The sequence below is a fragment of the Lepisosteus oculatus genome, chromosome 11 (genome assembly GCF_040954835.1).
Source record: "Lepisosteus oculatus isolate fLepOcu1 chromosome 11, fLepOcu1.hap2, whole genome shotgun sequence".
In the NCBI taxonomy this organism is placed as follows: domain Eukaryota; kingdom Metazoa; phylum Chordata; class Actinopteri; order Semionotiformes; family Lepisosteidae; genus Lepisosteus; species Lepisosteus oculatus.
This window is the reverse complement of record NC_090706.1, coordinates 18,164,660-18,235,068: the sequence shown is the minus strand read 5'-3', so window position 1 is coordinate 18,235,068 and position 70,409 is coordinate 18,164,660. Positions and strand designations below refer to the sequence as shown.

At 42.1% G+C, this 70,409-nt stretch overlaps 4 protein-coding genes across 6 annotated transcripts in view; all 4 read left to right on the top strand.

Annotated features, from left to right (window-relative positions):
* slc27a1a (solute carrier family 27 member 1a) overlaps positions 1 to 5,424 on the top strand; it is a 25,252-nt gene extending 19,828 nt beyond the window's left edge. Inside the window, exons 12-13 of the mRNA XM_006631646.3 lie at positions 1,369 to 1,515; positions 3,469 to 5,424. Of these exons, the coding sequence (XP_006631709.2) occupies positions 1,369 to 1,515; positions 3,469 to 3,626 (305 nt within the window). The 3' untranslated portion in view covers positions 3,627 to 5,424. The remainder of the gene's footprint in view (positions 1 to 1,368; positions 1,516 to 3,468) is intronic.
* A 3,321-nt stretch (positions 5,425 to 8,745) lies between these two features.
* pgls (6-phosphogluconolactonase) lies at positions 8,746 to 17,850 on the top strand. The gene is made up of 6 exons (XM_006631645.3): positions 8,746 to 9,030; positions 10,255 to 10,539; positions 10,958 to 11,065; positions 11,841 to 11,942; positions 12,854 to 12,994; positions 14,393 to 17,850. Exons 2-6 carry the CDS (start codon positions 10,267 to 10,269, stop codon positions 14,537 to 14,539), a joined length of 771 nt encoding a protein of 256 aa, XP_006631708.2. The 5' UTR covers positions 8,746 to 9,030; positions 10,255 to 10,266; the 3' UTR covers positions 14,540 to 17,850.
* A 3,078-nt stretch (positions 17,851 to 20,928) lies between these two features.
* On the top strand, positions 20,929 to 36,000 carry niban3 (niban apoptosis regulator 3). 3 transcript variants are annotated; one of them, XM_015348883.2, is made up of 15 exons: positions 20,929 to 21,229; positions 21,571 to 21,635; positions 24,040 to 24,170; positions 24,288 to 24,413; positions 25,482 to 25,596; positions 26,681 to 26,842; positions 27,350 to 27,465; positions 28,285 to 28,389; positions 29,080 to 29,242; positions 29,687 to 29,865; positions 30,761 to 30,922; positions 31,003 to 31,119; positions 31,451 to 31,558; positions 32,594 to 32,705; positions 33,723 to 36,000. In XM_015348883.2, the coding sequence occupies exons 2-15, from the start codon at positions 21,581 to 21,583 to the stop codon at positions 34,199 to 34,201; spliced, it is 2,130 nt and encodes a 709-aa protein (XP_015204369.2). In that variant the 5' UTR covers positions 20,929 to 21,229; positions 21,571 to 21,580; the 3' UTR covers positions 34,202 to 36,000. The 3 variants fall into 3 exon arrangements, with proteins under 3 accessions (XP_015204369.2, XP_015204367.2, XP_015204365.2); XM_015348881.2 differs by having other exon boundaries at positions 20,929 to 21,464; XM_015348879.2 differs by having other exon boundaries at positions 20,930 to 21,635.
* A 3,848-nt stretch (positions 36,001 to 39,848) lies between these two features.
* Positions 39,849 to 69,167, top strand: LOC102683725 (procollagen galactosyltransferase 1). Its single transcript, XM_006631496.3, has 12 exons — positions 39,849 to 40,188; positions 57,941 to 58,051; positions 58,639 to 58,756; positions 59,150 to 59,284; positions 60,100 to 60,304; positions 60,527 to 60,646; positions 62,329 to 62,405; positions 63,104 to 63,210; positions 63,492 to 63,624; positions 64,074 to 64,201; positions 65,412 to 65,618; positions 66,995 to 69,167. Exons 1-12 carry the CDS (start codon positions 39,971 to 39,973, stop codon positions 67,260 to 67,262), a joined length of 1,827 nt encoding a protein of 608 aa, XP_006631559.1. The 5' UTR covers positions 39,849 to 39,970; the 3' UTR covers positions 67,263 to 69,167.
* Positions 69,168 to 70,409: the final 1,242 nt, after the last annotated feature.

The following is a 70,409-nucleotide window of genomic DNA, read 5'->3' as shown; positions in this document are numbered from 1 at the left end:
TGTTTTCATTTTGTTCTCAGTGTGGGTATCAAATTGTTATTGGATATTTTAGTTAAAAATGCTTCAACTTTTGTATACTGATATCAAATTGTGACTAAAAGGGTAATAGCAATAATACCTGCTCATTCAAATTTATGTTCAAAATTTAAATCCCTTCTTGAGCCCGAGCACCTCTTTTTACTATTTTAGTACTGCTATCAAGCAAATAATAATGTTATATGTTATATATAATATGCAAATGATCAATTTTACATGCTTGGCAGTCCATCCTGCAGTTTTTCCAGAAACCACAGGAACTGCAGATGTGCAGTAACTACAAACAGGTTTAAGTTTCTTCTTTCCCAAAATCTTTCTGCTTCGCTTCCCTTGTTCACCTTTTGGTGATTGGTCAACAGTCTTTGTACATTGCTAGAATTTTGAATATCACTTTTTTTAAAGCTCTAGTGCACTGTTGATCTTGTTAAAATGTTTAGCCATCATGGAGTTTTACCACTCTATAAACCTAGAATATACATTTTCTAAATGCCGTACGTTATGATGGTGTTTATTTAAATAATACTGGAAATTTCAAATCCTGTATTTATTAAATCCACAAAAGGACAGTGATGGGCAGCCAGTGGCGCAGTGGTTATCATTACTGCCTCGCAGTGCTGGGCCCTGGGTTCAGTTCCAGACCTGGGGTGCTCTCTGTGTGAAGTTTTTCTTTTCATCGTGTTCGTATGGTTTTCCTCCCACAGCCCCGACACATTCGTAGGTTAATTGGCTACAGGGAGAATTGCTCCTGGTATGACCGTTTATGTATTTGGCACTGTGCGTACCCTGCAATGGGCTAGAGTCCCATTCAGAGCGTACCCTACCTTGTGTCCCTGCTGTTGCTGGGATAGACTCTGGCTCCCCTGTGACCCTGAACTGTCAGAAAATGACTGAGATAGTGACAGTATATCTCATGTGAGGAGTGAGGTCTCTTAAGGAAAGTGTAGTTGTTCAGATTTGGAATGCTACCAAGGGTTCCAAGCAGTTTAAGGTCAATTTAAGGTGAGGATCCCAGTACTTCCTTGAGTTTTAATGAGAGTCTTGTCAAAGAAGACTTTTGTTTTAAAAAGCTGGCAGTGTTACACGAGTCAGCTGCTTTCTCTCCAGAAAGTGGGAAGTATTCCATTGGCCTCAAAGAAGGGACGTTCACTAGCACAAAACGCTTGAGCTTATTTTGTTGTGACCAAAGTTATAATACACATTGCTTCTCACTATTCTTTTAGTCAGAGTCAAAGTTAGAAACCAAAACTCTCACAGACAGAAGGGACAGTTCTTGAGGATCCATGGCTATGCTGGACATGTCTGACTGAAATCTGTGTAACTGTTTTTCTTCAGGGGTGGAAGGGAAGGCAGGGATGGCAGCCATCGCTGACGGAGATGGGCGCTTTGACCCGGAGCGTTTCTACAGGGAGATCCTGAAGGTGCTGCCCCCCTACGCCAGACCTGTGTTCCTGCGGATCTCCCCCCAAGTCGACACTACAGGTGAGGGAGAGCCTAGCAGCCACCCTCCTCCTTGGACTCCTATGGCAATGCAGGAAAGCGGAGGAAAGCTCATCAGGAGCTGGAACACTGGACTATCAAGGTTGTCCAACTATGTAGTTGTCAATAGTCTAGTATGGGAACAAGTAATAGGTTTATTCCATGCTGAAAAAAAGAAGAAAGAAAACACAATGTTTCTGCCGTGGAGCCTTCTTCAGGTGTGAGAGAGACAAGGCAGTAGGCAAAGGTAATGTAGTGGGAGAACAAAGGCTGGGAGAGAGGAGGAGCGAGAGGCGGGAGCAGGGGACAGAAAGAGAGGCCAATCAAGAGGTGTGAAGTCAGAATAGGTGTAGAGAGGTGTGAAATTAATACTTCAATGAATGGAGAAAATTTAGAAGAAAATAAGTCTGTCGTTAAGAGAAGGGGGAAGGTGTGATCCTAGCTGCAGGATAATTTTGGTTTCCTTAGTCTTTCTGATGTACGAGTTCAGAAAACCATCTTTGAGAACACAGACGGAGAGATTGGAGTGGTCGTGGCCGTCAGAGGTGAAATGAGAAACAATGGGCTTGGTGAGATCTTTAATCTTCACAGCCCTGACATGTTCCCTGAAGTGGTCTCCAAGTCTCCTCCCTGTTTCTCCAATGTAGATGGCTGGGCATTTACTGCAAGAGATACTTTTTTTAAAAAAGGTTGCTGGAGGTACAAGATGCCATCTGGGTGATCCAGAATTGTCCTGAGGGGACTTGAATGAGTGTGGTGTTAGATGTGTACTTGCAGGTACACACTTCCCCCTTCTCTTAACGACAGACTACTTTGCTTCTAAATTCTCTCTCTATTCATTGTAGGTTTCATTTCACACCTCTCTACACCTATTCTGACTTCACACCTCTTGATTGGTCTCTCTTTCTGTCCACTGCTCCCGCCTCTCACTCCTCCTCTCTCACAGCCTTTGTTTTCCCGCTACATTACCTTTGCTTACTGCCTTGTCTTTCTCACACCTGAAGAGGGCTCCACGGCCGAAACGTTGTGTTTTCTTCTTTTTTTTCAGCATGGAATAAACCTATTACTTGTCAGCATGAGTAGGCTGAAAAGGAACGCAGCTACCCACCTTAACTACCATAGTCTAGTATTCCTGGAGTGTGGGGCCCTTTTCTGCTTTTCATTTGAGCTCAGCTCAAATTAATTGACCTAATGATTTGATTTGCTCTATAAAGTATTTTTGTTGCCCTTGCCAGGTTTTAACAGCTTCCTAGTAATGGATGAATTGTCCGTCTGGCCCAGCCAGCTCCATTGATAGTAGTTATTGATCAGAGGTTCTCATCCAGCCATTTCTTAAAAGATGCTAAGGTATCGCTTCAACAATACGGCTTTGTAGCTTGTTCCACACTCCCACCACCCTTTGAGACTTCATCTAGAACTGCCTACAGTACTTTATTAGTGGAACTGTAGATTTTCTGTTTTAAAAACATTTGAAACTTGAAACATTGAAACTTAAAAAGTCCCTAGATCAAAACTGGAAAAGGCCTTAGGTTTGGTTGGGCTTAGTCAGCTTATTGTAATGACATGACTCAAGTGAATGTTAGATTATTTAAAATGATTTATTTTACAATTCTATGGTGCTTTCCTAATGAAATCTAGACACTTGATCTGTGTTCTGTAGAACAAAAAGTAGCCTTAATGCTTGGGTACAGAGAAGTGATGATCATCTGACAATGAGTCACTTAAATATGGTTGGAAAATGTGATGGTAGCTGCTACAACTCTTCATATGACTGCTCGTGAGTAATGTTCCTTGGAGTTGTGATGAAGGTTGTAAAGAGTCCTATTAGTTAAAGGCTGCTAAATGACAAGCATGGTTTCGAAGCTGCACTAAGAGTCAAAGTTGTTACAGTAGTCAAAACCTTCCTATTCATATTGGGTGTCTACAGCGTTTTTCACAGTAGTGTCTCTCTCTCAGGTACCTTCAAAATCCAGAAGACAAGGCTGCAGAAGGAGGGATTCGACCCACGTCATTCATCTGATAGGATTTTCTTCTTGGCCGCACGAGCCGGGGGTTACAAGACCTTGGACGAGGAATTATATAGTGCCATTATAGGAGGCAAGGTGCCTCTATGAGAAATGGAGACTTAACTTTGGCTCAAACTGACTGACCCCGGCCAGCAGCAAGTGTATTTCTAGACAAATCTGAACAAAAGCCTTTGGGGAAAACTCTGGCTCCAGGTTTCTTGAATGCTTTCGTAGGAATAACCCCCAGTCCCCAGCGCTGGAATGAAATGAAACCCAGTGGACCCGGAAGGATCTGAACACCTTTCTTTTGGAACTTGAAATAGATGCTGCTTGACTGAAAAAAATCAGTTACAAAAGTGAGGTTGAAGCACAGGACACTAATTGTAGTTTTCTAATTTATAAAAAAATAACTATTTGCAATGTCTTTTTTTTTCCCCTGAGAAGCCTATCTTCGTTTTATTGCATGCCTGGGGTTCCTCAGTCCAAACCAGCTCCTATCCCTGACCCTCAAGTTGTCACATTTGCATGGTGTTGTGGGTATTTCATCCATTCTGGTGCTGATAAACAGGCACTTTCTGGCTTTGAAGTCAAATGTGGGCATTAGAATGCCTGTAGGTTGGCACAGTGTGAATTATTCTACTTCTAGTAGACAGTACCATATTCATTGTGGAAGTGGTGATATCAAAGTGATCAGTTGGGGATCATTTCTTCCAATTATGCATTGGAAGAATAGACATTAGTCTTGCCTTTAGAAGTGGCGAATGTTTGACGCACTGCGGTGAGGGAATTACGAGTTCCTGATCAGCTCAAGTTTTACTGCTACACCCTTTGTATCGGCAAAGTGAAAAAGAGCAACAGCTGCCACACTTGATCTGTCATCCTCTGTTTTACACCTGGAACAGGGGTCTGTCCTCACAGGTAACACTACAAGCTCCCTGGATTGCTGTTGGCACATTAATTGACATGGATTAATACTTTTAGGAGAAACAATGACAAAGAATTGCACTGTACTCGCATCGGAGAAAGCTGGTTCTTTTTTAAAAAAAAACACCATAAAAAGGAAGCTGGAGAAAATAGTGTACTGTATGCTCTTGAGCACCTAGAGATTCATTTTATAGTTCAATAATGACAGTTGAACAGGATCATGTTAAACGCAAAGAATAGGCAGAAAACCCTACGAGGATGAATTTACACCAATGTAAATATCCTTTTTAAGCTATACAACTCTAGTTTACCGTAAGACTAACATAAGACAATTTTATTTCTAGTGGGGGGGGGGGTATGGTTATTCTTTATTTCTAATGCTTTGGGTTTGTTTTAGTCACAAGTCACATGATTATAAAAGACAAACAAATCTCCAGATTCTAGTTTAAACCAAGTAGTACGCCTTGTTTTTTTCTTCATTTAAAAAAGACTGCCAGAATAGTAGGAAAATGAAATCATGAACAGCTAAACTTGTCTTCACTTCTGGTGTCAACCATGAATTTTAACCTGTAACCAAACTTGTTTTTTTTTTTATTTTAAACACTTTGTGAACACTTAATTTGTAGCATATGTGTGCATTATGTTATGTTACAAACCAAGAAGTGCCTTAAGATACAAATGGAAAATTATCTCTGCCTTTAGTATGATTTGTTGAAATCGCTTCTTATCAGCCGTCTCCCCTATGAACCGTGTATTTTCAAGAGTTTTCCTGAGCACCTGCATTTTTGGGATTATCATCATTGTGAAAAAGCACAGTAAATTGTATTAAATCATTTTCAAAGGGAAAGAGAATAAATAATATTTAGGAAAACAATGCCATTAGAGAAAGAAATAAACACCCGGTGTTCACTGACAAAGATTTTCTTTTTAGATTAAAAAAAATGTTTTTTATTAATAAAGGTTTTATTTTCTTTAACAGAAACCACCAGTGTCTGTCATGTCTACATCAGAAGCAATAGAAAAATCAGTGGAACACTACCTCGTTAGCTTCCCCTAGAAACTGATTTTTTAGGACGTTTCTGATTCCTGGGATCCTTACACTGCACTGTGGACTAATGATCGGTATGTTAAAGCCTGCCTCACAACTTTCTTTTTACTTTTCAGAAGCACAGAAATTATTCACAAACTTCTCTTTAGTGATGCTATTTGCTTTAGTTTGGGATTTTAGAATTTATGTTTTTATAAAGCTTATTTCACTACCTATAATATAAACACAAAGGGAAGGGGTGGGCACAGTTAAAGCATAATGAAATCATGGGTTTACAAATCTTTCAAAAACGATGGAAGTCCGTAGTTTAGTGTTCCGATGGTAGTTTAGAAGTTCCGATGGAACTTTGATAACCTTTGTTTGGGTGGCTGTGGTAGGCTGAAATGCTATTAAAAATAGAATTGTCTCTAACAAACATAATAGAGAATAATAGAGTGCTTTCGACTGAGGCTGATAATAGCTTATTACTAGAGGGGCCTCGGCACACTCCAGGAAGAATCCTTTTTTTATCACCATCCAACATGTGAGGAGCTAATATATTCCATCCTCCAACCACCTTCTGTGGAAAGAACTGCTTCTTTGTTTCTGAAGCAAATGCTTTTGAATGTGCTGCTCTTAAACTCTGAAATGAACGATCGTGCTTAAAAGGGAGCTGGAAAATGGTACATGCTTTGGTGTTTTACATAAATAGCGGCTTTGTGTGCACTTTGTGTTTTTTTTTTATGAAGCGAAATAATTAATCCAACAGCTTTATCCAGTTTGGGGTTGCATGAGATGTTGGAGCCTGTCCCGGCAAGTAATGGGCGCAAGGCTGGATACACCCTGGATGGGACGCCAGTACAGCTCAGGTCAAACACGCACACCAGGACTAGAGCAATGAATTTCCCCTAAAATAAAAATGATTTAGTGTTCTAAGTATATGTACAGTACAGTATGTATAACATGAATTATCTCATAGTTGTGACCCTGGTATCCTCTGGTTTTCATTGCAGCTGGACATCTTTAGTTACCACAAATTATGATGAGTTCCTTCACTGTACATTTTACAGTAACTAAAGGAATATTTAATTTGAACTTTTTCTATACCTGTAAGAAGTAGATTTCATAAAGGTCTAATTGATAAAATGTTGGTTAAGTATGAGATTCAGTTATAATAAGCCAGGGTCCCGAGTTGGAAACCCTGATTTTGGCTAAATTCTGATCCCTGCTTCTGTAGCTCTTAATTTAAATATTCCTTTTTTTAATAAAGCAGAAAACTTTTTCTTCAGTACCCTCAGCTGTTGAAAGGCCTTTGAATACATTTTGGGTGATGTCATTTAGACCCGCATTAATTGCAATAACGATTTCCGGAGCTCATCAGTCTGCAAAAGATGGTCCCTTTTTTGTTTTCCTCAAGCCAGCTGGGGTGCGGTTTTCCAAAAAGCAGGGCTGCGTTCAGCAGCAATAAAGAGAGCTGTCAGTGTCCGGAACTGAAGAATTAGCAAATGCAAATGAGCCTTGTGCTTTGGAAAAGGATGAATGAGCAGGGGGCCATTTTTTGTCCCATTGGGACTGTATGCCTTTTAAGAGCCAAGGGTGTAAGGGAGAAAGTAAGTCTCCGAAAGCCAGACTTTCAAGAGAGACGAAAGAGAGACTTGCAAGACCGCTCTCATTTTTTGAACCGCTAAAAAATGCTTAGTCATGCTGTCTGTGGCCATCTTTCCCAGCAGGCTTTGCAGTTCAAGACCTGTCTTGTTAGTACAACTAAGCTGGTTCGGGGCTAGCTGCTACACAAGCAGGAAAGAAATAGGATACACTCTGCAACTCATGCCAACTTTGCCAAGGCTCTGAACCAGGAGTGAAAACTCAGCCAAAAACAGACAAAAAAACATTTCCTTCACTCTCTGGTTCTAATCAATTTTGTGTGCTAATAGCAAAAAGCACAAGGTTTACTCCACATAGTCCTTACGCTTTGAATTGTATTTGTGTATAATACTTGATGTGTTATTCTCTATCACCTTATTCTGCATTTTAGAGAGTAAGAGAAGTCAATAACAGTCCTCCGGGGCTGCAGTCCAAGAGGATTCATAGATCCAGCTTTGTTTCATTTGTTTCAGCTTATCCAGTTAAGCAAATAATGAATTCCATTAGGTTAAGAGCTCCAGTGGAAAGAACCGGAAGCCTTGCACCCCTCCCTATGGAGAACTGGAGATGTGCCTCCCCCTTAGGTGGTTATGTTAGCTCTAGGTCTTCTCTGGAACTTTCTGGAGTTTTCCAGTGCAATGTTAATTCTGTATTAAACCTCAGTTAAAGCAGAGTCAGATTTGACTGTTATCTACCTCAATACTTTACCCACCTTTTGGTGACCCAGGAAACACTGCAGTCTTGGGATGGGGTGTCCCCTTCCAAAATATGTGCTACTGATTGTTATAGACATTTTAAAGACCCACGACCCATGACCACCACACACAACAATACTGAAGCTGCAGTTGGCACAGCTGTGTTAATACAAAGAAAAAATATAGCAATATAATGCATCTATGAAATTAATTAGGACAACACGGTGACACAGTGGTTAGCCCTGCTGTTTTACAGCGCTGGGGCCCTGAGTTCAATTACAGACCTGGGGTGCTGTCTCTGTGGAGTTTGTATGTTCTCCCCCTGTTGTGTGGGTTTTCTTCTAGTGCTCCAGTTTGGACTCCCACAGTCCAAAGACATGCTGGTAGGTTCATTGACTTCTGGGAAAATTGGCCCAGGTGTAAGTGAGTGTGTGTCTGTGATTGTGTCTGTCTGCCTTGTGATGGACCCTGCCCCCCCCCCCCCACAAACCTGTACTGGATAAAGCAGTTAGGAAATGGATGGATGGATTGATATAAAGATAATTAAACCTAAAATAGTTGTGATATTAATATTACAAATATGACACAAGCAACAATAGCTGTGCTTTTAACATAATTATGATTCGCGGTAGCTATGAGCGTTATGCCACAATACGGAAGCTGTTGGTCATGCAAAATATCGTAATAGTCTTTATTACGTATGTGAAGGCTGTCACAGATAAAGTCTGGTGTTCGTGGCCCAGTATCTTTGTAAGATAAGCAACAAACGGCATCTGCAGATAGCACTCAATGTTTAAAATCGGTTTTAACCTATTTTTATTATTACATTACAACCAATGAATAGAGCATGTCCCAGCAACAGTTACAATAGCAGACATTGTTGCATAAAAGACTGGACTTCGCTTTCCAGAAAGATATGCTACTGAGCAAACACTGCCAGCTGCTGGTGAACTGGGTTGCCTGGGATTTCGGGTCGTCGTATCAAAGACTACGTATCCCGAAATGCAATGCGACAGGGGCACTGCGGGATTGGCTGTCCTGTGGCGTTATATGAGGAACTGGAGATGAATGGGGGCGTGCTGAGCAGTTCGGGCTGTTGGAATGACTTGCAATACAAATAAAAATTGATTTAACGATTTTTAAATAAAACGTGTGGCAGAGAATAAATCGAAAGCGCATTCACAGTAAGGAAGGCGTGGAACTTTGTTACTCTCTGAACATAGTAAGTACTCAGTGGATGCAGGATGTTGCGAATGAGAAGCGACATTATTTCCATGTCGAATTAGAGCTTAAACCGACGTTCCTTATGTGTGTAATTTAGTTGTTTACATGATAACGATAAATTGTAATATCAGGTGGAGCATCATTCTCTGAGCTGATTTTAAAAAATCGGAGACGGGAGAGACAGTAGTGTTTTCATACATTTATTTTTAATTGGGCGAAGTAGTGTGTGATTGCAAAACTTTGCATTAAGCAATCTATTTTAAAAAACGCTTCCTTGTAAAATGAATAAATATTTACCTATGAATGCAGTAATGTCTTCGACGGAAATTCTGTTATAGGATACCCGAGGCACTTCTGTTGTACCGTTACGTTTTGTGGTATAAATAAATAAAGGGGTTCAGTCCATAAAGCACATTTTTAAATAAACCTACAGTATAGGGTATTTACATAATTTAGTTAAGAGACTGAAGGAAGGTTGCCTAAACTCTAAACACTGAAATATGCGTATGATACAGAGAATGTACATCTGTGACTGACCGGAGGAACGCACACTTTGTTCATTTGACATATAACAAATATGAGTAAAGTGCATATTTTGCAGCTCAAAAGGAAATGTTAATGGACTTGTATTTTTCTACATAACGCACTATCACTGGTAACTAAAACGCATCACTCCCTTTTATGTGTTTGGGCTTAAGGCAAATCCTTTATTGATTTATTAATCATTAATTAGTTATAAGATAAGATCACTTTATTAGCCATATACAATTTCTTGCATTAGGAATTTGTCTTTTCGCATACCCGAGCTTGCTCTCCATGAGACAGACAGACAGGGAGAGAAGCTTGGGGTCAGAGTGCAGCGTCAGCCATTTATACAGCGCCCCTGGAGCAGTTGGGGTTAAGGGCCTTGCTCAGGGGCCCAACGGAGTAGGATTCCTCTGCTGGCTGCAGGATACGAACAGGCAACCTTCCAGCCACAGATGCAGATCCTTAGCCACAGAGCCACCGCACCGCTCCAATGTTATAATTTTTATTTATTTGTAGCAAAAAAACTTACCGTACAGTGGCAACAAGTTAGCATAGTAGAATGTTCCAGAAAGAAGTACCAAGATAAAATTCCATAGAACATCAATTAATACAGTAGCAGGACCCCAAAGAGCAGTGGCTTTAGGTGTAAGTACTGTAGACTGTTGCTCTGTAATCCCGTGTCTGTGTTTCTCAGCCCCCCTTGGAGATGTCCGGTGGCGGTCGGCGCATTCTCGTGTTCCTGTCGGCGGCAGAGCTGGGGCCGGCGCTGGCTCGCTTCACTGCGGCGCGGGCAGCTCGGGCGACGGGCTCGGAGCGCGGCCGCTTCTCCCTCGGCCTGTCTGGCGGCAGCCTGGTCTCCATGCTGGCCCGCGAGCTGCCCGCCTTGCCCGGCCTAGACTCTTCTAAGTGGCTGGTGGGCTTTTGTGACGAGCGCCTGGTTCCCTTCGAAGACCCTGAGAGCACCTATGGACTGTATAAAGTAAGATTGTTGCAGACATGGTGAGGAGAGCTGCCTGTTGCCCACTGCACACTGCAAGGCAGACCTTTCAGTGACTAAAGGCAGAGATTTTTCTGGAGGGCAACAGGTCTGCAGATTCAATTCAGTCACCAATTCAATTTTGAGCAATTAAAAAGCTGGTTTGTTATATGAGATCATTTGGGACTAATGGGACTAATGGGACTAAGTCCTGCCTTTAAGTGAAGAGATTGATTGATCAAGATGTTCACAGGCGTCCTTTAAGACTGACTGTCCTATAAGCAGCAGGGTTGGAGACCCGTGATCTAGGAGACACAGTACAGTAGGGGTGGAGTTGGGATTAATTCAGTATTTCATGGTCACTTTGTGGTATTAGACATGGTGTGGGAAGGGACATTGAAAAGCTGTTGCTTTGTTTCAGAGTCAGCTGTTATGCAAAATGAGCATCCCTGAAACTCAGGTCTTGGCCATCGACCCCTCGTTGAGTGTCGAGGAAGCTGCAAAAGACTACGCCAAGAAACTGAGTGAGGTAATTGAGGCCTTTACTGGTTATTGTTCCTAGTCTTGAGTAAAGACAACTACTACTAGTCTGATAGATGGATTCATTGACAAAGTCTACCCAGGAGACATTTTATGAATGAACACTGAAACACCAACCAGAAGGTATACTGGGAAGTATGTGAAAGTGCAAGACGTTGCTTCTTTATACAAAAGGTTGTTGGAGTATGGAACAAGCTGATACCCGGGTTCCTTTCCCCAGGATTGATCCCAGCTGGATGAGATCCTGGGATCAATTCAGGATTAACTACCAAACAGACTACATGGGCCAATTGGTCTCCTCTCGTCTGTTACCTTTTTTCATGTCGCCAAGCTTGGGCTCTGCTTTTTCTCCCTCTCTCACCCTCTGTTTTCTTGATAACATTTAAGATTCGTGGATCTGAATTGGCCTGAAAAATAAACATGCTTTGTTTTTTAAATGTAAAGTCAAATGTAGAATATGTTTGGTGCTGGCGGCACAGTATTAAGTGATTAGCATTGCTGGCTCGCAGTGCTGGGGTCCTGGGTCCAATTTCGGACCTGGAGTGCTATCTGCATGGAATTAGTATGTTTGCGTAGGTTTCTTCTAGGTGCTGTAGTTTCCTCCCACATTCCAAAGACATATTGACAGTTCATGTGGTTTCTGGGTAGACTAGCCCTGCTGTGACTGCGTGCGTGTCTGTCTGCTCCGTTGTAACTCTATAGTAACTCCTTTTGTCTGTGTTGATTCGTCTGGGTTAGCTGTTTCCTTATCTGTTCCACTGCAGGCATTTCCAAACGAGGAGTTTCCGGTTTTTGATTTGCTGCTGCTGGGAATGGGGCCTGATGGACACACCTGTTCTCTGTTCCCAGGGCACCCCCTGCTGGAGGTAAGGGAACAGCACACCTTGGACCTCCAAATTAAGCAAAGCAGACAATTGTACTGTTAATTTTAATAGACTTTAATATTATAATATTATTATATATTTATATACAAATCTATATTATATTGTATTGTATAATATAACAATATATGTTATTATATTTGTGATCACACAAAATAAGCGTTACATCCAAAGCCAGTTTTTGCAACATTCGCTCTGCTGTTACTCGTGCACTTAAATCATGTGTTAATTTCAGACCAGCCTGCCTGCCTAGGAGAAAGTGCTGTAGGTGAATTTACAATGGGACTAGTTAGCTTCAGAAGCCTTGGTTTTTAGTACAATATAGGCTTTTTGCTGTTCTACAACATAGCCAACCAGTAAATCCTATATAAATTTCCATTGTTCTTTTCAAGATCTTTATAAGATCAAAAGCGAAAACTAAGAAGTCTTAATCAGAGTTTTAAATGGAAAAATAGATTCAGATTCTCCAGTGGACTTGGGAAGGGAGTTCCTTATGCCTGACAGAGGAAAGTCCTGCTACTTGCTGATTTCAGTCATTCTCCAGAGATGTTCCCGGGTGGAGAATCCTGAAAGAAGGAGCTGAGATCTGAAACTCCTCATAAATTCAAAGAAGATTTTATAGAAGTGGATTCTTCTGTCGTAGTGAGTCATCAAGCATCAGACCTCTAAACTAACTGCAACTTGCAGAGCAGGACTGGTGGGGTCTCATGCTCTTTCACAGAGTTTTTATTCAGAAAGAAATAATTGTACGCCTGTGACAAACTTATTTTTTCACACATGCAGAACATTGGATCTGGCTTGCTCTTTACGAATTTATCACAAGCTGGGACTAAAATTTGCTTTAGGTGTCCTGCATGTCAAAAACCACCCGTTCTTGTTTGACCCCCCCCATTTAGGAGAACCAGCGGACAGTGGCACCCATCAGCGACTCCCCAAAGCCCCCACCTCAGCGCATCACCCTCACCCTGCCTGTGGTCAATGCTGCCCGCTGTGTGGTCTTTGTATCAACAGGGGGCAGCAAAGCACCTGTGCTCAAGGTGGGTCTTTAAAGCACTGCTTAGCGATTGTGCTTGTGATATTTTGTGACATTATTTCTCTTACATCATAAGTTTATTATGTCAGGGTAATAAGTTATATGGGTGACACAGTGGGGCAGTGAAGTGCTGTGTGCGTGTTCGTTTGTGTGTTCTCCCTGTGATTGTGAGGGTTTTCTCCAGGTGCTCTGGTTTCCTCTTACAGCCCCAAAACATACTGGTACGTTAACAGACTTCTGGTAAAATTGGCCCTGGTGTGAGTGTGTGTATATTTGTGTCTGCCTGCCCTGTGATGGACAGGCACCCCGTCCAGGGTGTACCCCGACTTGTGCCTGTTGCTTGTCAGAATAGGTGTTGGCACCCCCGCGACCCGGAATTGGATAAAGCAGTTAGAAAATGGATGGATGGAATAACTGATATTTCAGTTGTATAGAATTGTCTTGATTTTCACACTTCACAAGTTTCAGGTCTTCATACAAACAGTACTGCTTAAACAAGAAAGCAATACATTACGATTATTTCAGCTTCTCCTAGCCTTCCCTGCATCTCTCCTGATTATACAAAATAGGATTAAAAGTTGTAAATGCCTTAGAACATGTTTTATTGCTGAGTCTTCTTTGCACAAAGGGTGGTGGGAGTGTGGAACAAGCTGTCAGGGCATCTTGTTGAACCTGTTGATACCCTGGTTTCTTTTAAGAAACAGCTGGGTGAGATCTTTGGATCAATTAGCTACTAATTACCAAATGGGTTAGGTGAGATGAATAGCCTCCACACATTTGTATCTTTTCTTATGCTATTCCGTTCTTGCACATTAGAAGTCCCATTTCTAAGAAGACATAATAGCTTCAGACTAAAGCAATTTTAAAAATATCTAATACTAAACTGCCTCTATCTAGCAACTATCAAATTAAATGATTTTCTGCATATTTAAAATGACAACAGGTATAAATGGTATAGATGGTGATTATTTTATCATGCTTGCCCTTAAATTCTAAATTCTAAATTATAAAACCAGCTTCCAGGATGGTTGAATTTCACAAAATTAAGTAGCTAATGTTTAAGGGAAAGGGCTTTGAAGCCTGTGTCTGTCCTCTGCTCAATAAGCCGCTAGCAGCCAACAGAGCACAGGATGGGCCAGAAGGCTGTCTCTTACTTGTTACTTTTGTATTGTTCGGATGTTGAATTAGCAGTTATTTTTAATCTGCACTGCCTGATGAAGCCCAGTCCCCTTCCCCACTGCCTTAACTAGGCTTTCATCTGATCACCGCTTCAGTCAGCAATCAGTAGAAAGAAACAGACGTGAAAGGTTGTGTTGAGAGCAGTGAAATGCTGATGCTGGGAGTGTTCTGTGTCCAGGGTGTCTGGGGCCTGACCTCTCTCTTCCCCCTCTGTTCTCCACAGCACGTTCTGGAGGGAGGTGAAGGCCCGGCTCTGCCTGCAGCTCGAGTTAACCCAGCTGGGGGGGAGCTGCTGTGGTTCCTGGATGAGGCAGCTGCTGCTTCCTTAACTAAGGATGTGGAGAGGCCGTCAGCCACTGCAGTGCTGTGATATCCCACCCACCTTGGCCCCCACCCTCCAGATAGATACCTGGGAGAGGTTTTTTATCTCCTGGAAAGGGTTTCCCAATCTCACATTCACGGGATATTTTCTGTGTCACTGGTAGAGATTTCCAATCCTGCTCCTGGAGGTCCACACACCCCCTGGTCTTCATTTTTCTGAGCTTCATGACCTAATTGAAGCTTTAATTGAACTAACAGCTTGCTTGAGTGAAATATGTTCAAGTTTTTTCACCTGCTCGAAAGTTTGAGATTTTGTGTTAACTTATTCAGTATCTAAGAGGCAAACCTGCAATGTGTTTAAGAGCTGAAAGCAGTTAAGCAGTTCCGATTAAGTCAATAAATGTTTGTTTCGCCGGAACAAAAAATCTAGTAGGTGTGTGGAACTCCTGGACCAGCATTGGGAACCCCTGCCTTTGGATACATGCAAAGAACAGATTAGTGTCTCCTGCTGCAAAAGAAAGCAACATTGGTACCCTCAGTACAAGACAAAGTTTTCATTTGGAGAAAGCATGGTTTCTATGCTACAGTGGCGATGTGGTTATTGATGGTAGCACGTGGTTATTCACAAATACATGCCGTCTCACTTCAAATAGGATGTGAAACGTCTAAAAATAAGATAACAGGAAGCACCTTTGGGTTCATTACAAGCAAGGATAACTGGGCTTCACCTGCAGATACACCCAGATACACATGGCCTGTCTCACCTCTTTTAGATGAGCGCTGGGGATGCCATCTGTGCCACCACAGCCCAGAGCAACAAGAGAAAGGGCACGTGCCAAGCAAGGAGTGAATTAATCAGGGCAAGAGTGAGCCTGAGACGTCTAAGAACATGTCTTGCAAGTTTGGCATTAGGATTGAACTTAAAGTATCTTGGTCTTGCCCAGGCACCTTTTCAAAGACTGTAGGGGAGTCAGCATCCCCTGTTGACAGTTTGCTTCAGACACTGGCTACTCTTTTGGTAAAGAAGCGCTGCTTCATAATCAGATTTTCAGTCCACAACATGTATCCTCTTTAATTTCCTACTTGGGTCTTTGGTTCTTGTTTCCTAGCTGAGCCGGAAGCGGTTTCTCTCTTGGCGTCTACTTGATTTTATTCTTCCTTCTCCAGTGGGCTAAACATTGCTTCCAGCTGCAGGGGGGTGGCAGCCCATGAGCCACAAAAGAACAGCGATTAATGCTTCCGTGAGAAGCATTTTGTCTTCTGGGCGATTGTATCTTTCCACCGGGAGTTTGTTTCTGTCAGAGAATACATGTGAGACCTAACTAGGGCTTGGAGCTCAGTGTCTAGTGACCAACTTTAATAATGGGTGGAGCTGACATAGCTCTGTGTATTTTTAATTATTATTCATGGAAGGCTTTAATGTCAGCACACAGTGGTACAGTATGATTAGTGGGATATTTCTAAGCTTAAAACTGGTTTAGTTTACTTTTGTAATTCTTCCCAACACTCAGAAAGTGTGGAAACTAGAAAGCTGCATCCTAAATGCTTTGTTCAATAAAGCTGCAATAAAGAAAAATAAAGAGTTTTTCCGCCTTCGAAAAAGCTGCAGTTTCTCTTTTTCACTTTCTTTCCTGTGGTCTCTTTTCTCGCCGCCCCCCATCTTTCCATCTGCATTTTCAAGTTTCTTTCTCTTCCCCTTTTTTTCCCCACCTGCCCTCCTGCAGCCCTTGCTCTTTTATAATCTGTTGTGATTTGCCATGCTAGACATCTGCCACGAATAATGCGCCCTGCCTCTTCTTGCTTTAAAATGTAAAATGTTCAATTTTGTGTATCTCGCCTTTCATCTTTGGCATCGGCACCGGACATTACTGGGACCCCAAGGCTGGAGGGTGTGGAGGCTGGGGGAGTCGAGACGACTGGGACACTTTCTCCTCTCACACCCACCTCCCCCTCATAGCTGTTCGATATTTGACATACTACGACCCCCCTCACATACACGCCCCCGTAGGTGAGTGAAGAGGTTGGCGCACCAGACTGCGACACCCACGGCGACCCGGGGGTTGCCATGACGAGGAAGTGAGGGATACCCTCGCTGACTCGAGTGAGTCCACCCAGCCCCCTGGTGACGCATGGTCAATTGTACGCCCACTGCCTGAGGGGACCCCCAGCTGTGAGGGGCAAATAATGTACAGTAACTCCAACCCGGAATCAGTTTGGTCTGCTCCCATACTGTTTTGAGTCACTTTTATTTTAAAAAAAGAACGTTTTTAATTAACGGTTGTCTTAACACCCCTTGCTATACCAGTTTGGTATATGCTTAACCTGCTGTTACTATGTTGATAACCATCATGTGCTACAATGGATGGGTTAGCAGTGCTAATCACTGTGCCACTGTGGCTCCCATCACATCTTTCCATCCTAACCAAAATGGACCAAAGCAAAAGTGTCCAGTCCTGGTCCGGGAGGAACTGCAGTCTCTTTACAGCAGGCAGCAGCACTGTGGGAACTAGAAAAGGCTGGTAAACTGGTCCAGTTAAGACAGTAACTGGCTGGTTTAGCTCATTAAGTTGGAATAAAAACTTTTGGACACACTGGTCCTCCAGGACCAAGATTGCCCACCTCTGGCCTAGAGGCACTGTCATCTCTGAGTCATCCTTGGAGTTTTGTGGTCAGAGAGGCGTGGTGATGCTAATCCCTTACCAGGCTGCGCAGTGCGGCTGTTTCATACTCGACCCTCAAACAGAGAAGGTCTTTTTCGGACGGGACAGAAAGATGTTTTGTTCTGAGGTTGTGTACACAGCAGTGCTTATTGTTTCACTACAGTGGAGAGAAGCATGGAGGTGGCAAGAGACGTCTGTTGCCTTGATGTGAAACAGCCTTTATTTATCCAGACATGACTGGCAGCTGGCCTGAGGAACCAAAACAATACAAAAGGCCCATGACCTCCTAAAAATAGAAATTAAGAACCAGCAGGAAAGATCCTGTGTAGTACACCAGCTTGCTGTCTGATCTGGTTCAAGTCAATAAAATAGCAGATCTATTTTACTGTGAGGTTAAAATAATCTGGTATTTAATTTGGTGCCTTTGGAGTATTATTAAGAGTCCTGGTTTCAAAAGCATGGGGTGGGAGTGGCAATATTGCCTTCCAGTGCCTTGGTTTGCTAGAAGATAATTATCATGTGCTAGAAAGGATCCATGTTCCATAAGGTTGAAGGTGTGTATCATTGGCAAATAATAATGTGCTCCTTACGTTTAATTGGTAGCTATTAACTTTGTTTCAGATTCAGAGGGAAAATTCATATGTCTGTGACTGTAAGAGATACTGGTTTCTAATGAATAAATCAATGAACTTGAAAGCTGTGACCTGTGTAGTTTGCCTCTTTAATATTATGTGTGTCCTAAAACACAACAGGTCTAGGATGATGAAAATAAAATCAGGACAGTTGAAGCCAAGTGGTCATGGAAGACTCCTGCAGTAGTAATAGTAAATAATAACTTTATTTTATATAGCACCTTTCAAAGCATCTTTTTTAAGCGCTTACAAATCAAAATTTTACACAATGAAAACAGTAAGAAAGATTGTAAAATTAGCACAAAGACACAAACGTTTACAGTGCAGTAGAAGATGAGATCTGCGCCTGTGGCTGGCAGGTTGCCGATTCAAATCAAGAGCAAGTTGGGGTATGCGAAAAGACAAAATTCCTAATGCAAAAATTGTATATGGCCAATAAAGTGATCTTATCTTATCTAAAAAGGGGCAGACAGGCAACAGTTCAATAAAAGTTTTACTGTCACAGCCCTCGGTAATAAGACAAACGCGGCTCCCGGTAATCAGAAACAAGCACTTTCCAATTCCCGCAAACACCGGTGCTTGGCCTAATCATCCTATCACACAGAATACTTAAGGGCTCCTTACCTTCATCACAGTGCTCGGTATTGGGTATCCCAGTGGAGCTCCTTCCCTAGTATTCCTCGTTACCTGTGATCTTACAGCTAATTGACCTGCGTTTCCCTACTACAATGATTTCGGATCCGAAGTATTGGCTAAGTACACCCGGCTTTCTCTCTCACTCTCCAACTCTGTGCTTAATATCAGTTCGGATACAGCATAGGGTCCTACCTCAATCTTGGCTCTGTGCCGTTACATTCATAAGAAGCTTTAGAATTTAGTAGAAGGTTTTGAGTCTGGATTTGAGAGCTGATATTCAATGGGATAAAATTCCAGAGCTCTGGGGTGTAAGCAGTGAAGGCCCCGTCAGCACATGGTACTTTATGTAGGGCATTGAGGGACAAACAGAAGACCAGTCTCAGATGAATGAAGGGTGTGAGGCAGGGAGAAGGACGATAGTAGCTCAGACAGGAACTGAGGTGCCAAGCCACGCAGAGCCTTATAAGTGAGCTTGAGGATTTTGACATCAACATAAAATCTGAAAGAAAGCCAGTGCAACAACTCCAGACAGGAGTAATGTGATCCCTTAAACTAGACCTGGTCAGGATTCTGGCTGCTGAATTCTAGAGAAACTAGAGAAGTTTGTTCAGTGTGGATCAAGATACCCAAGCGATTAGGGCATTGCAGCAATAAATTCTACAGAAGACGAAAGTGTTACAGTAAGAGACAACACAGGACATACTCTGGCGATCTTTAAAAACGGAAGAATGCTATTTTTGCAAGGTACGTCAAATGTCAAGCAGGAAGTCTTCAATTTAAGATTGTCGTGAATTAATGAACGGTGATGAAGATGATGATGATGATGATGATAGAGTGTGGAAGAGGACCGTAGAAGACAAATAATCATTGATGAGTCTTGGGGTGACCCTCCTCCCATCATTAATCAAGAATAGCTGATGATAATACATTAAGGTTTGATGAAAAACTATGATAGTTTTCTTCATACAATAATTTAATGTTTCAAATAAGATATTAGCATCACCAAAAATTAATAAAGTTCGTAAAGATGCAATGATATAATTGTCTAGTCAGGACATAGTGGGATTAATGTTTCTTTGGGTAGCCCTGTGTGTTTGTAGTTACAATTTTATGATGTTCAAACAGGTGCTTGTAACCATAAATAGTAAACAGCTTTCTGAATTCCCCACATACTCCCTATAGTCCCTCAGAGACTGATAGAGAGTCATTAGGTGCTTCAGTGGTCTGGAACTTTCTGTGCTGCCTAACCAGTTTCCATTCTCACAGGGCCCTGTACCCCGCAAGGGAAACGCCACAAGGGTGTGTCGTTCATTGTGCACGTGAAACTGGAAACTCTGCCATTTCTGATCCCTCCTCAGTTCTGGCTCTTGTCTTTGTCTGGTCGATGAAGTGTTATGCTAGTGCATCTGTGACCATTCTGCACTGTTCTGTTGGAAATTGGTTGGGTTTTGAGTCCCAACAATGTTACACCTGTCCTGCTATCCAGTGATTTAGGATCAAAACATGTTTCAAGATTAGGATTGATTTTTTGTGTTGCTGCTGTGCCTGGATAAACACTCTTGGTCTCACTGCATTAACCTATGATCCACAATCCTTGCACTTGTCTAGAATAAGACTTTGCTCTCTGATTGTTAGACTGTTCATCATTTTGGCTGCAGGACTGTTCTTAAAGTTCTCAAAAATGTTTATGTTGCATCTTTTAAAGCTTTCTTTCTTTTGGCTTTATAGTCTTATATATATTTATAAATGCATGAACAATTGAGCAATTTGAAAAGTTCTAAACAAAGGGCTGAACATAAACTGGTACCAAAGAAGACGTGTGCGAAGATCACTGTAAGGTTTGCCTGTTTGCAGATCTGACGGTTTTTGCGTGGGTAAGAAAGCTGAGTGGGATGTTTATTAATGCCTCAGTCGCTGGTTGCCCGGTCTTTTGAGACTGGCAAGCGAGCACAAAGAATCGGAACAATTTAATTGCTAGGTGAAGGGAAGGACAGGGAGCTTTGAGCGCGAGTGAGGGCACACTCAGCACAAATCCGAGGCTTCTGGGGAAAGCAGGACAGAGGGTAAGTGGCAGGGTGTAAGACACTGAGTCAAACTGAACCACCAAGGATTCCAAGGTGGAATGGATACTAAACAATAATCAATCCCCAAGAATGAGACATGGATCAGGAGGGAGACTACACTTACAAGCAGAGAGGATAGAAAGCTGGAGCAAGAGAGACAGGGAGAGAAGGCGATAGAAGATGGGGGAAAATAATGCTTCAAGGAAAATAATTTTGTGCGAGATGGGGAACACAGTTATAATTAACAAAAAAGGCACAAAAAATGTATTAAAAAGCAGCTGGTGTTCTGTATAGTTGTTGGGAAAACAACTCAAAACGGGAAAAGAAGAGGATGGAAAAGACCGGTTTGAGGGCTGAGGAAGAGAGGAGGCAAAACAGCTCTTCTCCTCCTCTGTTACAGCTCTTGAAAGGCACAAAGCTGAAGGGGGGTCTTGCTAGTGGAGGACAATTAAGACAAGTGTCCCGGAAGCAGGACTGAAGAGGGAATAGAGCATTTGAGAATCCTCAATGGAGGAAGTAGAGATTTCCTAGCTTGCAAAAACGAGAAAAAGACGGAGAGGACAGAAAGTGGCCCCGTGTTTACAGCAAACAAGCTGGTATCCAGAAAGGGAGTGGAGGGGGGCGGGGTGTGGAGAGAGAGAGAGAGCAACGCAGAAAGGGGAAGGATGAAGAGACCTGGGCCAGAAGATGCAAAGAGAAAAGTCAGAGGCTGGGGGCAGAGATGCACAAACCGTAACCGCTGATATTTGTAAGGCGCAGACTTGATAAACATCACAGGGGAAGGAGAGACGAGTCTGTGAGCTGACCTGGGAAAGGAAGATCAGTCTCTTTCACCGTTCCGCAATCACAAAAGAGCCACAGCGTTAGCAGAGTGGGAAACAACAGAAATCTGTCTTTACTACTTACCTGCTCCTGATCAAAAGAGAAGCCATGTGGTTGAGACTCCCTATGTCCCGAGTGCTCTTTTGATATCTGGACGTATGGTATTACATTTCAGGAAGACCATCTGTCAGTATTTCATTATTTGTACTCCGTGGAGCATTTGTGGGTTTTTGCTTTGCTGATTGTTCTTCTCTTATTCATTTCAAGACTTTGAGAAATGGGGGGACTACATTCTGGACATCTAGATGCCAGACAACGCAAACACTTAGCAGGTAAGGTTGTAGTGACTTACACTGTATCATACCTTTCAGGTGGCACTATGGAAGTCAGTCTGTTGCCATTGTCAATTCGTGTGAAAGGAGAAATTCCAATAGCAAGTCACAGTAGCACTTTCATCAGGACCAGACAGCTAGTAACAGAGAGATCTCCTTAGGTGTTTTTTTAACACCAGTCTTACAAAGAAGAGCTTAAAAGAGAAGATGTCCAATTATCAGATGTGAGTATAGAACGAGGCAAGCACTGGGGTCATAGTTGTAATCCTACCCTACTCAGATGAATGACAAATTAATTTCTCAGAATGGAAACCTGTATGGAAAGCAAAGCTTCTTGTTAGCGATTTGTGTGTAAATTTAAAAAGCTGTCTGACCTTGATAGGGGGGTGTGAGCCTGAGCCACCTAGCTGTCAGGGACTAAATGAGCAATCCTTGTTTATTCAACATGCCTCAGTTTCGGGCATCAATGCCACTCTTTACTATCACTGTCCATAGCCCAGGGATATGGGCACAACTTGTGGAATGTGAGATCTGCTGATGACAAGCATTACGTTGTGGCGTGGGAGTTCTGCTTGTTTTGTGTGAAATGATTCCCAAATACCTGTCTTATAACTGGTGCTTGTTATAGAATTTTTCCGGTTTTGCACATTGAACTGTCATTTTCCCATTTTAAGTACATATTCCTAGCAAAAACTGGCTTTCAGGAAATCTATTTAGCATTTTGTGTTAGAACACTCACTGAAGTCCTGGTTGAACACCTGAACTCCCATATAAGAGCCAAACTCATAGGAAAAGACTGATCCCTTGGCCAGGAGTTTCAATGCTATTGAGAAAACAGAAGTGTGACATCACCTTAATACCCTCGTTAAACGCTTCTCTCACAGTGGCTTTAGGTCATTTTTGATTAACTGAGATGAGATTGTTTTTAAGATAAGATCACTTTATTGGCCATATACAATTTCTTGTATTAGGAATTTGTCTTGTTGCTTACCCTAACTTGCTCACACAGACACACAGACAGGAAGAGAAGCTTGGTGTCAGAGCGCACCCCATCTTCTAATTTAGGAATAGAAGATGGGGTGCAGATGTCAAGGAAGGTATATGAAATATGTTTCTGTGCTTCAAGGTACTTTAATCTAATATGACCTGGGCCGTTGTCAGCAATGCTCAAACAAAAAACAGTATTAGGTGAGATCTGTGTTGAATGGTCACCGAGAAATTGAACAAGCAGAATAATTCTTGAGATATCATTGATATAAATTTATAATCAGTCACAAAGGGGGACTCTCGGAACCTAAAACCATTTTAAAAGTTATATGACTCCTATAGGAATTAAACACTAATGTCCAAACATTTCAAATTCTTGAACAGGTTAACTGTATGAAGAAATGAATGGGAAGGTCAATACAGAAAGATGTGTTCATGTGAGATTCCAAGAATGTATAGTATTCTTGTAAGATCAGTGTGCTATGGTGCCAATTTCACTTTAAAGCACCCGCCTGCTTATCAAAAATAGAAAATTCAAAATCCATTAGTTCCTTGCCATCTTTCCAAACTCCCAAGTGTGTAAAGTTGAAGGAACAATTGATTGTTGTAAAGCTTGAAACAGGCCATCCTGTCTTCTCCTGAAGAGTCTCTATTCCCCCATTCTCCTCGCCGACTGTGGGGAGGGTTCAAAGTTCAATGTCAGCTGTCCCACAATGAGACGTCTTTGTCTAGGTGTCTGGTGATCTCACATTATTTCCAGCATCAGACTCCCAAAATAGCTGATCTGCAATGTCACTCTGAACTGTAATGTGACATTCTCTCCGAAATCCCACAGTCACAGCCTTTTGCAACCTAATGGCTGAAAATAAATGATTACTATATTAGTATAGGATACAGTTTGCATTGTTTTGAAAGAGGAACTTGACATTTTTATAAGCTAGAGATTTCATCTGTAGTTGTATCATGTTTTGAGGAGGCTTTCCCAGACGTGTGGAGTTATACAAGTTCCTAAAATCGTAATAATTGCCTTGTTATTGTCACAGCAAGCATCGAGCTATTGGCTATTCTGCACACATTGGAGAGGATCCTCTCTGGCCAGGTGATGCCCATCCTCCTGCTTTCTCCCAGCTGGCTGGTCAAGTGACCCCAGGCTCCTGCCAGAGACGTCTGGGTGATAAGGGCTCAGCTTGCGCTCTGAGCAAGCACTTTTACCTGCTTGAACTTCCTTGGAGCCCTGCTCGTTTGATTTGCGAATGAAATGCAATTGTTTGTGTTTGATCAGATTAATACATTTCGTAGGACCGAAACCCCAGACTTGATCTCTCCTGCTCAAGAGGGGAAAAAGGTCGCAGATGCAGTGATTCCTGCCGATCCCCATTTTTCACCGTGCTGTAATCTCCTTCTCTCCTTGCTGCAGGTTACACAGGAGCAGTGCTGAAGGATTTTGCCCCACACTATCAAAGACAGCTGCCGGTCGCTCTCCTGGAGCACATCCAAGAGGAAGTTGGGCACAGGAAAGGCTGTGACACTCGACTTCTGCACAATCCAGTAAGGGTTACGAGTCACAATTTCTCATATTATGCCACAAACAAATCTGTAGCTCAGTAATGCAGTTTTTAGCAATTCCAGGCATGACCAAATTGTATGTATCATCCTGTATCCCAGGATGCAGTGTCAGGGAGTGACGTGGTTTTGGAGGGGAACTTGCAGGTGTTCCAGGATGGCAAGTGGAGAGAGCGCCACCTCCTGGTGACAAAAGAATTTGCAGTGGAGAGTCGGGACTCCAAAGAGGTAGGGAGTGGAATTAACTCATTGTTATCAAAATTGTAAAACTTTTATTCAGGATGACTTAAAAATGTTGCTGTGTTCCAGATACAATGTTTTGTCTTTTAACAATGCAATTCTCAAAATTAGCACAGTAAAATAATACAGTACAGGTGAGTAGTATTTAGCATTGTGCCATAGAGAATTTTTTTAATTAAATATATTGAGTATTGGAGGCAGCATCGATGCCTCGTAGCATTGGGTTCAATTCTGGACCTGGGGTTCTGTCTACATGGAATATGTATGTTCTTCTTAGACTTCCTCCAGGTGCTTCTGTTTCCTCCTACTGTCCAAAGACATACTGGTCCATTATTTGGCTTCTGGAATATTGGCCCTGGTGTGAGCGTGTGTGTTCGTGTTTGTGGACTGGCATCCCATTCGGGGTGATCAAATGTTGTGTCCATTGCTTGGAAGGTTAGGCCCCAGCTTCTCCTACTACACTCTCCTGGATATCCATTGGATATACAGTGAAAATTGGAATGAGTTAACCTTGCCCAAGTCTTAAGCTTTTTATAGTTGATAACTGAATTAGACATCGAAAATTTCTCTAATCCCCCCACCACCACCACCACCCCCATTTGTAGTACTGTGTTATTAAATCAGATGAAGCAGAATTGATCTATTTAAAAGTATTGCAGTCTTGGAATACATGTCAAAGATATATTAATATCTTCTCTTATGATAAAACTTATCTTATTATGAAACTGCCAGTTCCTATTTTTATTATTAAGCACCCACTTAGTTTGGCATTTGTAATTGTTTTAATGTACAGTAGCACCCTCTGAAAATGAGAAGAATGAGACCATGAAGTATGGGAGACCCTGTTTGCCAGGAAGTCAGAAAACCAAATCCTCCGTGATTACTTTTCACATGAACCACAACACAAAGATTAAATTAAGCAGGTATACAACAAGGAAAAAATTGAATGAGTAAATGTTTTCTCCTGCTGTGAAGTGTCAGGTTGTGTTCATCCAAGAAGTCAACAGCTCGTGTTCATCCAAGAAGTCAACAGCTCACGCACTTTGTGTTGTGCAGGTGTTTGAGAAAGGCTGGGAATGCAAAACCACTCTAATCTTAACGGGCTCCCAGGTCTCCACATCTGTAGAGGAACACTGCCGCCTGCTGGACACGATGTGCCAACACATCAAAGGTATTTGATGGGCTGTGCATACAGCTTTTCTACACTCTTTTAATGTTAAATAAATTTGTTAGATTCAACAAGTGTTCAATTAAAAGTCACATCGCAGTGTTCAATTAAAAGACAAATAAATACAAGGAAGTATTTTGTTTCACTCAATAAATCAGTGAATAGCCAAGTTTCATTTTCAGGCTGCCTATCTACCTGTAGAGATCCAAAACTGTATAAAACTGAGCAGATTTATTGGATGACTTTGAGGTCTCACTAAAAATGTATTGGTTAACTTTGGAGGTGAACTTTCAATTGTTTTTTTCAGGCATAATTTAAATCCAGCTAAGGCATAATTTGAGGTATAATTTACATCCAACAAAGCCCAAATTATAGGTATGTTTGAAGATGTCTTTAATTTTAATATAGCCAACACGCGCACTTGTATTTGCTTGGCTTGTTTTTTGGTGCTGTGGTTTTGTATTTTCACAATGTTTTAATTTTTTACCTGGCATTCTAGTATTTTTAACTAACAAAATTCTAAACAAATTCTAACTAAAAACAATCAGGATGCACAAATAGTGCAAAGTAGTGCAAAAACAGGGTCCCTTTTCTCAAATGTGCTTGTGCAAAGAAAAGCACAAAAGAAGGGGTCAAAACACATGATAAAAAATTAAATCTGGAGTTTTCCAGAAAATTCCCCACCAACAGTTTTTAAGAAGTGTAAGGTTAATACAGTCCCAGCTTTGATACAGCACTCACACCAGGTTATGCTAACCAAACAAGTACACAGACTGACTGCTGCACTAGGAGAGACAGGTTAAATACCTCAATTTAAACTAGAGGCTAGTCAGGATCCGTAACCTGAGACAACATGGTGCAACAGACAGGAGATATTGTGAATCCACAACAGGTTAGACAGAAATGAAAATATTAGTTAATAAGAAGTGGGACAACAACTTTAATGACCAGCAACGTGAATAAAGAATATGAAAGGTCTCATAAGAAGTCATGCTACGAGGGCATGAAACAGTCCTTAGTCACTCAGTTACTTGCAAAATCACATTTCTCAGTGGTTCTCCGTCCATTAGAGTCTATTATATTCTAGGTAGCCAGGGTGGCAAGATGCCCTTTTCCGAATGCCCCACTGAGTTCCCTGTCTTCATCCACCACCCCTACCTCGCGCCGTTGTGCGTGGCAACAAACTCCAAGGAAACGCAGCTACAGTGGCAAAGGGTTCTGCAGTCCGTTGTGCTGCACCACAGCACAGGTAAGAAAACACGCTGTTCTCAGCGACACGGGGGGGGGGGGGGATGGGGGCGTGTCAGAGCCTTTAGTCCCTGAGGAAAAACAATCCTTCTGTAAATTACTGAAGCTGCTCATTTGGCAAGAGGGGAAACCGATATGGAAAAGAAATGAAATGCTCAAATATATATTGTATGGCAGATCTCTGGTTAAATTAGACTAGGATATTACAATTGTGTTCTTTTTTTTCAGTGCTCTCTTTTGGCAACATGGCAGCATAAGTTTATAAATGAGGGGAGGCCATAGCTGTTGGTTCTAGCTGTTTCCTGAATGAATCCAAGGTAGTGGCTTAAACAACATGGCTGGGTAGCTTGTTCCATACTCCCACAATCATTCAATGGATTTACTTTTGGAGGTCAGGGGAAGGGGCTAGCTGACTTTAACACCCAAGGAGCTGGTACTTGCAATTGCATGAGACAGTGACATAAAAAGAGCTTGGACACCAGCTTCACCCAGAAATTATATCTTTCAGTACTCCAGAGGAAAGGGAATGTTGAAACCAGAGCCTTCTTGGAAGCTGTGCGTTTTTACAGGCAAGAGAAGGGCAGCTATGCCACAGGGGTCCTGGCAATGGGGTCAGAGGAGGAGGTAAGAAAATGGCTCCCATCTCAAACAATTCCCTGGCACTCTTTCCATTATTTCTAACATATTTTGTTATTTATTGAATACAAAGAAACAAACCAACAGAGGGTAAATAAGAGGAAATTGGGAAATTAGTTCTTTGTTCTGGCTGAAACACTCATTTTGTTTTAATGGTGCCTCAAGTTGTTTCCTGGCCATCTGGTGTGCATTTTGTTGTCTAAATTTTATTTTTTATTAATCCAGTTTTGTGCTTTCTGTTGCTCATCTTTGTGACCTCTCATCACTAAGGAAGGTTTACTGTGTAACGTTTGCACAGTATGTTGGAGGTTTTCCCATGTTCTTACCAAACTTATACCATGAACTGTGCCATGGTTTGCCGTGTCTATCATAGTATATCACCTAACACACTATTTTGCCATACTTCACCATGCATTTACTCTGCTTTGCTATACTTTGATGTGCTTCCTTGAGATTTCATGAGGAATACCATGAAAGATGGACTTGTTGTAAGAGTGGATTTGACTGACTTGGCTTGTCAGCCTATGATCTAAAACCATGACAATTTCTCATAAAGTGTATTTAAACAATGTTTATCTAATCTAATTCTTAGTTGTACCTCTTTATATAAAACCACCACAGGGAAGCAAATAAATGCCACCCTTCTTTTTTTACGAAAGCACCTGTCCTCAACTGCCGGAGAAAGTGACAGCTCCTCCTGCTCGTGTTTTTGTTTGTCACATTGGCTAGGTTTTTCAAAAAAGGCTGTGACAGCTCTCACCTCCGACCGTGCTGTACGTCCAGTGTATGTTCTATCTGTGTCTTTAGGTCTTGTCCAGCGTCATCGTCGAAGATCTCCTGCCTGCTCTGAGAGATCAGCTCTTTCCCCGATTGGTGCATTCGAAGAGCAAGAAGGGATATGTGTGGTTACAGGTGAGAAGCCTTTGCTACCTCCCTTCACAGAACCTCAGCTCTCTATTAATTTATGATATCTTGTGTATTGTATGTTTTACCATGTGGATCACAGACATCAGCCTGCCAGAATGTCTTTGTTACTGACTTTAAACTGTGATTTTTTTATGAATTAAAACAATTAAAGTGATGTGAGGATGATCGAACAAGCCTTAGACATTTTTATCACCACTTCTATTTGTTATCACAACCTATTCACTGTACAGTACTGGCTTCTTTCCTAATACCAGCGATCCTTGCACCAGGTCTTGAAACGTTTCCTTTTCAAACTCGAGCTCTTAATGAGTTAATTGGATTAATTACTGGTATACATGGAAGCAATTTCGACTGGTTCCAGGATTTTGGTTATCAGGGAGTTTGGGTTCCCTATAAAAGCTGCAGAGCTATGACTCATGAGGATCAAGATTGAGGGGTGATGTATGAGGCTTAACAATTCACAAAATAAAATAAAATGCTCAAAGTGATATTTTTCTGTTGGGAATCGCACCATTAGGTGAAAGCAATGGGAATAAAATGCAGAAAGAGCAGGGGAACATCTGGGTCAATTAATTATTTGTGTGGGTTTATGAAATAAACAAAACTTTCTGAGAGAAAAGCCCAGAATGTGTAATGAATGCTTGTATTAATTTCGTGCCCTATCTTTTCTCCTAGCTACTTTCACAAGTGTACAGTCTAGTCCTGTCCCAGGTGACTGTGGAGCTCAGTGTGCTGATGAAGGAGGTCACTCAACGGCGCCCTCAGCTGGAAAGACAGATTCGCTCTGACCTGGATCAGATCAGCACACTGCAAGACCAAATTGCTCAGAGTATCACAGGTAGAGAGACATTCAGAAGGAAGGTTTGAAGACTCAGAGCCAGTCACGTGCCCGGTTACAGTCTAATGTCATTGGCAGAATTAGAGGATAAAAGGTCGATCAAGGTCCACAAAGTTTCCTTAGGTGTGGTGGATAAAGTAGGCATTTACAGATGTGGTGTTCAGGAAAGACCTGCTTTTGGTTTCTCTACCCCCGCAGGTGGATTGATATTTCGGGTACTAATCCAGAGGGCAAGAAACAGATCAATGACATTCTCACATTTATTATTTGCCCAAAAACCGAATATCAGAATGTGAAAGGTACACAGAAATGTGAGATATCTTGATCTCTGCCTTACTGAGGGGGATGAAACATCATGATAATGATACTTTGTAGCTGTGTTGCTTTTAATCATTTCACCATGACATCTAACATCTGCCTTTGTGTGTCCGTTTCTTTTGGCAGATGAAATGTCCCTGGAGATCGAGCAGTGTGTAACACGTCTGGTCACTCCTACTTTGAACTCAACCTACGAGGAGCTGGCCACGCCCCTCCACGCCGGATTGGCTGCCATCAGACAGCTGTTTCTGGATGTCTGCGGTGACATCATCTGCACAGGCTGCACTGGCCAATCACTGCAGGAGGTGGGACGTGAGACATTTTATGATTATAATATAAAGAACCAAGGTGTGAGGCTCATTTAATACAGACCACTCATTTAATACAGACCACAGCCCTAGCTGTGCAGTGGCTAAGAGTCGACTTGAAACAGTGTTTATTTCTTTAAAAAAATATATAAGAAATGTTTCAAACAAGAGGAGGTCATTTTGCCTAGGAAGCCTGTTTTGTAGTTAGTAGTTTTATCGAGCCAAGGATCTTATTTACGTATGTCTCGAAAGAAGCCACGGTATCAGCTTCAGCAACACAGCTGGGTAACCTGTTAAATACTCCAACCACCCTTTGGGTAAAACAGTGCCTTCTATACTCAGTTTTAAATGGACTTCCACATAGTCTATTCTTGTGTCCTGAGTTTCACGTTTAACTGTTCGTTCTGAAATTTCACTGGTCATTCTGACAGATGTCACAGGCAAGTTAGCTCTCCACTGTTCCTGTGCTGATTTGAGATGAAGACTTATACACAATCAAATGATGGCAAACCAGTCTGATTCTGTTTAAAATCAGCATAGGCTGACTTGGGTATTGCAGCATATTCCCAAAGAAGGGGATTTAGCACACCATTTACAGACTAGAGTTCTGCAAAGGACATGCATGATTAAAGATGGACCAATAATACTTCACCTCACAACTTTTCACATAATTTAACCTGACAGGAAGTGACAGGAGGAATATGGGGCAGTTGTGCACAGGCCTGAGTGCCTGGGAGCTTTGCTACCTTTGTACCGTGCTTCCTTCTTATAGTTTTTAGAAGTTTTGTCAGAATTGAATGAGTACTTCAGTAAGTAGCAGCATTGCCAGTAACAGCCCAAGAAAGTCAAGAACCATGTGTTCCACTTAGCTGCGGCCTCCGTCTCTCCTCAGCTGGTGAGCCCTTTGTGTAGTCTCGGTGTCGGCTCGGCGCGGCTGTCAGACTGTCTGCTGCTCCTGGAAACAGCAGCAGAAAGGCAGAAAGGGTGGCAGGAAAGCTGGGGGATCGAGAGCTGTAGGCCTCTGGTACTCCAGGCACAGAGCGCTGTGCAGCAGGTAGGCGGCAAGCACGCTATTATTAAGAGGCCAAGATTGTCAAAGGCCAGGGGCAAATTTAACCCTCTCTGACCCTCCAGCTGCTGGAAAGTGCGGTCTTCACCTTCCGACGCCTTCTGACGCTGCAGTTCAGCTACTCCCTGAGCCCAGCACAGCTCAGCCAGGCTCTGCAGAGGGTGCACGACCGCGTCCTCAAGGTCAGTCTATGCTCAGGAAAGTGGTTTTCCTGCTCGTGAACGAGAGGTGATCGTGTGCGCGCTTTCATTTCACATGTTCACACAAGTTCGCGCAGTGGAGTGGGCAAGTCAAGCCCTGCACTTGACTGCATTTAGCAGGTATTTTGTCATCAGTCCATGTATGGGGAATGTACTCCTGTCAACCCAGGTATGTAGGTTTATTATGAGAGTTAACTAGTAATGGACTAGCACTCCATTATATGAGACTTTAAGTTTGCTTAATGTGATGTTACTGGAGCCACTCTGCTTTGCGACACACTTTAATCTAACTTTACCTGTTTCCTGTCCACAGCAGCTGGATCATGACCTGGTAGTACTGCAGGCACAGCTGGCAGGCGACGCCTTGCTTCACATCGCCCTGCCAATGCTGCTCAAGGAACTGGTGCCCAGATGCAAACTGGTAGGTGGAATGCCAGCCTTCCCTTGGAATCATTACCCAGCCACATGATCTATAAAGAGGGTATCCTTAGCATTAGGGAAAACTAAGGCCATAGCATTTTGATCTTGATTTCTTACCAATCCAACTGCCTATAAAGGGGAACTGCAGTCCCAGTTTCTCAGACTGGTCATTAAATCTCGGTAACAAAAAAATCATTGAACATTTTTTTTTTTTTAATTTCAAATTGAGCACAAAATCATGAAATCTGTGAAAGTACTAGAAGTCACCATTTTATCACAAATCCCTGATCTCGCCACAGACGAAAGTAGGAGTTTGCGCTAATTGTGACGTGATGCAGCCCTTCCTGCTCGCTGGTCTCCATAGTGACTAATGTAATGTGATGTGACAGCAAATGAGTGCAGGTTGTGCAGCAGACATTTCACCACAGAAGTGCTCCAACGTGTTCTGAATGCAGAGTTAACAAGTAAGTTGGATTTGTCGGCAAAACCGTCTCAAAATCGAGAGCATTAAAAGAGACGTACTGCATTCACAAGCCTGTTTGTTTACAATGTAATTGGGCTGCTTTTACATCACCGGAAGTTTTTTTTGCCTCATTCTAAATCGCAGAATAAGGTGCTGCACATTCCTGGAAATTTCGTCTAGTTTGTGATCGCAAATTGGAGGTTTTAGGAGCTTTGTGCACATTTCACTTTTATTGTGGTTTGAAATGCACTTATCAATGCTGATTCTTTCTAACCCCGAACTATAAAAATGGCATTGCAGTTTCCTTTTAAAGCTGTTGCATTTTTTATTTGTCTTTGTCCTCATCCTTTGATTAAGGAGCAGGTTATTTAACTACAGGACTAGCTCAAACATTCTGCTTCATGAAGACAATCATTTTGTTCTGTTTATACTGCTGGTTCCATAAATGAAAAAGATTCCCTTACTTAAAGGTGCCCTTGTTAAACTGATCAACAAAACCCCAGATACTAACCAAAGAATTAACTGAAAGAATTGGGTTTAGAATTACTCTGTTCTGTGTTTCTCTGTGTGCAGCATTTGACCAAGTATGAACAGATGGTGTTTTCAGACTACAGCGATTTCCTCCACATTGACAACATGTTCCACAGTGTGCTGAAAGAAGCTCTGACAACAGAGATAAGAGGCGGTAGGAACTGATTTTCAAACTGTCTTGTTAAGGGCTGGTTTGACTGAGAAAGTCCCGACTACATGCTGTTCCAAACCAAAAATAGGATTGTGTGAAGACAAAGCAGATAATCCAAATGTAAATCTATGTAAATGTAAATCTAACTAATGTTAGTTTGGTATACCATGATAGTGAGAAAAATTAACACTGAATTAACAGTTAAGAACAGAGGTGTGGAAGTAAAAAGTTGCACAAACTGAAAATCCATTGTTAAGCAGGAGCAATAATGTTCCAAGCACAGTTAAACCACAGGAAGACACCAAAATTGATCATATTTTCAAGGAACCACATTTGAAAGCCAAAACTTTTGTAAGTGGTAAAGAATATACACACATTAGATTAATGCCAAACAGTTTAATTATGCAGTATTATGTCACATGTAGAGCATTTTGTTCTGTTGAAAACTAAATGTCAAAGACTGACTCATAGGCTCATTATAGCCCTATAATGCTTGCGAGCCAAAGGCCAGAGGTCAGATGTCAGTAAGGCTGTGACCCACTGTCATTCTTAATAGTACACTTAAAGATACTCTCAGATTTCACATCTGTGTATTACTTTTTTGAACTAATAACTCTCAAAAAAATATATTGTTCTGAGGTGAAGAGCTATTTTTTTATTCTAACTAAGCCATAACAATAACTATGTTCACTAATAAATGAATAAATTCTTGCGGCTACCTAGCAACCTGCTCCCCACTCAAAAGTGGTAATTGTGAAGAACTGTATCTGTGAATCTGGCAAATGTATTTCTGCAAATATTCTAAGTGTATACAGTAAGGCTAATTTAAAAAGCTGGCTGTGTATCATTTACTGTACTATACTGTATATGTCTATTTTGTCAAGATTAATGAACTCAAAGGCTTTAGATTTGGTAGAGTGGCTCAGAAATGTCAAATAATGAGGTGCTTTAGTGAAGCTGCATGTCATCCGCCTGAGTGTATATTGCTAGGACACTGACTGCGGCTCCATTCTATTACAGTTCTCAAGGACACACCCAAGAAGTACAAACTGAGCTTGCATTGTCCCAGCCTGGCTTTACTGAACACCCCTGAGCAATCATACAGTGTATGGCCAGCAAGTTCCCGAGACAGGTCCTACAGTCAGCTCTCGGGCTCCACCACGCTAACATCAAGTACCAGCTCCTATGAGAACCTATGGACCAGCACTGAGGACAGCACAGTAGACAATAGCATGACCAAGCAAGCTGACAACCTGAAAACCAGAGCCATGTGCCACCCAGTGCATGCTGGGAACCCAGAGTTCACCACCAATCAGATGTGTCCAAACCAGAGGCAATGGGGACAAAACAAAGGAAGAAGGGTTGCTGTTTCAAACATGGACAGTTCAATGCAAGATTTCACTACATCAGGGCAAGCTTCTAGGCTGAATGGGGACTATATCTCTCTGGTTGGCACTGGCAAAGATCGGCATCTGTTTCCTGAAGGAAAGCAGCAGTAAGAATTTGAGTCTGGGCAAAATCAAACAGAATGTTTCCCGAAGATGTCCCACACTGTCAAATTCCTTGAGACTTTTTACTTTCTTTTACATATCCATGTATACATTAAAATAAATGGTTTCTCAGACAGCTTCTTAGCATTGAAGCTTTTGTGGAGATGAACAGTATTGCAGTACCAATCTCTAAAGCACTGTGCAGTGAAACCTGTGCAAAATTAGTATGGATCCCCAAGACAACGCATCAACCAGCATGAAGGATTAAATTAAATAAATGGTACCAACCACTCCATTAAATGTTGCCCTTGTGCTTTATTTTAAGGAGAAAATGCTGTAATCAAAATCAACAAGACACACTAAGACTTTACAAGTGCAATATCACTTAGGATAGTGTGTCCTAATCTAGTCAGTGCATTACATAAGGATATTGTGGCTATTCTAGACAACGTTCTACAGAGAAAAAATCCCAGATGTGTAATTCAGAGTTCTAATTCCGGCACTATGCCATATGCATAGAGGGGAGGGCACTGAACCTCTTCATTGTGGAGTGTTTTGGGAGATATGGACTATTGACAACGCTGAAAGAGAGTGGCAAACAGTTATATCAAACTGAGCTCAATGATCAATAGAAGAGGCCACCCAAGAAAGTATCATTCAGGTAGATTCAGGACTAGGGACTGGTGGCAGAGAAACAAGAGTCGAGAACTTGGGAGGAGAAAAGGCCTGACCAACTGGTTTCACATTCCCATTCTCACACTGGCCAGTTCTCAGTCCTGCCTAAAACGCACTCCAGGAGATACCGGCCCAGGTGGATCTTCATCCAGTAATGTCAGTTCTTTTCAACACTGTGGGAGATTTTAACTCTTTTACGAGCACATGCAGGCTGCAATGGGCTGACGTGACTGAGCACACAGCCAGCTAGTCATGGGAGTCGCAATGCATGCTGGGAGCACCAGCACAGAAGACCCTGCAGTCAACTGCTTGAAACAGATAGAGACATGTCAGTAGAGTGGACGGATGTTTTAATGGTCATTTACTGTTACCTAATGCCCTAGAGAGGTCTTATTTTTATTTTTACTTTAATAGGGAATCCTTTATAAGGCATATTTACATTTATAGTTTGGGTTGTTTGTTTCAATTGTTTCTTTGTTTTTTGAGAGCTGATTTAAATTATTATTTCCTAGTGTAATAAACTGCATGTCCTAAAACATTTCGAATTGAAATGTACAAAAGTTTCGGGAGATCACTGCTGTTCAGGCTGAAGGGTTATTTGTTTAAATTAGTTGTGGGATGGTAATGAAACTCTTGCCATATTTAGTTAAAATGAAATGAAGGGTTTATACAAGAAATCAACAAGTCATACAAATAGACATGCTTTTAGGGAGGTATGACTAATGTACAGTAGGTAAAAAAACAGTTTTGAAAATGTTGCATTAGCCAAGAGTTATGAATGAAAGATCCACCTTTTCAACAGAAAGATGTCTGTAAAAGAATTTTACATTGTTGTACCTTAAAAAGCTTTTAGTCCCAGTTTTAATGTATTTTTAATGTATTTATTGTTTTTCTGTTTTTGAACTTTTTGAAATATTTTGCTTAGCGGTTGACAGTATAACGGGTCTCTTTGAGAGTGTGAAGTCAGTCAAATGTCAAACCAGTGTTTAATGCTGAAATGCAGATGTTGTTCAAACTGTCAAGTTAAGCTCCAGGCTGTTCACTTCCATTGTTAATCTTCTGTTCTACTTTGGGTTATAGAACCATACTGTATCTCTAACTAGAGACTGAAATAAATACGTTATTTCTACCTATACCTTCCTAAGAGATGTAAGTTATTTTAAAATGGCAGAACATGCTGGAGATACAGCTGGTGGGCTCGCAGTCATTTTATAGCACCAAAACGCCATCATAATAATCAATCTGCAAGCGAGTTGCAATACAGCATTATGCCAAAGTGGGGCAGTGCACACCATCTTTATGATGATATCAACAACAGCTGTTAAAGGTATAGGGGTTTAGAAATCACCAATCTCTTCCTTCCAGAAGTTTCAGAACTAGTACATGGCATCTAGTGAAAACACTATGAAAATTTGAAGAAGAAACTGATTTTTCAGACAGTCATGCCAAATGTGTCTTAACTTTTTACTATTAATATGATACTGTATTTGCCAGAGCCTGGCTCGAGTTTCTCTGGAATTTCTACAGAATTCTGCTTCATTCCTAACCAATGTTTTCATTCACTGCTCTGGACATAATTACATCACAGAGAACAGCAGCAGTCCAAAACCACGGAATGTGGGAAGACAAAATCCGAATCACTCTCTGGCAAATTAAATAGTATGCCGGCATTATGTTACAGCAGTTCCAGATTTGTATTTGGATTGCAGTTTTGTTTCTCTTTTTTTGCTCCTCTTTGCAGAATTTTTTTTTATTTCTGACTGTAAATTCTAGGCCATCTGAACAGCTGCTTATCGTCTGATGTGGGTGGCGGGATGTAGTCTTTACAATGCAGACATTTCCCAGCTGTGTGTATACAGTATATATAGACCATATGTGAAGTGGAATGAGAGCAACTCCTTATTCTGCATTCTCAGGTACTGTTTCTCACCATGTAGTGTCCAATGTGCTCCATCGATAGAAGAATGATCTACTGTTCAGTTTGGTCGAGGAGCTGACAGTAAAACAGTTTACATGCTTACTGGAATGTGCCAATATTGCATTTGTGAAAAATTCTCACTGAGCCATTTACAGGTAACTTTACAGTAATGAAACAGCAGCTGACACACAAAAGTGTCATCTCAGCCTGTAGTTTTTATAAACAGAAGTCTAGTAGAACCCTGTCTTCACTTTCAAGTCATAAAAATCCACTCACTGAAGTATTTCCAGGAGCTGTGATATTCAACTGCATTGGTATAAAATGTTCAGGATCCTAGTTTTTTTTTTTTAAATACAATGGTGCATTTATAAATTGATTACACTTTGGAGTGGACCAACATTAATTTTTAAATTAGTATTAGCAAATGTACTACTGTCTGCGATGGACTGGCGCCCCATCCAAGGTGTATCCTGCCTTGTGCTCATTGCTGGCCGGGTCCCCCATAACCCTGAATTTTATGAAGAGGTTAGAAAATGGATAGATGGATGAATATTTTTGACTGTTTTATTTTTGACCATAATGTGCAATTTTTCTAACTTTCACCCAGGAAAAACATTCCCTTACACACCCTTCTCAAGCTTTGTTAATCTACAATCACATGGGTTGCAAAACAATTAGGCTAAAGCCATATCTCTCCTCTTCACCTACATAAGGAGTCAACTAATGAGAACGAAAACCAGTCCTTACTCGGAACTGGAGCAGCAAGCTTTCTCTGACCTAGTGAAATGATTTAAACAGCAGCTCAGAAACTGTTAATGGAAACTCTCCATAAAACGGACTTGGCTTTGGAAATTATATATTTTTAAATTTAAGAAAACTGCCATTAGAATAAATCTTGACAGGCACACCTTGGGGGAATGATTTCATTGGAACTTCGTTGTCCTTCTAATTTAAGGATTTTAAAAATATCACCCCGCAACTCACAACTAGCAACACACTGAAACTTAGCAGGTGTGAGTTTAGTCAATGCCAATACCTGAATGGGAGACCTTCTGGGAAAACTGCTGTTGCTGCTGGGAAAGGTGTAAGTGAGACCAGAAGGGGCAGTCTGTGTGGGTCTTAAAGCCCCAGCGCTGTCCTTTGGATGAGATGTAAAACCGAGGTCCTGACTCGCTGTCCGACTCATTAAAATCCCAGGGCATTTCTCGAAAAGAATAGGGTTGTTTCCCTGGTGTCCTGGCCAAAATGTCTTCCTGGCCTTTACCAATCATGGCCTCCTTATAATCCCCATCTATACATTGTCTTCATTACTCTGTTCTCTTCCCCACTGATAGCTGACGTGTGGTGAGTGTACTGGCACAATATGGCTGCTGTCACATCATTCAGGTGAGGCTACATATTGGTGGAGGTGGAGGGGAGTCCCCATTACCTGTAAAGCGCTTTGAGTGGAAAGTCCAGAAAAGTGCCATTTAAGTGTAAGGAATTATTTTTTGAAAACATCTGCTTTATTTTGTATTGAGTGAGCAGTGGTTCGATAGAAACTCCTATTTACAGTATTTCATTTTTTGAATGACCCTCATTATTTTTTGTAAGAATCTTTTATTATTGGTTATCAAGGTCAAAGATCCCCAAAGATTATGGTCCTGAGGAGCCCCAACCCATCAGTCTTACAGGTCACCCTTAATCCCCTGTTATTAAAGGTGAGGACAACAAGTGAGAAATTGATCAATAAAGGGAGCTCGGGACCCTGAGGGCTGATGGGTATTCTGATTTGTGTTCCACATGCATCTCTGAATTACAACTTTAACAAATCACCCACAAAAAGTGTTCACATTTAACTTGTTCCAGGTCTACAATAAAAATAATACAATATTAGCATGACCCCTGCCTGAGGATGTACCTTGTATATATTGGCTCAGTGAATGCTGACAACTTTCTTACCTCGCAAAGTATTTTCGTCCAGTGTAAAAACAAGCAATTCTCTTAAAATAACTTCAGGGAGAGTCCAGCTCAGTTTTCGGATTTATGTGTAAACAAATTAAACCGAAGCTATGTCCCTGTTTTCAGAATTCCTCTTTTATAGATCTGTAATTTTGTAATTAAGATTTTAACAGCTTTTGGAGAGGTTTTTAATATTCTAAGTTGAACGGAAAACTAAGAAGGGATTAGTTAATCAAAAGAACGTTTAATAGGAAAGGTTTTTTTAACAAAAACAATCAAGCCCTGTGATTTGTTCATAAATACCTACGAATACACACTCACTAACAGTCCAATGCTGTGCCTGTTTATTATTCTACTGGGACTAATACGACTGCGCCTACAGTGGCCCATCCCACCCAGACCTTCTTCAGCCCTTAAGTGTCCAATCAGCTGCCTTCGCCACGCCCACAGAACGTTCTGGCACATTCCAATTTAACGCCGCGATCTGCACCTGGATTCTCTTAAAGGGAGGGATAAAATTAAAGAGATTTTGAAATGCCGCTTCTTGTATTAAAAAATAAAGTTGATCCTAGATTCAGCGCCTGAGTATGTTTTGATAATGTAACATGAACACTAAAGGAGAAGCACCTTGTGAAGTTAATTCTGGTATTTAGGTTCTACTTTAAAACGAACGTTTTATTTACTCTGGATATCATTTGGCTCCCGGTCGGTACTTCCGATCTGTCTATGCAACAAAATCCTTTAAAGATTTGAGTTAGTAAGACAGACGTCTGGCATCAAAAAACCTATCCTGGAGTTCGTTGGTTCCTATGGGTCCTATATGGAATGATGGTGTCGTGTCTTTCGCTCAAGGCTGATGTATGTAAGGAGGAGCTGTGTTAATGAATTTGTATTGGAAAATAATACTTAAAAATGACTGACAGTGTTTTACTCCACAAACTAAACCATACCTCTTCTCTCTTCTCCGTCTTAGTACATACCGTTTCCACTTGAGGTGGATAAAATACCTTTAAAGGAAACTTCTTTTTATCTGCACACACAAAACGTAAAATAGCCGAACTTCCCCTTTAAGGAAGTTTTTTTCCCCTTTAATAACGTCTTCCCCCTTAACGCCAAAAAAACGCTCTGCGGCGTTGTATTTTTGTCGGTGGTCAGTAAATCGGGGATAACGTTTTCGTCAACCTTACTCTCCGTTTGCTGTGCGTCTCCCTGCTGGCATTTCCTCCCCAAAACCCTCGTCTGCAATGTTCCGGCTCCCCTTTCTGCTGCCTGCCCTGCTCTCGCTTCTCATCCCTGGGCCGGCCCGAGGATATTTCCCCGAAGAGCGCTGGAGCCCCGAGTCCCCGCTGCTCGCACCCAGGGTGCTCCTCGCTCTCATCTGCCGCAACTCGGCTCACTCCCTGCCGCACTTCCTGGCGACTATAGAGCGCCTCAACTTTCCCAAAGACCGGATTGCCCTGTGGTAAGCCCGAAACCGGAGAGCGTTTTAAAAAGGTTTTGTTTTATGTAGTAAAGCAGAGTGAAAATGCAAGGAGATGCGGGTTTCTTGGAGTTGTAAGATGAAAACTTTTGCTCAAATGTTGGAATGCTGTTGACACATCACTGCAGGCTGGTGAGATCCACTGTCCTAGCTGAGTATTATAGTATCAGCGAGGGAAATTATGCCACATGCATGACTTTTTAATAAACACGAAATTGGGTGACTCGAACTTTTCCTAAGATCTTTTTCTAAAGTTATCTCGCAGTTATCAGAAACTCGTTAATGCATCGCGGGCAGCATTTGTAGTGTCTGGGAGTTACGTTATAGAAAGTGGTTTTTGTGAAACAGCACAGTCCAGATAAAAAGTTAGGTGCCTGCATATCTGTTAACGCGTGAGTGAAGTAACTAAAAAAAGTTTAGTAGTCCACATGCAATAACAGATTACTGTAGTTTACCATATAATTCTCAGTTCCTCGCTGTATCTGTAGTAACTTGAGCAAGTGTGGTAGTTGAGCATCGAAATGTGATGTATGATTTAGTAATTGAAGGTAATAGAGTTTAAGTGCAGTGGATTTTAGCGGATCGCTTTGCTTTTCCCTCGGGGGCTGTGTATCTACGTGTGAATCATCTCACAAGCTGTCTTGAGGGGAACAGCGCATCCGTGCTCTTGCGCATCGGAGCAGCTGCTTTTAGCTCCTTTTTAAGTTATTAAAAAACCAGGCCGATACATGTTCAGAACCTGGAAAAAAGGCACCGTTTTCACTCCGTCCTTTCGTGATGAGGTGAACAGTGCAGATTTGCAGACTTTTCCGTTGATAAGTCTATACGATCGTGTCAACGAGAGGGAATTTAAGAGAACTTCTTAGGACCGATATTCCTTATAGTAGTAAAATATTTTGGGGAGGACAAAAACGACACATGCAGGCTGTTTGAAAAGAGGAATGTCGACGTACAACGATCATATGAGAGGCACACTTTTACTGTACTTAAAACAGGAACGTAGAAAGGCTGATGTACCAGGACGTCACCCTGGCGAGCGGTATTCAAATAAAACCTTAAAAGTTTCCAGCAGCAGCCCTCCAATATAAATGACTCCAGGCGTTAACCATTCATTTTAATAAGGTCTCAGCCGAGCGTCCGTCGGTGTGACTTGGAGGCGATCCACCTCTTAATTTTTCTAAAACGGTTTTCTGGTTTGCGGCAGAAGCAGAGTAAAACCCATTGCAGGTTTATATGAACTACATAATGGAAACAATCCCTCGTTTCAGTTACAGTGCGCTGGGCAAACGTTTCGAAAGCCTCAGACGCAGGAGGATTTCATTACCATTCAGGCGAATCCGCGACGTCGCCTACGTGTAAATCGCGGGACCTCTTTGGAAATGCTCCAGAAGTTTACATTTTAACTTTTGCTCGAGTTTAACGCAAACCCTAAAAAAAATGCTCCAAAATTGGAAATGCTCCAAAATGTGAAATTTTAACTTTTGCTCGAGTTTAACGCACCTGGTATGACTAATACTTTGGTGACAGCGGTAGAATAAAGTATTGGCGTGTTTGTATCCGTGAGTAGTTGAAACGTGTTAAGCGGAGGAGACGGACTGTGTAAAATACACTCGGTCGATTTCGTGTCGTTTGGCATGTTTGAAATGTTGATGAGGATGCTAATTAGTTCGTATTGAAGGCAATAAGCTTATCACCTAATTGCTTATCACTTTCCGTAATATAGATACAATAGTTATATGTCTATGAATGTACGAAATAATCAAAGTTTAGGAATATAGGACAGGGGTATCCAATCCTGGTCCCGGTGACCCACAAACCTGCTGGATTCACCGCAGGTGAGTTCTTTAATGAATCCAACAATCCAACTGCTTGATTAGAACTTTTCCAAGTTTAGTTTTCTACTCAAAAGTTTTGTTTTGATCTGCGCAACGCAGTAGTTAAAAGGCAACCTCCTGCCTGCTTAGGACCTGAAAACGATTCGAGTTTGAATTGAACCTATTGTTAGGTTTTTGTTTGGTTAGTTATTTGTGCTTAGTGGAACGCAGTGTAGCAGTCTGTGGGTCTCCAGAACCAGCATTGTGAAACCCTGCTGTAGCTAACTTCCTTCTAAAATGAACTGGCTGTTTTCGACAATTCAAGTGTTTTGCAGTATCTGCGATGATGTGGTGAATAGGGTGGAACACAGGTGAGACAAGGTGTGAAAGTTCAGGTCTTATAAACTAAAGGTTTCCTCACTCAGTCCCTGTGTTTGTGGTTCGGACTGGACTGTTGGAATGCCATGTAGACCGTGTTTACTTTTTGCTTGGCAGAACTGTGGTGCTTTGCCTTCAGCAACCAGCGTGTAATTACAGTGGAATAAAAGACCCAGTGGTAGTTATCTCACGCCGCAGAACTGTCGCCAAGCCCAGATATTATGAATGGACAAACCTGATTTTTCCCCCCTTCACTGGGCATTAGATTAACCAAAGAAATTGTCCTTTAGATCCCAGAATCAAATGCACCCAGCCTTCCTTGCTCTAAGGAAGAACTAGAGGTTTATTTGGGCTGGGAAAAGTCATTTTAATCTTTTGTTTAATTTCCCCCCTGGAATTCTTCTCTACTTGTACCTTTGCCGTCTTGCTTCAGCTGCTGTCTCCTTGAGTCTCTTTCCTATTTAAAATTGAAGAAATGTCTGCTTGTTTTGATAAAATCAGCAGAAGTCCCGCACATTTCGGTCCAGGCTCTGTTGTGCTTGCTCTTTGTGCACTTGCAGCATGGAGAGGTCTCTATTTTATGGAGCAAAGGGAATATAGCACTCCCGGATCTTGCAAGCATGTTTTGTTGTTCTAACACCTACCTTAGCTGGAGCTGGCACACTTTTGCCACATATCCAAGCGTTCTGCTGGCTATCGTGTGCTGCTGTACGCAGGAGTGAGCAGGTCTCTTGGGTCGAAGCAGCCTCAAGTGTTGCCAATGGTTTTAAGAGCACGTTCTGTTCTGAAGTGCGTCAGGGCCTGGCTACACTAGCTGTTGTAGGCCACGGTTGGGCGATCAGGCCTGAGTCTTGCTGTGTGGGCCTGGACTGCGAGTCTGAAGCGTGCCAGAATATTCCCTGCGACTGGGCTTTCTGGGGGCTGATGTAACTGTGGAACCTGAAACGGCGCTGTGAAGGAGCTCTGCCTCTTTCCTTCGGGGGAGTCCTGGTTTCCTCTCCACACTGGCTGTGTGCGCAATACAAAAGAAGCTGTGTGTCTCGTTGCTCACCTCACCTCGGCCTCAAGAAGCCTTTTAATAGCTGAAAGATGACTATTTATGACCCATTTCCTCCAGACCCAAGATGTCAAACTCCAAACTTCAGAGACTTCAAGCATCCTCTTTTTCTCTGCATTACTGTACAGTGAGCACTGTTTTAGAATTCAACCTTCTCTGATCAATTTAATTTGCTTAGTTTAGTGAGTATCTTGTCATTTTTCTTGTCATTCTTAAAGTGGGCATCTGTTTCAAGTCGGATCTTAAAGTGTTGTTTGTTTCTAGCATAAAAAAATAGTTTATGAATGGGAACACTTATAGGTCCATCTTCCTTTTCCTGGTTTGTAGTTCTCTCTATGATTAATCCAGGGATCTCATTTTATTGTGATTTGCAAGAGGTGATGGTGTCGGGTTAACAAGGTGGAGGTGCATGTTCCAGACACCCACCCCACTTCGTGTAAAGATGATCTTTTGGTTCTCAGATCTACGTGCACTACCTCTTGATTTGCTTTTGCACCCTGGATTCTCATTTCATCGTTGATCCTAAAGTTCACTGGATTAACTCCTGGCAGTGTCTTTGTACAGTATATTTTGTCCCATAATAATCTCCTCTTTTTCCATTTTCAAATTGCTGTACCCCATCAGCTAGAAAGTAAGAAAGGCAACGCATCACTCTCAGAACTAGTTCACTACCTCTGAGGTTTCTGAGGAGTATTCCAATTGCATGCATTTAAACATTTCAGATTAGCAATATCTAATTTTTGTGCTTATAGCCTTGTTGGTCCTGCATAGTAGTTTGTGGTTTTTACATTGCTTCCCTTAATCAATATTGTCTAATCATTAAGCCAGTTAAGGGATCAATGCAGGCAGCATAACAAGCCAGAAGATTCAGGGTATCTCCAAGATCAGTTGGAAAAAATAGATACAAAAATTCTGCCCAGTCAGGGACATAGATCCTGCCTGGAATTCGTTACAAAAAGATCTCTTTATTCAGCAGCTATATCACCCTGCAACTCACAACTGACAGCCCACTGAAGCTAAGCAGGTGTGAGCCTGGTCAGTACCTGGATGGAAGACCTGGGAAAAACTAAGGTTGCTGCTGGACGAGTTATTGGGGCCAGCAGGGGGCGCTTGCCCTGTGGTCCATGTGGGTCCTAATGCCCCAGTATAGTGACGGGGACACTATACTGTAAACAGGCGCTGTCCTTCGGATGAGATGTAAAACCGAGGTCTTGATTCTCTGTGGTCATTAAAAATCCCAGGGTGTTTCTCAAAAAGAGTAGGGGTGTAACCCCAGCATCCTGGCTAAATTTCCCATTGGCCCTTACCAATCATGGCCTAATAATCCCCATCTATGAAATTAGTCATTACTCTGCTTCATTACTCTGCTCTCCTCCCCACTCATATCTGATGTGTGGTGAGTCTTCTGGTGCACTATGGCTGCCGTCGCATCATCCAGGTGGATGCTGCACATTGGTGGTGGAAGTGTTTTGAGTGGAGTGTCCAGAAAAGCGCTATAAAAGTGTAAGCAATTCTAATTATTTTAATTAAGAAAGAGGAACCACTCACTTTTATATTAAGTTACATTATGGTAGATAAATATTTGTGTTGGGTACATGATCTGTGTACTTTATTACATTCTGAAAGCATTGAGCACAATAAATGATGACTTGGCTAGGTAGTAGCATTCAGTCATAGCTAAACTGTTCTGATTTTTTAAGCCTGCTCTTTAAGCTGTTTTACAAGATGTTAAATGTTTTAATTGGCAGTTTTCCTTAGTGGCAGTATTTGTGAAAGTAGTACTCCCTCTTATCATAGAGTGTTTAGAGGGTGGCCAGTGTTTCTGATGGCTGTTTTCTACAAATATCATTGTCTGAGGGAAAAGGTTCTTGGCTGTCATCACACATCTCCCATTGAACCACACACAATGCCAGGTATTCTTTGCTCCGTCTCCGGGGACCACATGTAATGTGACCCAGCAGCTGTGTCCTATATTGGTGTATGCACTCTGCTAATAGAGCCCCTTGCGCTGTAGATGAGACGAGGGCAGTCTTTGCTATAAACCTTCAGTTCAAAGGGATGTTGGAGGCTTTGGGACGGATGTTTTGGATTTTTCTTTTAGATCTTGTTAACACTGTTCCGAGGCATGTAGCCCCTGCAGGCAATGGAAGAGCATGTCCCAAAATGTCAGAAAAAGAGCAGTTGTTGGCAAGGGGTTGAGGCAGTAGTGCAAGCCCTTACTCACTGCTCCTGAGAGACGTGTCCTGTCGCCTTTCCGTTTTGTCAGCATGCTTCATAATGTGCACAAAAACAATTTGAAATCTTCCGATGCAGAAGTATAGGTGTTATACGGTTGTTCTTTCTGCTCCTAGTAACAATTCTAGCTGCTGCATTCTGAATTCGCTGTAAGGTGTTGAAAGAGTGGTGTGTGCTCCCTGATAGTAAGGCATTGCAGTAGTCTAACGTGCTGTATACAAGAGCATGTATTACTTGAGTGGAGAAAAACTACTTTAGTTTTGCAATATTTCTTAACTGTAGGAAGCATGTTTTCGATACTGTTTTAACATGAGAGTTAAACGAGAGCTTTGTGTCTAATATGACACCAAGGTTACAAGCTGAGTCTTTGAGGCAAAATCCTCTGAATTAAGTGCTGAAGTGATGGTAGTCCTGTCAGTATTGTTTCCTCCAAACAACAGAACCTCAGTTTTATCAGAGTTGAGTAGCAAAACGTTTTCACACATCCAAGTCTTTACTTCATTAATGCAATTAAGTAAAGTGATAATAGACAAGTTGTCGTTAGGTGTAAACGAAATGTATATTTGAGTGTCGTCAGCGTATGAATAAAATTTTTTTAAAAAATGTATTATCCTATCTAGCAGCAGCATGTACAGAGAGAACAATATTGGTCCCAGCACTGATCCCTGTGATATCCCAAATTGAACTGGTGACATTGACGAAGCAGTACAATAATTAGATATTTGAACATAATGAAAACGATTAGTTACATATGAAGTAAACCACTTAAGGGCGGTTCCACATAAGCCAACCTCAAACTCAAGCGTTTTTTGTAACAAAACAGTGATCAGCCGTGTCAAAGGCAGCACTAAGATCTAGAAGCACATGCTCTGTTGTATGCCCCGCATCAGTAGCTAACAGAATATCATTTACAGCTCTATTTAATGCAGTTTCAGTTCTGTGGCCTAGGTGGAAACCAGACTGGAACTTCTCAAGTACATCATTTGAGTCCAGATATGACTGAAGTTGGGGCCACAACTATTTTCTTAAGAATTTTAGATAGAAATGGGACGTTTGAGACGAGCCTGTAGTTGTTAAGAACTTGTGGATCTAAATTTGGCTTTTGTTCTTGTGCTATATCCAGTTCAAGGTTGTGGGGGAGCCAGATCTTTGCAAGTAACAGGCTCTAGACAGAACACAGCCTGTGCAGGACACCAGTCCATCACAGGGCAGACACAAACAGTCATGCACACACTTACACCAGGGACAGTTTTTCCAGAAGCCAGTGAACCTCTCAGTGTGTCTTTGGACTGTGGGAGGAAACCGGAGCTCCTGGAGTAAAACCATGTGAACCCTGGGAGAACATACAAACTCCACACAGAGAGCAGCCCAGGTCTGGAATTGAACCCAGGGCTCCATTGCTGCCAGCAATGCTAACCACTGTGTCACTGTCCCCTCGGTATGAATTACAGTGTTCAGACTTCTTTTCACCATAGTCTTTTGTAATGATGTTTTCAGCAGTCCTGTGTGGCTCAAAGTACTTTTTTGGGAGGTGTGGGGATACAGTTCAAGATCTGGCTCATTGGCACCTAAATGAATGTTCTTGCGAACAAGGTTTAGGATTTAGCACGTGCCGATGCATGTCTCTGCACAAGACTGGCCCTGCAGCAAGTGAGGTTATAGGAAATGAATTCCTCCTGTCGGCGTCCATGGTGCCGACTGACAGTGTTCTGCCCTGGTATTTCTTCACAGACAGCTTATAAGAGCTGGAATATTGTTTCTAGCAAATGTGTAAGAGTCTTGTTTATTTGCTGCAGACTTCTGTTTGCAGGTGCAGTATATTCAAAAGCTTCGGTTATTTCAGTAAAATGCAATTTATTAAATGTTATTTTTGTCGCTTGTTGTATGCTAGTATTATTTCCTTTCACGTGAAAAGTGCAGTTGAGTTTTGTCAAAACAAAATTCTATTGCTTAATCTTGTCTAGAGTAAGTGCTGTTTTGCTGCCTGTATACATTCAGACATGTTTCCAGTGTATGACTGGTGCTGCAGATTTTTTCCAGGTGTTCTATAAAATGCTTTACAAGCTTAAATTTGCTGGGTTCTTAATATTCTTGGATTACAGGTATTCCCATCTGGCCTGTCAAAATGGAATTCCCGCACACTTAGCATGTCAGCCTACACCTTGATTTCTGAAAACGATATTGGTCGTTCCCCTCAGAAAGCCGAAAAATTCCCAGTAAAGATCACGGCAAAGCAGAACTTAGCCTAGAAGCATAGGTTTGAAAAGGGGGCATCTTCAATTGACTGTCGTGTTAGCAAACTGTTAATGTCCTAGAAAACACATTTACATAACAACTTGATGTTGTCACTTTGGACAGAATGCCAGTCATAGCTATCGATTGCTGAAAAATCTGAGGACAGTGCCACCAGCATGTTGCCATCACACTCCTGGTCTTTTTCTTGTAGGGATGAAACTTGTCCTGCAGTGTTGTAAAAGTGCAGGAAGAGCCAGGTGAAGCAGTTTCTTTCTCCATTCGGATGAGGTTTTATGGGACGGGTTTGGAATGATCCTGACTGAAATGGTTGACTTGTCAGCTGAAGGATTTTTATGAACAAGCGCAGGTGTTTAACTCATTTACTAAGGGCCATCTGGCCCTTCACGTAGAGACCTGTAGTAACGGACTCAAGGGTCTCGTCCTGCTGTTTCATGACAGAAGCCAGTTTACCTGCTTCAACAACATGGTACCGTAGCTTGTGCCAGTCTCCTACAATCCTTTGTGTAAACAATGTGCCCCCTGATTTTTTTTTTTTAAAAGTGCTCCCCTCTAGTTTCCACTTGTTCTGGTTTGTGTTTGTGTCAAATTTGAAGTCCATTGTGCTGCCTTTCTCGATGCCTTTGAGGATTCAGTATTCAAATCGTAGCTGTTCTCTTCTTGGTCTTCTCTGTTCAAGAGTCAAGACTAAAACAAATTTGGTTCTTTTACACTGTCAGAGCTGTACTTTTTTTAAGCCCTTAAATATACTATGTATGTTCTTTCTTTTCTAGACTGATTCCAGAACAATTGTATATTTATAGGAGCATCCTGACCAAAACTCTCCTCAATATTCGTATTCAGATCTTACTAGCGCATTATACACATTTAACAATTTTAATAGGAATATGTTCTTTATGGCTTCCCTTCACCATCTAGAAAACAAAAAGGATTTATAAACGGAGCATCTTCATCATAGATGACTACCAAGTAAACATCCATTCTTTGCAAGGAAACTTGAAAAAGTTAAAAACCGTATGGGTTTATTTTCATCATTCTTTTCATGTACTACTATGGTGATATCAATATGAGGACAGTAAAAATAGACCTTGAAAAATAGTATAATACCATAATGAGTATCATCAGTGGTTCTAAAATGTTGTGTTATCCATATTTAGGTGTATGACACTCTTCTAATACAGCCTCTTAGTTATGGACCAATGGGAAATAAAGAGTCTAAAATAGTTTTTATTGAAAAAATTAATTTCTCCTGCTATCTTATCTATCAATTTTTTTCTGTACAGTATGTTTTATTTTAATTCATACCCCAGCTGAAATATTTTAAACCTTAAAATATCAGAAAGATTTACAGGTTGGATATTGTTTCTTCCTTAATTCTCAAAATTCAGTAAAATGTTTATTACCTTTGTCTTAAGTGGCTGTTGGCAAAGATCCTTATTACCTTGTGTAATCAGCCTTCAGTGGGAACAGACAAAACAAGGTGATTCAGAGAGGGGCAATTACATTTTTTTATAGACCGATGAAAATAAAGTCTGATAAGTTGATGTTGATTTGGTTAGCATTGCTGCTTTGCAGTACTGGGGCTATGAGTTCAACCTGGATTCTGGAACTGGGTGCCGTCTGTATGGAGTTTGTATGTTGTCCCTGTGTTCACATGAGTTTCATTCAACTGTTCTGACTTCCTCCCTCAGTCCAAAGACATACTGGTAGGTTAATTGACTTCTGGGGAAATTGGCGCTAGTGTAAGTGTGTGTCTATGTCTGCCAGCCAATGGACTGGCATCCTGTCTTAGTTGTATCCCGCGTTGTACATGATGCTTGTTGGGATAGGTACTGGCTACTCCATGACCTTGAATTGGGGAAAAGAAATTGGAAAAGAAATGGTTTTCCATTCGTTTTTTAACGACTATTTAAGCAGTTTAATGGAGACATTTTGTGCTTTGCTCGTGCTATTGTAATGTGTGCTCTGAGCTCCAGACATAACCTGGAAACTAAGCTTTAAGCAAATCTTAACATGACAAATGAAGGGAAACAGTTTTTTTGGAATGGTGAAAGAGGGCCAGTGACGGAGAGGAAGGCGCGTGGCATTCGTGTAGCTCCGTCCTGTGTGTGTGTATTTAGCACAAGGATGCTGTGCACTGACAAGTACGTGTGAGATACCAGCAGGGTGTAGGAAGTGTCCATTCACTTGCACAGGGGCGTGCAAAGTTCTCAAAAAAGAGTTGAAGGCCTTCTGGAGAAGGGATAAGGCCCCTCTTATAAGAATGTTGTAATTGGGTTTTTTATTGTTTGTTTTTCTCTAGTGTGCATGCTTTTTTCTGGGGTTACCCAGATTTCACCCTGCTTTCCAACTGTGGACTATAATAAGACGATTGACCGGTGTAATGTGTCAAAAGCAATTGTGATCCAATTCCAATTCCTCTGTCTTTGAATTCCACTATTACGACAAATTCACTACCACCTGATATTCCTGTTCAGTTGAGCTTTCCTTTATTTTGTAAGCTTTTAGCTATTTGGAATAAATCTTTTATCAAATTCACAGACCTTTATAAACCCATATACCCACCCTTGTCCCCCCGAGTGTGACTGTATCTTGGCAGCCTCTTTAATGACAACAGCCTGGACACATCTCAGGGACCAGGGAAGGTGTACTCTGTGAACATTCCCATGTTTTACATCTCGGTTCCATTCAGCCTTTCTTCTGTGCTCTAAGTTTAGTCTCGTCTTTGTTATCTTGGCTGGAGATGGAGATTGAGATAATCCTGATTGGACTGCAATCTCGGACCAGTGCTATCTGTTCCTTAGAAAAGCATTAGTGTTGGCTAAAATCCATCCTCCTTTTAGACAAAATAAACAGTGCCTGCTGTTCCATTCACATTAGTTTATTTGCCATTACATTTGTTGTTCATAAACTGATTGATAATACAGACATAATAATACATTTACAGTAATTTATAGAGCACATTTCATAACAGAGAAGCTCAATTTGCTTCATATAAAAAAAACTAAAAGAGAGGTGAGGGAACTGAAAACATACTAAGAAGGAAATGTTTATAGTGCTGTAGGTTGAGGGAGAAGTCTTTCAAGATCTCTTTTAAAGATCTCAGTTGAGATTTGCTTGATCAGGGATGGCTATTCCTCATGCAAAGAGCATAGGCAGAGATGGCATGGTCTCTCAAAGTACGTCCTTTGGTTCTGGGTTAAAGACGGTTGTTGTGGCAAGTCTAGTTCTCAGTCCAGCAGTGAATGGTGAGAGAGGGGGGGAGCATGCATGCAGACTGCGCTCCAGGAGCAGTATCAAACATCTTCTCAAAGTTCATCAGGCAGGGACACATCCTGTTCTCTCCGATCCTTGTAAACATCTCCACCCTATCAGCCGCAGTAGTTTTCCCTTCTGGTGTTTCCACATACAGGCATGCAGAAACAAAACACTCAACTGCTCTTTAAACCTTTTATCCTTACTGTAAGCATGGATGTTACCAGGTACTGGGACACAGGTCTGCAAAAAAGGCTCCTCGGTCCCTGTGAAGTGGCCCTAGAGGAGTTTGCTTGAAAGCCAGTTCCACAATCCAGAAGGTTTAGGTTCTCCAGTAAAGCACAGATCTGAGGTTACAAGTGGAAAGTAAAAGCAAGAGCATTTAGGCTTGAAGGAACAGGGATGTTTGGTTATGGTTAAATTATGCAGCTGATGTAGTTGGACATCCTTCAGGGAAAACCCTGGCAACTGGATTATGAGATAATCCAACTGCGATGGGAGCACAGACTTTAATGGTGTGGTAGGATTAGTCAGACAGGGCTTTCTTTGTCTTCCAGTTTAAATGCAGTGCCTGCAGTGACACCTCACCACCAACTGTAACTTTCCTGTCAGTTGTGTAACACTTCTGAACATTAATGTGCTCAGAGCATGTCATGTGACAAACAGCTGTGAAGCTGTGCGCAGTGGAAGTGCATGTCTGATTGTCTCTTCAGCAGGGCCAAGAGCTGAAGCCACAAAGCCAAGTCATTTAGAAAAAGGGCAGTTTGTCATTCAGGTGGGTAGAAAAGTAAATCGTGATTCCAGTTTTCTTGGAGGGGAGGGGGAAAATGCTTTATGAGTGCTTAGAATAATAAACTTCAAGTTGTTTGCCATTTCATTGTCACCATACTCCACTGTGGTTCTACTCTTCTCTATTCAACCACTGTATTGTGCTACATATGCAGTACGTAGTTGCAGTAGCATGTCCCAGAGGACATTATTACTCAGCTCTTTGGCAGCAAATCATTTTATCATGACTTAGTGTGGGAAAGTATAGTGAACTCTGGATAAATCCATAGGAAAGTGACCTTAAAAGGTGCTATAGTATATGGTAAAGTGGTTGTTATTCTTTAGATTTGAGGAAACCTGCAGTAAGTCTCTTACAGTGCTGTTGAACTGATATCTTCAGTAGCCTGCACATCCATGCTGGCAACACAGCAGCCTTTTCCTTAACACACACTGATTACCACCCTGCAGCCTTCTGCCATGTCTGTCTGCCAGACTGACCCTTCCCTGCTCTCGACCAGCTCTGAAACCCCCTCCACCACCGATGTTTAGTGCTGCACTGATCCCAATACCGGTGAGACGTCCCCCCGACTTTATCATGACTAAGGTCAGGGTTGAGAGACAGGCCAGGTGGGTGTTGTGGAGAGAGGGGGGGGTTATTCCAAACACATCATTATAGGGCTGTTTATTGCTTCCACCTGCAAGTGCATTGTGCTCTAAGAAAGACCTGAAATTGGCATGGATTTTTCATCCTCATATCATCATGACCTGATTTAAAGGAAAACGCTTCCTCTTTCTTCTCTCTCAGGGCTTGGCTTGGCACTTCCTGTGTCAGCAGAAAAACGAACAGCCTCAAACCGTGCCGTTCTGATTCACGAGCAAAAAAAAGTCTGTTCTTCTGCTTCCTCAAATTTCTCACTAACTTTAGTGCGTTATCTGCAGTTAACCTCCCCTCTCAATGTTTTTTCCTGTGTCAGGCTTTTGGCTTCTCTGACTGCAATTTCTGATTTTTATTTCCTTTTTCATTCCTGTGCTGCTAGGACTGCAGAACACATTAGTTAACACCCACTTAAATCAGAGGAGACTGAGATTTTATCTCGCTTTGTTTTAAATCTGACGAAGTGGCCACCAGTTTTTATTTCATGCCAAGATCAACTTGTTCACCCACTGTGCAACTTAGAATCTGTGCACAGATCGACACTCACTGGCCAACATATTAGGAGCCCCACTGCAGTAACCTCCTGGGCTTCTGTAAGAACAGCTTGAATGCGACTTGGCTGTACAGTAATAAAATATTTGCCAGTTGCACTGAGCTGCATGCTCTCCCATTTTTCAGCAGGACTAAAAATCTGCAGTTTAGTCTGACCATGAAAGGCAAAAGAGGTCTGGGCTTCTGCCTCACTACCACTGAATGCACACCAACTTATTCAAAGCATGATTGACTATGATAGAAGAAAACCCAAGTCCTTTATTATATCGAAGATTATTATTGGTTGCAAACCCTCAACTTTGAAGTGCTGGGCAAGGCAATCCTGGGTCATCTTCAGTGTATTGCCACTATTAATTGCAAACAGAATTACAGTGGCTTTTATGGACAATTGTGAGTTTTTTGATCCAGCTGTGTTCCAGCTGCACAGGATTTAGCCTCCCACAGTTCACTTCAACGTCAGGTCTGCTCCGCTCGCTTGGGGTCAGCTGGTTTGCCTCCAAATGATCTGAGTCTCTTTCAAATGTCTCTGAATGCCACAGGGTATTTAGGCCAGTACCTCATCTTCAGAAGCATTCTTATATATTCAAGAAATGGCTACATTCAATGCTGATCAGATTTAGTTTTTTGGCAAGATCTTGTCCTAAAGGCTGGGGCCCCTGTATGCAGATGGCAGCAGTACAGCATATCAGAGGTGACTTCTGTAAACCTCATTATTTGTAAAACCTGTGACAGAACTGGAATTTAAACAGTGCGTAAAGATAATGAAATGCTTGGGGGACTTTTGACCTCCAATCAGGAATATATTATTAATACAATATGTCTGTGCCCATCACCTGAAATTCCAGTGGGCTGTTGCATATTAAGTGTTGCTTTCAACTATGGAGAGGCAGGCCAGCTCTCTTGCCCTTTGTGATTTATGTCCACGTTGCCTGTGCCTTTCCCAGTACAATGTAAACCAAAAGGACTGTGGTTTTGGCAGTGCAGCTAATTACAGGATCAGCTAGCGGTGCTCTGTAAACACACAGAGTGCTTCAGGCACCAGAGTCCCGTGCATCTCAGTTCATTTTTCAAAGGGAAAATATTCATCCAGGCAGCCCATCTAGATGGTTTTTGAGAGATTCCATTTTTTTCCAGGTTCCAGAAGGTGTTTAAGGGGCGGATTGTTCCGATCCGAGTGTCTGTACCTCTCACAGTAAAGAAGCACCTCCTGTGTCCTGCCTCTTCCAGGATCTCTTCCATTACTTCAAGGCGTTCTGGTTTCTGTACTGATTGCATTGAGCCAAGCTCTGTTCGTTTCTCCTCTCACCTTTCTACTGCTACTGAACCTGGTTAGATGTGCTTCTTGTTAAGGAAATCCAGCACTTCATAGATGCATAAGGCTTGATTTTTTTGTCATTTTCATGTCTTTTATGGTTCCTGTGCAGACAAAAAGCATAAGTAGTGTACTACAGTAGTATATTGTAATTGTTTATTTATATTTCACATAACTAACTTTTGAGGGAGTGGAGAGGAACGGTGGTGTAGTGGTTACCATTGCTGCCTCACAGTGCTGGGGCTCTGGGTTCAATTCCTGACTTGGGGTACTATCTTCGTGGAGTTTGTATGTTCTCCCTGTGTTTGTGCGGCTTTCCTCCAGGTGCTCTGGTTTCCTCCCACGGTCAATATATTGGCTTCTGGGAACACTGCCCCTGGTGTGAGTGTGTGGGTGTCTATGTCTGTGTGTGTCCTGTGATGGACTGGCGTCCTCTCCCGGGGAATCCTGCCTTGCCGGCTGGAATAGACTTCTGCTCTCTGCGACTCTGAATTGGATAAAAATTGTTAGAAAATGGCCGGGTGAGCAACTGACTTTGAGAATGGAGTGTCGAGAGATGAGCTCATAACTCCCAGGCAGGATGTTGCTGTAGTGCATTTGAGAAAAGTATGTCAGTAAAATATCCTGCTGTATGAAGGGGTACACAGTGTGGAAATCACTCTGGATAGTGTTAACCAAGTGAATCCAGTTCAGCACAAGCTATTCATAACAGCAATAACTGCCCTGGTCTTCTGCATATTTCAGACTCATGCCTTTAAAATAAAGTGTTGATTTTGCACTTTTGTGTTCACACCATGTGCAACCTCCCTCAGCCAGCTCCTTCATGCAGCAGCATGATCACATATTTATTGTTCTCTACAACATTATTGTTCTTGTTATTTTTTATGTTTGTAATGTATTGTCTACAGTACAGTATGTGATGTTGTCTGTCGTACTGTGTTGGCTGCTTTACTGCGTATGCCCTGAGAGATCAGTGTGAATAAGAGTTCCAGTGTACATGTACATATAATAATAATTATAATATTATTATTATCATCATCATCATCATCACACCTGAAGAAGGCTCCATGGCCGAAACGTTGTGTTTTCTTTCTTCTTTTTTTCAGCATGGAATAAAACCTATTACTTGTTCCTATGAAGCCTACGCATGCTGACGCAGCTACCCACCTGAACTACTACTAATAATAATAATAATTGCTTACACTTATATAGCGCTTTTCTGGACCACCAACCACCTCAACCACCACCAATGTGCTGCATCAACCATATGTCAATAAACTCCTCTACTGTACTCTGTGTTTCTGAGCTCATGACAGTGAGTCTCGCAGTGATGTCAGGTCTACTGCAGCAGATAGCCTCTTCATCTGTGAGCCAGAGCTAACAGCAGCTTTTGTTAGATGTTCTTTTCATTCCTGACCTCCTCCGGGGTTTTTTTGCATGCGAACCACAGCAAATAAAAGTATCTCCGTGTATAAAATGAATCGTTCATAAGATGCTTGTCTAATACTGTACCTTGTCCTATTTAAACAATGGTGTCAGGGGAATTGAGCACTGGGAAAGAATCAGATTTGATAAATGTACAAATAGGTGCGTGAAGACGGTTTGTATGGACAGTACAACGCCAGAGGAAATTAACATCACATTATCATCTGCCATTCTTAGAACACTGTCTTCTAGTGGACACTTGTGGTTCTAGTATTGGGTACAAATAGTACTGATGAAGCAAGACTGTGCAGAAATCTTATTACCATGTCTGTTTATTGAATTGATTTAGAATAGGGTGATGAGTCTGGAGTTGGCTGACATGCAACAGCATGTATTGGAAAAAACTGGGGTTCTCACCTTTCTGGAACAAGCAGAGGAGGAAATGGACCAGCAGCACTCTGGGAACTCACCCTTCAACCTTTTGGGTAGTTCAGGGGGGCACTCACTGTTTCACAGTTTAAAATCCAAATACCGCACTGGAAATGTGTGAAGATACACGTCAAGATAAACCTCCTGAGGACGGCCTTCTGGGATTCAAACAATTTCTGTTGAATCTGTTCCTTTCATATTTAAGCCTCCACATCTATAACCAATATTGGATTCTCACTAGTGTAAAAACAATATTATTATGTTTTGGGTGTAAAAAGATTTTTTTAAACTCTCTATGTGGTTCTGTGACCTAAAATTGGACCCACACTTAGATGTAGGACGGCCTAGTGCTATTATATAGGGAGGTCTGCCTATAACTTTGCCATTGAAGAGAACATAGTAGTCATTGCCTGTTCACAGCAATGCCTCTGAAATCTACCCATAACTCTGAAATCTCAAAAAATTCCCAGGAACCCAGAAAGCACTAAAATAGATGCTCATTTTGCTTCCCTTGATGTTTATTAATTTATTTTTTTCCAAGGTTTCCATTAAGGGGCACGGTTGTTTTCAAGCCCAGGGAGTTCATTTTTCCACTCTTCCTGATTGGTTGAAGCGCTGTATGCTTCATGATGTTCTGCTTTTGACTGTGTTGCAAGGGCACATTTGGACAGATTTTTGTACAGTATAAACAACACTTTGTGTGTAAACTCCCGCCAGCGTTGGAGTTCCTCGGTTTCCCCAATGCCACCCTCGATGATCACACTGCAACACAAATCTGTTATTCATACACCAGAGTGATGAGTGAGTTTTATTCTCATTTTAGTAGTTGTCGATGCATCCTCTTGTATGTCACACACCAGCTAGTATTAGCCAGATTTAAAAATAGTTTATGCAGGATTGACTAAACCATCATTTGTACATCTAAGTGCATTGCTTTCAAACAAAAGGGTAAATATTAAGTTACATAGACTATTGAACACATTACAAAAATGTACATATGTGGTTTCAAGCACAATTGAGAACTGAATGTGGTGACGCACACACCTGCTGGTTTCATTCCAGCCCACTTTCATTAGATAACTGAAGCCTTACATGAGAGAGGAAGCTGCTTCATTGAAATATTTGCAGTTTGCTTCTAGTCACAAGTTTGGGATTTTATTCCACTTACAAAATAGAACAGTTAGAGCTGGGAAAATAAGTCAGCGAATGTTCAAAGTGTGTAACCGACGGCCCGGCTGGAACAAAAACCAGCAGGTGTGTGGGTCACCCGGACCAGGATTGGAAACCCCTGCTTACAGGAAGAAGGACTTAACAGTCAGCATCCTTGCTCTCGAGGGTAGTGAGCCATTGGCTTACAGTCAAGTTTGAGAAACCAAAAGATCTCAACAGTGCAATTACTGAGTCCAGTGCATTGGATCTGACTAGAATGTCTTTTAATAACTGATGCAAAATTTGATATCGCTGGGAGCTCTGTTTATCATTATATATGTTTGTTTTCAATAAAAGTCCCATGCTTTCCCAACCCTTTCCACCCTACAGAACAGTACTCTCATTACCTGTCCTGGAATACCAAAGTCCTGTCCTTCTCTTTGTGTCCACAGGGTGGCAACCGACCACAATTCGGACAACACAACAGCAATCCTGCGTGAGTGGCTCATCAAGGTGCAGACCTACTACCACTATGTGGAGTGGAGACCGCAGGAGGAGCCACAGTAAGGAGGGCGGGAGCCTGCGATGGAAATACAGATGCAGTAATGGTTGATGGTCCAATTCCACAGTGTTGTAGAACAGGTCCCCTGTCAGGACACTGCGGTTGTAGCCTTAATCAGAAATGTCACATCCTGTTTGACAAAAATAAGCAATTATCCTGTGCATACTGTAGATCTTGACTCATTCTTGTGCAGCAATGTACTTTTTAAAACCTATCAACCCAAGCAAGGACAGTGCTTTCCTATCAGCTCATTTATTTGAATATCACTTCAGTTATTTATTTGAGTTCTTTTTTAAACTATCAGAAGTTCGAGTCCTTCAGTCAAAGGCTCCTGGTTATTTCAGCTCAGTTATTGGATTAAATAATAAAAAACACCTTTCTCCAGTACTAGAAGCATGTTATAGATGCTGTACTTTCAATCAAGCACATTTTTGCCCTTTAGTTTTATACAATAAAGGAGAACATGTACACAGTAGTGGAAATTGAAATAAAATCCAGAAGGTGACACAGCACTTATGGTGTCACCTTCTGGTGTTAGTAATGGTGTTAAGGGGCAGCTGCTCAAAACTGTGACCTTTTTACTTCTAGAGCTTATGAGGATGAGGCAGGGCCCAAACACTGGACTAACCTGCGCTATGAACACGTGATGAAACTGAGACAGGCTGCGCTTGAGGCAGCAAGAGAAATGTGGGCTGACTACTTCCTGGTAAGTGTCTTACCCCCAGTAGCTGTCAGCAGGAACTGTTGTTGGGGGAAGGAAGTGTAAAGTATACACATGGCTCCACAGTGCTAATAAACCTCTGTCTCCGAGTCTGAAAAAATGAATGCAGTGAGAAATCAGTATCTTATATCTTTTACAGGTTTGTGTGTAGCATATTTTCAGGCATTCTGTGAGATTTATATTTATACTTATCCAATCTATTTGGATATGACTTTTCAGAGTGTCTGAGTGTTTCTTTTTCACTTAGACGTTGTGTGCTACGAGGTGTAAATAAAGGTGAAATAAATTCTGATTTCATGTGTCTTGATTTCAGGCTGTTAGGCCACAAAAGGGCTGTTAGTTCCCATCCGCCACTCCATTGTTCTCCCTGCATTTCAGATTGTAGACTGTGACAACCTCCTGACAAACCCTGAGGTCCTGTGGAAGTTGATCACTGAAAACAAGACCATCGTGGCTCCCATGCTTGAGTCCAGAGCTGCCTACTCCAACTTCTGGTGCGGCATGACTACGCAGGTAGGATGGCAGGCCAGGAAACAGACTGGTGGTCACTGAATTTTCAGAAAGTACAAAAACCAGGAGTTTGGCTTAACAGAGCCAAAGCTACTTGCTTAGAACAGTCTTGACTCACACAGATATGGATCAGCCATATCACCCTGCAACTCACAACTGGGGCCAGCAGGGGGTGCTCACCCTTGCGGTCTATGTGAGTCCTAATGCCCCAGTACAGTGACGGGGACACTATACTGTAAACAGGCGCCGTCCTTCGGATGAGACGTAAAACCGAGGTCCTGACTCTCTGTGGTCATTAAAAATCCCAGGGCGCTTCTCGAAAAGAGTAGGGGTGTAACCCCGGTGTCCTGGCCAAATTTCCAATTGGCCCTTACCAATCATTGCCTCCTAATAATCCCCCTCTACATTACTCTGCTCTCCTCCCCACTGATAGCTGATGTGTGGTGAGCGTTCTGGCGCACTATGGCTGCCGTCGCATCATCCAGGTGGGGCTGCATATTGGTGGTGGTGGAGGGGAGTCCCCATTACCTGTAAAGCGCTTTGAGTGGAATGTCCAGAAAAGCGCTATATAAGTGTAAGCAATTATTATTATTATTATTATTATTATTATTATTATATGGTAGGTATGGGAGCCAACTTCTAAATTGACATCAGATGAATGCAATTTCACAATCTACAAAGCAAAAATGGTTGATTTGACTACTCCATTGCCCGTGGAGGCTGGCTGCCCTATGCCAGCCAGTTTTCAGCTGAACCGTTGTCTATTTTCAACACTGACTTCTCTGTGCCTCTCTCCGTCCGCCCCCTGCCCCTCTCAGGGTTACTACAAGCGCACCCCGGCCTACATGCCCATCCGGAAGCAGGAGAGACAGGGCTGCTTCGCTGTTCCCATGGTGCACTCCACCTTCCTCATTGACCTGCGCAAAGAGGCGTCCCGTGAACTGGCCTTCTACCCCCCTCACCCCGACTACACCTGGGCCTTTGACGACATAATCGTCTTTGCTTTCTCTGCAAAAATGGCAGGTGAGAATAAGAGATTTAAAACCCCTTCAGTTGCTTTTGGCTGATATTCATGTCACCTGGTTTAGAGAGGGGCCCTGCTTCCTTACAAGTGGAAGACTCAGCACTGTAGCTGATGCTGCATCATCAGGATGAGGTTGTGCCACGTGGCATCAGAGGTGAAAGGTCACCATGAAAGGAGATGGAGTTCCCAGGATTCACTCTGACGTTTTGTTTCTTTTGCAGACATTCAGATGTTTCTGTGCAACAGAGAAAGTTACGGGTTCTTCCCAGTTCCCTTGCGGTCACACGGCACTCTGCAGGATGAGACGGACAGCTTCCTACACACCATGCTGGAAGTCATGGGTGAGACGACTTGGCGTCAAAAGTTGACCACGTGGTTTTCAAGTCCTTTGATAGCTTCATATGTCTGCGTGTCCTGACTTTGTCCCAAATGCGTGAAATGGATATTCAGAGGGCATCTTAGTTGGCCATCTCTTTCCTCTGTAGCTTTTTAAATTTGCTTTGACAATACTTGTTATCTAGACTTTTCTGTTCTGAATCCCTTAAATCTGGATGTGTTGTCCTTTGTTTTTTAAATCGAAGCCAAGTAGCCAGTTTAACTTTCAGCAGTCTATTAGAGTTACACTCTGAAAGCGTTTCTCATGCTGACAATAGGCAGAATTAAAAGTATCCAGGGGATGGGCTTCAGCAACATGGGTAGCTTATTCCACACCCTCACAATCCTTTGCATCCAGATTTAGAAATGTCCTTCCACGTAGTTTCCAATTATGTCCTCTGATTCGTGTGTCTCAGTTTATTCTGAAAATGTCCACTAACACATCCAAATAGATTTTGCTATTGTCATCAAGGATTTTGAATCTTTGTATTGGGCCCCCTTGTACCTTTCTCCTTTCAAAGCTAAAGTTGATTTTTTTTAAATAAAGATTTTCACACTGCGTCACTTCCCAGGCAGGTCAACATAGTTTCCCTCACCAGGCAGGTTTTATCAAATAGCAACATGTGCCTTTAGAAGGTTTTAAAAAGTGGTCCTTTATGTAGGTCTTTAGACTTGTACTGGCTATAACAGAGAAGTGTTTCCATATGTTGTAGAATGTGAAACCATCTTACCTGTTCCATGTAGTGTGGAATAAAGAATGATTGAATGGCAGAAAACTGACAGGACGTGACCCCATTTAGTATATTGCTATTCCTTGTTTGCCTTTTCTCCTAATGGTTCCTCGGTCTGTCTTTGAATGAAAATATAGTGCAAGTCTTTTCCTTTTACCAATATTTCAACTTGTGTCTATCACTCCAGATTTTACTAGCCATTTTCTGCTGAGGAATAACTGCAAGGGAAATTGTTTTAGTGAATATTCTACACCACTATACAGTAGAGTCTTGACATTCGTAAGGGTTTGGTGCAGAGAACAGTCTTCAGTAGCAACATTAGTCTATAACTATGTCCACTCCTATACTGTCACACAGTGTACAATACTACAGTTTATAGTATGGATAGTTGAAAGGCATAAGTAATTCTGCCTTATGTATTAATTACTGTTAAATTAAAATAATCAGTTAATATAACTTAACATCCAGCCTGCACATTCTCTCTCTGCCTCTGTGACCTCCACACCCCACTGTAGTATAAAGATCAATAAAACTGTCATCTCCAGCCTGTCGTTCCCCACACCTTTTGCCACAGAACCTGGAGTGTTTGTTACAATACAAAAACAAGACCTTGCTGAGATGCATAGTGGGTATTTGGTCAGGGGGCAGGGAGAGGTTCACTCACAAGCTACTGTAGATTAATCTCGCGATCCTCGTCTGTTGCACAACTGAATTGAAAGTAGCCCTGAACAGCTTTCAATTAAGATTCATCCAGCTCTGCTCTTCTTCCTTCTAAGACACCATCGGCCAAGACCGAATCGCTCATTAACAACATTCGCAAATTTACAGTAAATTGGTTGATGTCAGGACCCTACTGTGGATTTTGTGTGAAATCAGGATTTGCAAAGTACAGCACTGATTTTTACTCTCTCCCCCAGTTCGAAACCCACCTATAGAGCCCTCTCAGTTCATCTCCGTACCCCCCAAAAACCCAGACAAGATGGGCTTTGACGAGGTAAGAGGGTGCTGAGGGAGTCTGAAGACAGACAAAATAAATCGTGTTTATCGTGACCAATGTGTTTTTGCTGCCGGGTCAGCATGCACTTTGAGTGAGGAAGGAATAGAAAATATCAAAGATCAAAAGAAAAGATCAATGTCATGCCAAGCAGGCTGGCGAATGGCCCATGTTCCTTGAACGGGGATACTAAACCAGTAATCTCTCCATTACAGAATTTTGCAGCAACCACTCCCTTATTTAATTAAATAACATCAGACTGGATCAAAATGGCAAGGAAAAATGCTGGTGGCATCTAAATACTGTAATCAAGTACATTGGAAGGGCAGCCATAGGCATTCACATGCTGTCAAGGTTCAGTGATCCCATGGGGGAGCTGGGCTGCTTCCTCTCCCACTACCACACCTGGAATGAGGAGAGGGTGCAGGGGCAAGGCCCAGGCTTCGAGGCCTGCATGAGGTGGGTTGAGTTTACCCTGTCCTAGATCAATGGTAGGCAAACTAAACTGTCTGGAGGGCTGCCTTTGTGACTCTCAAGTGCTATAGCACACCCCAAAGTACGGAATTGATAACTGAAGTGAGCTTAATCATTAGCACAATGCTAAAAGTACTGTATTTGGCACTCCATAAAGACCAAAGTTTGTGAAAAGCACCATTCCCTAAGCCAGGGGTGATGCTGGTATGTGGTCAATCTTACAGATCTTCATGATCAACCTGAAGAGGAGGAAGGACCGCAGAGACAGGATGTTGCAGACTCTGCACGAGCAAGAGATTGCCTGCAAAGTGGTTCCTGCTGTGGATGGCAAGTAAGTGTCCCACAGTGGCCAACCAGTTCCGTCACTCTGTTCTTATCTCCCAATTCGTACCAATTTTTTATTTGATGCTAAGAAGGCCATTTAGTGTGTGTATCCAACAATATTTCACCATAACAAAAACTAAAATTATTTATAATTTGTATTAGGGATTCTGTTTGGTTCAGAATAATAAAAGTTCAGTAATGTCCCTTTTTACTATTTTGTTGTAAGAATTGCAGCCGTATCCAGCGTGACTGTCTCTTCTTATCTTTGACACTCTTTTTGTGTGACAGAGCTCTGAATGTCAGTGATATCCACAACATGGGCATTCACATGCTGCCAGGGTACAGTGACCCCTACCACGGCCGTCCACTCACCAAGGGGGAGCTGGGCTGCTTCCTCTCCCACTACAACATCTGGAAGGAGGTGAGGGCACAGGGGCGAGGCCCAGGCTTTGAGGCCTGCATGAGGTGTAGTAATATGTTTGCCTGAAAAGTCTTCTCCCCGTGGATTTAATTAATTGTAAGACACTAGCGTTACTATTTCGGTATCCCAACAGGTGTCTGTGATCATGTGTCATAAGTCAGATTGTTAATGACAATCTTATTTACCACCTTTTAAGCTTAACAGTCATACAACAAACTTTGAGAAGGCATCATTGATGAAGTAGATCATTTTAATTGCACTTAATTGTGTAATGTTTCCATTATTGTGACAAGGTCCAGTTACCAGTGTCTTGTGATTGTGTAGATAAAGTAAATGTGTCTTCTGAGCAGACCTGTGGGTGGGTGTGTCTGCTTTATTGCAGACTTGGAGCATTTGTGTGTTTTTGTCTCTGTGTGTGTGAACACGGTTCGGACTGTGTCCGTTCACAGATCGTGGACCGTGGTCTGGAAACATCTCTCGTGATCGAGGACGACCTGCGGTTCGAGGTGTTCTTCAAGAGACGTCTTCAGAACCTCATGTATGAGGTGCAGAGTGAAGGCCTGGACTGGGACCTCATGTGAGTATAGAGGGGAGAAGAATATTTGTTAGAGTGCTTCAAAATCCGTGGAAGATTGAGCTTGGATCACAAAACAACATGTTCTGAATTTAATTAAATGTTTTTGGAAACAGTATTATTATGGAATAACACAGGAGTAACTGAATTAGCAGCTGTTCCTGTGCTGTCATCTCCTCTCTGTACACAAAATGATCAGAAGGGAATACAGCCAGATGTGTCAATATCCAGCTGTTTAGAATTGCTTTTTTGCATGCTCTTAACCGAGCTAGTAAATTCCTTACCTAGGTTAGTTTAAGACCAAGCAGGGACTGGTCACAAGGTAGTAGTATTCGTGAGCTCGGAGAAATGTCAGTGCTGGAGAGACCTGACCAAAGGGTGTCCCTATAACATACAGAGGTAACATGCCAGTGTGTCTCATGAGCTATCTATAGGAAAAGGTGCTCGTAAGAAATCTCCATAGTGTTGTTCTCCCAAGGTGGGACTCGGAGTGCAATCCAGGAGATTTAAAAACCCAATTGCTGAGCGAGAGGCAGCCGAGCCCCGGAGGAACTGCGAGCAGTGTGCTCACGGTGTTGCAGGAGCAGGGCTAGCAGGGGTCGCGCACAGTGAGAGTGTGTTGCTGAAGCAGGGTAGCGACAGAGCAAAGTGAAGGAAAAACACAGTGCAGGATGGAAATCCAAACAAAGTGAGGGTTGTAACGGGAGCAGATGCAGTCCCAAATGAAGCTGAGGGAGTCATCTGTGGACGCGGTCAGGAAAAAAGCAGGGGTCAGAGCACAGGCAAAGCCAGACAAGGGGAAAATACTTCGAGACAACGCTTGATGGACTCGAGTGTGAAAACTCAATGACAGAGCCCCCGAGCTCTCTTAGGTCCAAGTATTTATTCTGACGGGACGGGCATGCTTGTAAACCAACCCCAGGTGCTCCGAATCTCCAGGCGATTAGTCATTTGCGGCAGCCAGAGGAGGGAGATAGGTTGATGACACCACCACCTCTTGCACCACAGCTAGCTCACCCACCAGTCCGTCTGCCCGGACCAGCGCAACAATCTCCATTTCAATCTCAAGGGGTCTCTTGAGGATGTATGAATTGGTGAATGTGAAAAGTGTCATGCAAAACTGCACCCCCGCAACAGATTTAGAAGCAAGGACAGGGAGCCAAGAAGGCTTGCCAGTTTTCCTGAAACTCTCCTTCTCTTCCTCCTCTCGCAGTTACATCGGCCGCAAGCGCATGCAGGTGGATCACCCCGAGAAAGCGGTGCCCAACATCCACAACCTGGTAGAGGCTGACTACTCCTATTGGACCCTGGGCTACGTGATGTCACTGCAGGGCGCCCGCAAGCTGCTGGAGGCGCAGCCCCTCACCAAGATGCTGCCCGTGGATGAGTTCCTGCCGGTCATGTACAACAAGCATCCAGTGTATGTATCCCAACGCAAGGAACATGGGGGAGAAAATGAATTGCAGTTCCTGCAAAATAATATAGCCAGATCCTGCATGGATTAGAAATGGTAAAACTGAAAAACTGTCAGGGTAGGATGTGGAGTTGAGACTTATTTTTACTAAGTGGCTATAGAGCAAGGATGAGTACTCTTGTATAGAACAAGCTATCCAGCCAGGATTTTGAAGCCAGTGGCTTCTTCATAGAAACTGGATGAGATCCTCAGTTTGATTAGCTACTAGCTACCAAACGAGCTACTAGCTACTCTTGTTTGTAAACTCTCTTGTGTTTTTTTTTTTATGAGTACCACAGAAGCGACTTCTGGGTCTGTCATATGTGTTGCTGTGATAATAAGAGGGATCCATGATTTATGTCCACCCTGCAGAAGCCATAGGAGAGCTTAGATTTGGAAGTCAGGAATGTGCAACATTTGGGGTAGAAAGTTACTAATTCAGAATTCATCATTACTATTACGAATTATTAAAATGTAGTGAGTAACCAGTGGTGTTCTGTGATATTCCTGACTACATTCTGGAAAGACACCAGTCCAGATCTAATGCATCACATAAGTTTTATCTAGACATCATTGTCTATATACAATAAGGTCTCAATTTGAAAATTTAACAGTCGTGGATTTGCTTATTTGTGATTCAGTCTGGCTGAAGGGGTCTTGTGTGAAAGAAGAGTAGAGCTGGATAAAACCAAGCTTAAAGCTGTTAACTGCTACTTTCAAATTAGTGGTGGAACAGACTTGGGTCATGAGACCAGTCTTGCTCATGAGTGAGCCTCGCCCTACCCTAGTACCCACTACCCAGCATCCCCATCTCAGCATGGTCTTATTTTTATACAGTAACGAACACTCCAGGTTCTGTGTCAGTAGAGTGGGGAATGACAGGCTGTAGACAGCTTTACAGGCTCACTGACAGTTTCATTTCCCCTTTCATTACAGTGAGATATGTTTATTAAGAGGCTGAGAGAGAAAGTACAGGGATCCAGGAGGGATTTGTGTTATTTTAGCTAATTACTATGTGATTACTGTTGTTTCTTTTAGTTGCTTGATGTTATTTAACTTAAAGCCAATGCATTAGTACTTTAATTATCGTATAATGGAAGATTACTTATGTTTTTTAATGATACATACTATATACTGTAGTATACAGCAGTATAGGGGTGGATTTGGGTATATGAAATTTGGCTATTCATGATGATCCTTGTATGGTCTTGGCAGCGACTATATGCTAGGAAAGACATACTTAAAGAAAAACTTCAAAATCCAATGCATTTTAGAAACGCAACAGCCTATTTAGCTGCGAGTTAAATTCTGTAATCCAGCTGCCTTCCCCTCCATCTCCTCAGGTCGGACTACATGGAGCAGTTTGAGAAGAGGGACCTCAAAGCATTTTCCGCCGAGCCCTTGCTGGTCTATCCCACGCACTACACGGGCGATCCCGGTTATGTCAGCGACACGGAGACCTCCACCATCTGGGACAACGAGCAGGTGAAAACGGACTGGGACAGGGCCAAGTCCCAGAAGACACAGGAGCAGGCGGAGCTGAGCAGCGAGGCCCAAAATTCCGACGTCCTCCAGTCGCCCCTGGATAGCACAGCCCGGGATGAGCTATGATCTTCGGGGTGACTGGACCTGAAAGCCTTCTTGAAAGATCCACCAGCGTCCACAGGCTTCACTGGAACACTCCCAAGATGGATTCGAAGGTTCCATTCCAAGAGTAGATCCCGTCTGGGGATCTTTAAAGACTGCCCTGCTCAGTCCTTGTCTGCAGGACTCTTTTGAATGCCTTCTCACTCCTAACCTGAATGTCTGTCCCTTTAATTTGAAATATTTTATTCTGCGGGATCGAAGATTGAGGCAGGAAAACCCCCGTTTCGGAAAATCACTCTACTGGACTGGAGCGTTCAAAAAAGGGTTATTGCTTTGGTTTTGGAACACAAGCTTTATTCCTGTTTTTATTGTCAATCTTGTGTGATTTTAAAGTCTTTGGGTTTTAAAGGTCGGTTTTAGGATGAGGCATTTTTAAAATGTGATCTAGGTTTCATGATTTGATTTCTGGATTAGGCATAAGCATATCCCTACCTTGAACTTGGACAATCAAGTTGACCTCTTATAGTTTTGCAGATTTAATTTTTTGTTTGTGCATAGAAGAATTCAGCATTGCATTGTGCCTTCCGTTGACCTGTTACTCCCTAGCAGTTGTTACCAGAACTAACAATCAGCAAATTATACTGAAGCTTTTCCTGGACTTTGCAGATTTTATACTCAGAGGGTGCAGTTCTGGTCATTGCCATAGGAAAAACAAATATCTCTAAGTGCAGTCTTGTGAGAAACCTCACAGTCAACTCTGCGTTTTAACTGACACATCTGACACTACTGTTAGCTTAAATACAGAGTGAAAAGTCAGAGATGAGATGTACTGTTAAGTAGCACCCAGTAGGGACAAAATCTTCAAAGTTATAGGCTTTGTTCATCCTTTATATAAATATACAGTACATACACTGATGTGTTTCTGGATGCATAGGAGGGTTAGGATAAAGGGCTACATAATAGCCTGCTGTACCATGTTTTTTTTTCCTCCAAATGTTTGATAGCAGTACAAGAATTAAAGGATAGAAATTTACTTTCTTAATTCATTTCTCTTTTAATGGAACCCCTGCCTGCGTCTTTATTGTGCAATATCCCATTGTTGGTTTTCCTAAGAATTGTTATGGCAACAGCCAGAATCTGGACAATTTTTTAAACCTCCCTCCTCAAACATGCACAGATCAGCTCAGCATGTCCAAGTTGGGTTTGCAGTCTCAAATGAAATGTATATCCAGTTCCATTTAAGTAGTGAATACTATCTATTTGCTCTTTGAAACCGAGTATAGTAGTGTAATTTTAGCAGTCCTTTGTGGAGTAAGGGTTTTCTGATCATGTTTTTTAGAAGTTGCATGTCCAGTTTTGCCCACTCTGTGTTTATTTTTGGACCTACTTACTGTGCTACAGAATGAGGAATAATTTTAGAACCAGAAGTATATGGTCAATATGATAATTTGTAAAAAGCTAGAGACCATAGCATATAGTAGAGAAATGCCTAACATGCATATTTAAAACAACCCTTTAATATAACAAGCAATAATAGTTTAAATCAGAGATTGGATTTGAAGTACAAGAGGAAAAAACCCTAGTACCTTTTTTCTAGGGTTGTTCTAGGGGGTTGTTGTCTTTATTGCGTGTTTGTGATCTGTGGTCAACACATTCTTTGACCAGTGTAAAATGATCTTAATGTGTGCTTTAATTTATTGTCAACCCTGTCAGTGCTGATCTGTTGAGTGGGCCCGATTTGCAGGGCTTTCACGGAGTCATGGTAAAGAGCCAATTGCCCTTGCCTATAGCACACCCCCCTGGCCTCGCGGTAGATTGCGGGGAAACTGTGGGAGCCCTGCTTGTGTACAGCCTTGCCATACATTTCGTTCCATGTTCACCTCCCCCCAACGTGCCTTCCAGTCAAAGAATAAAATATTTTTATCAAAAGCTGCCTGGGCTTCAGAATTTCTCTTGAGCTGATTTTGGTTTAAATTTAAAAAGAACAGAATTGGAAGAAGTGGGCTTGACAGCAGCTGTCCTGGATGTGCAACTGATTGTGAGGATGGTTACAGTAAACTGCAGAGGCTCTGCTGGTCAACCCCGAGAATCACGATCCAGTTGACTGCTAGGAACATTAGTCAACCCACTCCCCATTATAAATGGGAGATTTAATCTCTTTTTTTAAACCACGGAACTTAGATTCCTGATTCTGAAAGGAAGCTTTCCAATAAGTCGGCTCCTTTCAGAATCAAATTCTAGGTGAAGTCTTGAAAGTTGCCACTTTTGCTCCAATATGTATCGCATCATAAGCATAATCTGAATGATACCCTGTTAAAGCTTAATGTCCTTTGCAGCTCTCCAGTTGCCTGTTTGCTGAAAAAAGACCTAGGTCTGTTTTTTTTTGCAAAGATTCAATGCCCTGCAAGTACTGCTCACACAGTGCAGAGCAGTGACTGGGGCTCTGGACTGGAGGCTGGAGGCTGGAGGTACAGTATAAATCCCAGGTTGGATACTGATGATGTTGGACCCTGAAATGACTCTTTGCTCCAGTGGCTCTGGTGAATTCCTAACTGGATAATAGCAGGATCTTCAGGTCAACCTGTAAATGATAATTTGTTCTCCATCGACTTCTCTGCCTCTAAACTATCCCCACCCTGCTTTACAAAAGCAGAGTGCTTGAGGCTTGTACTTCCCAACCTTTCAAGCTGCTCAGAGATTAATTAACTGAGTGTATTTCTGGCCAAGGAGGCTGAAGGGATTTGTGACGTTCTAATTCGAGTCCACCAATTAGCGGTCCATAGAACATGCCTCACTGCAAAGAGGCTGCAGGTTGCCTTTCCGAAAATATGTCCTTAATCTCAGGGGTTCGCTGTCCTGGTCCTGGACGCCCACACTCCTGCTGGGTTTTGTTCTAGCCTGGCTCTCAGTTACACAATCCAATCTTTAGTTGACTTAATAGGATTGACTTTGGCTGTTTTCATCTCTTAAACATGGTAATTAAGCTGGCCTAGAATGAACACCAACATGTATGTGAGCCTCCAGGATCGGGGTTGTTTTAACTCATGAGTTTTTTCACAGAGGGGAAGTTTTTCTGCTTAACAATATCCCTTTGCAGTTCTATGTTCCTTTTACTTCCATTTCTGTTTTTAAGTGTGACACCAATAGTCAACCTAAAAGCTCATGGAAGTA

Excerpts from the sequence above, each read along its gene's own strand:
- niban3 (XM_015348883.2), top strand. The coding sequence starts at position 21,581 with ATGGGGGGACTACATTCTGGACATCTAGATGCCAGACAACGCAAACAC. Across the intron at positions 29,243-29,686 it reads AATTGCTCAGAGTATCACAG|ATGAAATGTCCCTGGAGATC; the intron begins GTAGAGAGACAT and ends TTCTTTTGGCAG. Across the intron at positions 32,706-33,722 it reads GACAACAGAGATAAGAGGCG|TTCTCAAGGACACACCCAAG; the intron begins GTAGGAACTGAT and ends ATTCTATTACAG.
- pgls (XM_006631645.3), top strand. The coding sequence starts at position 10,267 with ATGTCCGGTGGCGGTCGGCGCATTCTCGTGTTCCTGTCGGCGGCAGAG. Across the intron at positions 10,540-10,957 it reads GCACCTATGGACTGTATAAA|AGTCAGCTGTTATGCAAAAT; the intron begins GTAAGATTGTTG and ends GCTTTGTTTCAG. Across the intron at positions 11,943-12,853 it reads CAGGGCACCCCCTGCTGGAG|GAGAACCAGCGGACAGTGGC; the intron begins GTAAGGGAACAG and ends CCCCCCATTTAG.
- LOC102683725 (XM_006631496.3), top strand. The coding sequence starts at position 39,971 with ATGTTCCGGCTCCCCTTTCTGCTGCCTGCCCTGCTCTCGCTTCTCATC. Across the intron at positions 58,052-58,638 it reads AGACCGCAGGAGGAGCCACA|AGCTTATGAGGATGAGGCAG; the intron begins GTAAGGAGGGCG and ends TTTTACTTCTAG. Across the intron at positions 64,202-65,411 it reads GGCCTGGACTGGGACCTCAT|TTACATCGGCCGCAAGCGCA; the intron begins GTGAGTATAGAG and ends CTCCTCTCGCAG.